This window comes from Triturus cristatus, chromosome 3_1 (assembly GCF_964204655.1).
Source record: "Triturus cristatus chromosome 3_1, aTriCri1.1, whole genome shotgun sequence".
Classification (NCBI taxonomy): Eukaryota; Metazoa; Chordata; class Amphibia; order Caudata; family Salamandridae; genus Triturus; species Triturus cristatus.
Genome location: NC_140583.1, coordinates 785,962,390 through 786,034,478, shown reverse-complemented (window position 1 = coordinate 786,034,478; position 72,089 = coordinate 785,962,390). Strand labels below are relative to the sequence as shown.

The 72,089-nt window shown below is 45.1% G+C and overlaps 1 protein-coding gene across 3 annotated transcripts; it reads left to right on the top strand.

Moving 5' to 3' along the window:
* The first annotated feature begins 24,241 nt into the window (after window positions 1-24,241).
* On the top strand, window positions 24,242-71,802 carry LOC146861033 (putative methyltransferase DDB_G0268948). Of its 3 annotated transcripts, none has more exons than XM_085645038.1 (8): window positions 24,242-24,327; window positions 45,089-45,235; window positions 52,276-52,404; window positions 57,359-57,519; window positions 57,932-58,145; window positions 67,715-67,815; window positions 68,372-68,509; window positions 70,888-71,802. In XM_085645038.1, the coding sequence occupies exons 2-8, from the start codon at window positions 45,161-45,163 to the stop codon at window positions 70,976-70,978; spliced, it is 909 nt and encodes a 302-aa protein (XP_085501164.1). In that variant the 5' UTR covers window positions 24,242-24,327; window positions 45,089-45,160; the 3' UTR covers window positions 70,979-71,802. The 3 variants fall into 3 exon arrangements, with proteins under 3 accessions (XP_085501164.1, XP_085501166.1, XP_085501165.1); XM_085645039.1 differs by lacking the exon at window positions 24,242-24,327 and adding an exon at window positions 27,391-27,411; XM_085645040.1 differs by lacking the exon at window positions 45,089-45,235 and having other exon boundaries at window positions 24,260-24,327.
* The last annotated feature ends 287 nt before the right edge of the window (window positions 71,803-72,089 follow it).

The window sequence follows — 72,089 nt, the reverse complement described above, 5'->3', positions numbered from 1 at the left end:
CTCTTTTGATGGCCTTGAATATGAACATCCCACCTTGAGGAGGGGTCCTCCACGCTTCGCACGTACCCAAGCGTTTTAGTTTGGTTTTGGGATGGTATTGCTGTTAGGGCGACAGATGCTTCTGTTCTCGAAGTATAGGGTGGGGAGGGGGCTAGGGTGGGGGGACCGTTGTCGCATGTTTGTTTTTTTGTCTTATGTTGTTCCTATGTTTCACTGCACCAGCACTTACCGGGTGTCCCATTCCACACAGGGTGGGGCAGGGGGGCTGACATCGGGAATCCCATATCGTGCACATCGGCGTACCGTCGCCTGGCCGAGCTTCCTTCTGGGGCCTCCTGCCTCTTCCGTGACAGTCTATTGGGATGGCTGACATGGCGCGACAAGGTATATCCTTATGCCTCCTGTCTTGGAATGTCAATGGTCTCCTTGACCGCCACAAGCGTACAGTGGTACTACGATATGCCCAACGCCTGGGGGTGGAGCTCCTAATGCTGCAAGAGATGCATTTACTGGGTAACCACTGCCCCTTTTTAGCACGCTATGGGTACGACAGGGTCTGGCACTTGGGCTTCGTGCGTGGCTCCCAGGGGTGGCGATCCTGGTTAGACGCTCCTTTCCCTTCGTTGTCACACGCATCATTCATGATGACCAGGGCACCTTTTTTGCCCTGTCGGGTACCCTGAACGGCATCCCCATTAATTTGGTGTCCTTGTATTCTCCCCCTTCGCGGCTGACAGTGACCCTGGCCGCCTCCGTTGAACTCTTGGCTTCTCTGTCCCTGGGTTCCACCTTCCTGGGGGGGACTTCACCGTGGTCTCTTCTCCGGCTCTGTACACAACTGGGCCCCCGTCCCACAGCAGGCGCACGCAGGCGAAACAACTAACGCAGTGGGCTGAATCCCTTGGTCTTTGCAACGCTTGGCGTACATGGCACCCACGCTCTCGGCAATTTACTCACACTTCGGCAGCGCATCACACACACACGCGCATAGACGCTGTTTACATTCTCTCGACTGACTGCCTTATGCTTAAGGACGTCACTATCCTTTCACGGGTAATATCGGACTGCTCTCCGGTGCAGCTCACTGTGGGCGCCCTCCCTGCCTCAAAGACATGGAGATTGAACATGTGGTTCCTACAGGACAAAGAATTCCGGAAAGTGGTGGGGCGGGAACTCCAACATTACTTCCAACTTAACGTAGGGTCGGTGTTGTCGCCGGGCACCTTATGGGAGGCTGGCAAAGCCACAATCCGCGGGGTCGCCAAGGGGCAACTCAAGATCCAGCGGCGCGCGCAGCTAGACCAGATCACCTCACGTGAGGCTCAGGCCTTGCTCCTTGAAAGATCCACCGTCCTGAACCCTGACGGCGCCTTACACACCTCCGCGAAGAGATTCGGCAATTGTCGATGGACGCGGCCAAACTCCTCTGGCGTTCTTCTGTTGCCAGGGTGTATGGTTGGGGAGACAAGAACGGTTCACTCCTTCACAGACTGGCCACCTACCCCAGAGCGAACCGCATCATTCCCGGGATTATAGATCAGGATGATCTGATATGTAACTCCTCGGCCACCATGACCCTGGCCTTCGCTCGGTATTATCGCCAGCTGTACACGGCCGGGACCCCCTCTTTGTCTCTTTCGGACATATTACGAGCTGGAGACAGCCAACTCCCTCGCCTGGATCCAGTTGTTTAGGATGATCTAGACCGTCCCATTACCCAGGAAGAGATTGGAGTAGCAATTGCCCTTACCTCGTCCGGCAAGACACCGGGTCCGGACGGCCTCCCCAGGAACATTATGCCCTATTCCGCAACCTGCTCACCCCTCACATCGCTCAGCTAATCAGTGAGGCAGTGGAGAAAGGGTCCTTTCCACCCGAGACTGATATTGCCACCATAGGGGTCCTCCCCAAATCCCAACCACCCTCCCCTCGGTGCGCGGACTACCGTCCCATCTCCCTTATAAATATGGAGCTAAAATTGTACGCCATGATAAAGGCTCAGCGCCTTAAACCGCTCTTGCACACGCTGGTCCACCCCGACCAATGTGGGTTCATGCCATTGCGTGGTACCCGGCACTGTTTGCGGAGGCTTCACTCAGCTCTGGCCCACCGTAGTGCGCTTACTCCCTACCTTGCGCTTCTCCTGGTAGATTTTGAGAAAAACTTTGATTCAGTTGACTGGGGGTTCTTAGACGACGTACTGTTGAAAATGGGCTTTGGGCCTCGCTTTCGTGGCTTCGTCCGTGTATTGTACGCTCATCCGAGGGCACGAGTTCTGGTGAACGGGGTCCTATCAGAACCCTTTCCGATCTGCAGGGGTACAAAGCAGGGGTGCCCCCTCTCTCCCCTGCTCTTTGCTTTGGTGATGGAGCCCCTGGTGGTCCTGATACGCTCGTGTGGACGGGTGCAGGGTTGGGAATGGCCCAATACAGACGCCGACAAAATTGCTTTATACGCGTACGATTTCCTGAACTATTTGGCGGATCCCGCAAACTCAGGCCCCCAATGCCATCGGATCCTCCGGTCCTTCGAGCAGGCCGGATAAGTCAGTCCTGATCCCCCTTCACGCATCCAGAGAATGCTTTGACTGGCAGTTCACTATACCGCTCCGTTGCCAATCATTCAAGTACCTGGGGATATGGGTGATTCTACTCCCTGAACTCTGCTGGGCTCTTAACGTCACCCCACTGGTGAAGCGGGCTTGGGAGGACCTGTCTAAGTGGCAGTCTCTGCCATTGAATCTCATGGGAAGAGTCGCCCTCTTCAAAATGATGATTCTTCCCAGATTCCTCTATATGCTTCAGAATACCCCACTCAATTTCCATAGGGCATGGGTCCTGGAGCTTGACAGCCTGGCTTGTAAATTCCTCTGGGGGAAACGCAGGTCCCGATTGGCCTTGGGCGTCTGTCGGATCCCTTCTTTTGACGGGGGCTTAGGGTTGACCCACCTATACCTCTATTATTTGGCTACGCGTTTGTTTCCCTTACACGATTGGCTTAACGGAGGGTGGTCCGACCCAGCGTATAGGCTGGAAATCAGTGAGTTGGGCCTGTCTAATATCCAGTCGTTGATGTATGGGGCTCCGGTCCCGTCCCGTATGCCAGAGGTGTTCCTGGCATGACAGGGGCGCTTTGCGTCACACCAAGTGGACCCCAGACTGACCCGGTGCACCCCCTTGTGGCATGGTACCTGGCTCAGGGAAGTCAATGGGCTGCAGGGCTTTCGGTCCTGGGACCTTATTGGCATTTCGCAACTGGGTGACGTTTGGCCGGGAGACCACATGCGTTCCTTTCGGGATCTCCAGATTCGGTATTCCCTACATCATTCACAGTTCTTTAGATATTTACAGCTACGCCATGCACTTCAAGCGCACCTTACAACCAGTACGAGACTCCCGGATCACAGCCCTCCCGAGGCACAAATCCTGCTGGGGGATTTGGGGAAGGGGGGCATTTCATGTATTTATCGGACACTCATTAACAATACCCCATCATCACTTGAGCGACTAAGGACACAATGGGAGGGATGGGTGGGCTCCTTGGAGGAGGAGCACTTATGGCCCCCAGGACAGTCACTGCCTCCGCCAGATTGCGCATGGTACAGCTCTATTTTCTACATGCGGCTTATCTGACACCGGCACGCCTGCACCGCGCGGGGCTCCAACAAACCCCGGCCTGCTCTAGGTGCGGTCATGAACCGGCCGATTTTTTTCACATGGTGTGGCAATGCTTGCGTTTGACACGATTCTGGGGAGACAGAGAGGAGGAACTCACTGAGGTATTGGGTTGGGAGATCCCGCACGACCCGAAACATGCAATCCTTGGCATCACGGATGGGCTGGATGGGTCCAGAAATGAAAAGCTATACTATACCACGGCGATGGTGGTGGCCAAGAGAGATATAGCGACTGCTCGGAAATGCGCTGACCCCCCCAACATTGGGAAATGGCGGGTGGGGGTTGACTGGTGTGCCACGCAGGAGAAGGCACTGTACGCAGCACGTGGGTGCCCCAAGAAGTTCCGTAGGGTCTGGGGAAGTGGTTGGGGGGCATGGTTTGATTTCGCTGAGGATGCTCTGTTATGTCCATTTGATTCTGTAGGTTCATGATTTTTGGGCTTTCCTGATTATTGCATATATATATTTGTCATCCTGGAATCCTGTTGCTTTGCTGGTGCTCTTTGTAAAATCAATAAAAATGTGTTTATCAACAAAATAGTTGCAAACTCAACATCGCCCTATTATCAATGCGGCCGAAGCGATAATAAAATTCGCGCTAACCGCGGTTATCGCAGAAATTTAACTCCTGTTGAAAACCTGACTTAATCATCTTTCCAATGGGAGGTGGATTGATGGGTTAAGTCTACACTTGCGTATTAGCAAGCTTTTTCATATCACTATCTTTTTTTTCGCAGGATTTCTCCCGCTATCGCAGGTTGTCACCCCTATCGCTGGATTTTACATCGCCTATTGGCGGCGTGTTGATAATACGTCACCAACAGGGCGATGTAATCCAGCGATAATAAAAACCTTGCTAAACGAGGATTGCGATAATTATCGCATTCCATTGCTAATATGCCCCATGGTATGTAGAGCCAGTGTACAGGTCTGGGTTTACCACCTATTTCTACTCCTCATTGCCAGGGGGCAGGGGTAGCCTGCTGGAGGCTTGCTTGTGTGGTTTACACTTTTGTTAGCTCTCCACCTCATAAGGCTCGATATAAATTCACCAGATCTTATGGGGCTGTTTATTGCTGGGGGTGGGTTTTCTTGGTATGCATTTAACGTCTGCAACAGGTCTAGTGGGGTAAACAGAATATCTAATACTCTGGGTATTCTAGAAAAAGCCTTAGATTCCTTTTCACAGGGTGATTATTGCCAGAGACTTCAAAGTTACTTTTAAAGCCTTCTGCCCTTAGCCTTCTAAATTAACCGTAGAAGCAGATGCAACTTAGGGTTTCCCTCAGCTTGATCTGGGCCTTGCTACAAGATGCCCTCAAATTGCTGACCAATTGATGAGTCTAACCCTTTCACTTTGCTCAGAGGGCTTGTAACCGTAGGTCCCGCTCAGTCCTTCGTGGTGCCCACACTTTTAAGCATGCATCACAGAAAGAGCTGCATCGATTACATATTCCTGTTCTTTCTGCTATGGCCATCCCTCATAGATATGATAGTCATTGAGCACCACAACAGCAACCACAATGCTCTCCATCTATCCCTAAGTGAAGATAAATCTACTGCTCATCGATGTGCTTCCACAAACTCTGAGGTTGCGCTGTCAATCTCGAATAACAAGCGGGCCCTAAAATGGGAGGCTGTTTGTAAGAACCGAAAAATGGTGGCCCAGATATATGATACAGTAGCTGATACCCTGGATGCACTAAACACCATGGGGCTGTCAACTACAGGTCATAATTTTATTGTTACACCTCATGAAAGTCTTTTTAGCTCACTGAGGGCCTTATGTAGGTAGCCTAACATTTACCACTTCATAAATACCGAATTTTACCGATTCGGTATTTATGAAGTGGTAAATGCTATGTAGGTAATCAGTCGGTAAATATTACCGAATCGGAATTGGTCGGTAATTTAGAATCGGTATTTACCGATTCGGTAATGGTAACTGGCTTCCTATTGATTCCTATGGGCCAGGAGGCCCATAGGAATCAATGGGAAGCCAGTTACCATTACCGTATCGGTAAATACCGATTAGGTAATGGGGGGAGCACAATCAAGGGTGGCAGGGTGTCACAGTGACACCCTGTTGCACCCCTGATTCCTGCATGTGTGCACATGCGGCGCACATACATGCCCTAAGGGCATGTATGTCTGCCACATTGCACACTTCACAATGCACAAAAATGCTTTTTCACAGCTAATCGTCATTTACCACCAACTTTTAGTTGGTGGTAAATAACGAATCCCCACACCCACGACACACTCCCCCTACATCTCATTTCAGGATTCGGTATTTACCCAATCGGTAAAATTACCGATTCGGTAATTTTACCGATTCGGTAAATTACCGAATCCTGAAATGTGCCCCCAACATACCAAAAGCCTAAATACCGGTCGGTAACGGTATAATTTCCGAAAATCGGCCGTTACCGACCGGTATTAGGCTTCCTACATATGGCCCTTAAAGCCTTAATTAGTAAAGACGTACACAAGACCCAAGGGTCCAAACCTGCTGTACTTTGTTCAATTCCAGTTGCAGGAACTCCAGAGGTAGCCTTATACAAAGCTTAAACACCAGAAATAGGCAAAACATTGTTAAAACAAGGAAGGAGTATAAAGAGGCACTTCATCAAGCCAAACTTGTTTGGGAACAAGAGATGTGGGAGGACTTAGTAGCAGCAGTTAGGGTAGGGGGTGTTAACGTTTTCTGGGGAATCGTAGGTCACGGCAGGCGGAATACCACGACCAGTGTTGATTATAGTTTACAGCCACAGACCTGGGTGGACCATTTCCAAAACGTTATGTAGCTAATACCAACCTGGAGAATGCTCAATTAAGGGATGTCCTATGTCTTCCCTTTGATGAAGGTCTCCTTTATCCTTCCACCTCAAAGATGTAATGGCAGCGCCTATGTTACTCCCAGCACATAAAGCACCCGGCCCGATACCCTTCCTGGGGATCTCTTTAGTTCAGAACCTTTGATCTAGGCCACATATTTCCAGCTGCTGTTTTATTCTATACTTGCAGGTGGCCGATCCCCAGCTCTTCGTTGACTGCAGAGATTGTCCCGATTCACAAAAAGGGCCCAAAGAGGACCCTTTGAACTATAGGCTCATCAGCCTTATTGACACATCGCAGAAACTATTCTGTCATCTTATACTGAATCAACTGCTTGATTGGCCAAAGGACAACTAAGTTTTTTCAGAGCTTCAGGCGGGAGTCAGTAGGGTGGGTCAAATACTCTGTTTCTCTGCCCTATATTGGAAAACAGTCTCTTTAGACAAGGGCCATCTTTTATGTGGTCTTTATTGACTTGAAGACAGCTTTTGATCTTAGTCCCAGGGCCAAGCTGTGGGAAATTCTTTAAAAGATGCATGTTCCCTGCAATTTTTTCTCTTTCCTTATCAGGTTGCATACACTCATTGCTGCCAGAGTTAGGCATGGCAATTGCAGTGAACTCACAGAACCTTTTAAGATTGAAACAGGTGTTCAGCAGAGCTATGTGCTGGTCCCGACATTGTTTACTCTTTATATTAACGATTTAGTGCACACACTTGATTTTCCTGGTAAGGATGCACCCAAACTTGGCTTCCATAAAATTGCAATGCTACTTTTTGCTGACGACACGCTTTTAAATTTCCAAACCCTAAGTAGTCTGCAGGCACTACTTGATTGCTTTTTAAACTCTTGTAGCAATTGTGGTCTTGAACTAAATGTTAGTAAAGTGAAATTAATGGCTTTTAAACCTTACATATCTGTTAGAGAAAGCATTTTGGTGCAGAGCAATGCTTTAAAAAAAGTGCAGGAGTTTGTGTATTTGGGGGGTCTGCCTGAAACACAAAATGAGCTGGTCCTCCCATATCAAGAGATGTTCACTAAAACTCCAACAAGAAGCTGGTGCCGTAACCAAACCTTGCAAACGGGCCCACGCGTACTCCCTAGAACCAGCGGTAGAGATCTATAACATCAAAGTAACAAGCATTTGCAATGCAATAGGTCTCGCATTAATAAAGTTTGAGCTATTGGCATTGCTAAATAATGCAACACCAATAGCTCTCATTTTCAGTAATGCAAGACCTAAGTATGCCACTATGGCACAAAATGCACATAAAAACAAAAGATATGTGATTACGAAGTAGGCCATAGAGACAACACATACAAAAAAATATACCATAATAGAGTGTGACGCTTACGTGCACTGCATGCACAAATGCTGTTTATCACATTAAAGCCTACACTACTGACTTTGCCAGTGCTGGGAAGAAAGCATGCACAAATGCTGTTTATCACATTAAAGCCTACACTACTGACTTTGCCAGTGCTGGGAAGAAAGTAGTAAAAAAGATTGTTTTTCTGGGTAGAATGTCTGTAGTAGGTACAGAATTTGATGTGTCAAACCGCATGCTGATTTCAAATCTAAAATAGCCCTTATGCAATAGAATCACTTCCTGGAAGGTGGAATGGTATATCAAATAGTCAACAACATGAGGTGAGAGGGCACACTCTTTAGGATGGAGCCAATACATATTTTATACAATTGACAACAATATTTGCTGCAGACAGCTGTGCAGTCAAAACAGTCCTAATAAATGTAGACATGTAGTACTACAGTTCATAGGTAAAATCACATTTTCTTACTATACAATAGCATTTTGTCTGTACCAAACCCTTACTTACTAACATAACTAAACACTTTCCTTTATTTCTGACAACTGAACAGCATGTTCAGTGTTTCCCTGTTTTCAAGAAATATGTCTTATTTTATTCCAAACTGCATCAAAATAAATATGAAATATTTTAAAAACCCATAACTAGTATCATGTCAACTATAGTCAATTGAAGCTTCCTCGGGTTCCTGTGAAATTTACAATATAATTTGCCCTCCGCCATGTGGTTTATTTTATCAGCAGAACCTTCTTTTCATCACATAATGGTACCATAAGGCAGTTACAATTATGTATCCTCCATTCATCTAATGGCTTCCATGTGATTTTAAATTAGTGTGACGCCTGCAGCTAGTACAGGCTTATAATCTAAGAATGAGGGGGAGCGGGTGGATAGGGAGGGGGTATATCCTCATTCCTAGGGAGAGCCAAATAACACGTACGTGTTAATCAGAATGTGTGGTATGGGTCATAGGTGTGTTGGCGCTTCAAAGAAAATCCACATTCATTTGCTAATATTCACTAATATGACGGTGCTGTAAGGTGTAGAGAAACCACCAGCTCTACAAAAAAGAGCAAGAGCTCAACATGAAAGTTTGTCAAATCCCCAGCACACGTAATTATTACAATTTCAAACGTTTCATTCGTGTAGGTCAAGATAGTACATGAATAAGTCATATACGAAGTCTCTCTTCTTCGTTCTTTATTTCAAATGGAACATCAAGGTCACAGCCAACACGTGTTTCGTCGTGTCGGGAAAGTAATCCCACGACTTCCTCAAGGCTGTGCAAATAAAACAATAATGAATACCAAATGGCATCATGAGCTTCCAAGAAATGAGGGGTCATTCAACAGTGTAATAAACTCGTTATAATCCGATACGAGAAGGATTTGTGAAATTAAGGTCATATAAGGTGTACATTTACAGATTATTTCACAGATGTGAAGAATAAAAGAGTTGAAACGTGGTGGCACAGTATACAATAAGACATGACTATGAACCCAATGTAATTCGAATATAAAGAAATACAAGTTTCAGGTATTGCAGATAGTGGTTTTAACATTGTGTACAGACGTTAAAATTAAGATCAACAAATTCTGAATACCTAGTAAGAATGAGGACCAAAAGGGATGGAGAGAGAAGAAAATGGACGTGAGAAAACACACGTGACCTGTTTTTGCCTGGTAAGACACTATGTTGCAGTGTTTAGCGACGCTATAGTGACAAAGTGAGTGAAAAGCCGCATGCCAACCAGTGTGGATCTACTCAGAACGGGGCCAATGGCCAAACATATTTACCTATTTTCTGTCCAAATAAGTTTCTATAATACGAAAACAAAACAGTATCGGGACAGATTATGTTAGTGCCCTGTCCAACATGGTGCTATTTATTAGCTTTCTATATATAAGCACAAACCAGACCTACTTATTATGTGGTTAAAATTCCAGACCACATGGGGGTCAAATTCAGGATGGGGATACTCAAATTTCACGTTCTCGTAATCAACGTGGCGTGCGTGTGGCACCGGTCTGTAAATAATAAAATACGCTGAATAAGTGTCGTAAAGAGGACGGCATCAACGAACTGTCAAGTCACAATCTAATTTCTCATATTTGTGCCAGCTAAGTATAATGGAGCTGAATCCCAAATCTATCGTTACACCTCATAGTTGATAAGTGTTGTAAACAATTCGGTACCAGCGGGCTACCAAGTCGTAACTTAATTACTTCTACTTATACATACTGAGTATCACGGAGCTAAGTCCCAAATTTACCGTTATACCTCTACATCATGGCTATAGTCAAAAGCTGCCTGTCTCTCTATCAAAATGGTCGCTAACCATAATTTACTCCAACAATGTTATCTCTTACCTCACTCTTCAGTCCGTATCCCGTTTACTTTATCCTCCCATCCAAACGATGTGGTAACGCCGAGTACAGCTGCCCGTTATCCAAATATCTCTCTAGTGCGGTGAGTGTTTGAAACGAATATACTTCCGGGTGGCGTGCAAAGTCTCACGTCATAGAGATAGAAATAGAAGCAAGACTACCAAAATTCGTGTAATGTTGGTAATGTAATCCGTGACAATCTAAAGCGGAGATTTTTAATCACTATTCCAGTAAAATCGTCAAACTAAGACATCTTGTGTTGTAGAAATTCTTGATATGTTTGAACTGTGTGCGCAACCTGGAATAAATGTGCCATATATAAATTACGATTCAATGCACCCAATGAGCCGTCACCCATTTTTTCAATGGTGCAAACAATACCCACTCGGTTTATAACGATGTGATACTTCAAAAAGGGCCCAAAACTGACGTGCATTTCACGTGTGCGTGTCACGAGATTACCAGTCCGTGTGTGGGAAGGGCAGCAAGCTTAATGCCCTTTACGTTTATAATATGTCGAACTGGATTATATAAAGTAAATCTGAGAGTAAGACGACAGCACTCGGTAACCACCTTATTCTTGTGCTGCTATACTCCAATTCGTGTACCATCAGTGTGTCCTCCAATCTCTCCATCTATCGTGGTCTTACATAGTTAACATCCTGATTTTCCAACTGTACAAATAGGTTACAGTTCCAAAAGGCTATACATACCTAAGGACAAAGACATCATATAACAAAACATACTTAACCTATATGAATCATTCACTGTACTTAACCAGATTCATGGTCATTCTGTCCATTAATATACATAGTGATTAGCGTTCCCATTTGGTCATTGTAACTTGCACATTTATCTATATTTGAGACACACGGAAATGAATAAACATGAGTAGACATGCATTCTATCTGCCTAGAAAGTAATGTAGCTCATGATCGATATTTAAGCCACATTCCGTGCTCCTCAATTTCAAAATCCACAAAGCTTCCTTGCGTCTTAGTGTCAGTTCTCGGTTCCCACCCCTTGGGTGTCTGGGTGTATGGTCAATACCATAAAATTCAAAACTCTTATTAGCTGTCTGTTCCGAGCAGATAGATATATGTGCTGCTATAGGGTATCTCATATCCCCATTTTTAACTGCTCTTATATGTTCCCCAATTCTATTTCGCAAGGGTCTGATAGTACTGCCAATGTATCTCTTCCTACATTTACATTCTATGGCATAAATCACAAATTTTGTCAGACACGTGATATTACTTCTGATTTTGTATGTTTTCCCACATGGACCATGAAATTCAGTGATCATAGAATGCGCCCATTTACATGCCATACATTGTCCGCAACCAGAGAAACCAATAGAATATTGGGACAACCAGTTGTCTACATAGTTTGGTGTTGGGTAGCTGGGGCTCAGAATGTTCCTAAGTGTAAAGCCTCGTCTGTAGGTAATATCTGGTTTATCTGTGATCACTTCATTAAGGGATTTGTCTGCCTTCAATAGGTGCCAGTGTTTATTGAGGCTTCTTTTGAGAATCCCCGACCAATCATTGAAACTGGTGACCAATCGTATCTTATTGTCGTCTTTTTTGACCATTGTACGTTCTTTCAAGGTATCTGATCTCGTGACTGCTTCAATTCTTTTCTCCGCCCTCCTTAGGGTCTCATGGTTGTAGCCTCTATTTTTGAATCTAGTTATGGTGCTCTTTTTGTGTGTTTCAAAGTCAGTATCTATGCTGCAATTACGTCTCACCCTCACCAATTCACCATACGGGATAGATCGAATTTGGTGTAGTGGGTGTGAACTGGATGCGTGTAGTATAGAGTTACACGCTGTTTGTTTCCTGAAAAGTCTACTTTGTAGACATTTATCTTTTACGTAAAATTCCACGTCCAGAAATGAGATCTTGTCTCTACTTTGTTCCGTGGTAAAGTGAATATTATATTCATTTGAATTAAGATGTCCGATAAAGTCAGTGAGTTTGGTCTGGGTTCCTGTCCATATCATAAAACAATCGTCTATGTATCTCCCCCAGTATAATATTGAATCATTCCATTGTGTACCTGATGGGCCCCAGATCCTCGTCGCCTCGAACCATCCCATGAAGAGATTGGCGTACGAGGGAGAGAATCTGGAACCCATTGCCACACCCTGTTTCTGTCTGTACCATTTATCTTGGAATAGAAATACATTGTTGTCCAATAGTATTGACACCATCTCCATTAACATTTCGGTGTGTTCCCAAGCATTTGCCGATCTGTTATTTAACATTCTTCTGATGGCCATCATCCCTCCCTCTCTCTTGATGCTGGTATATAAAGCCGAGACATCAAGGGTCACCATAATCATACCCTCTTCCCAGTTGAAATCAGTTAAAGTACTGAGGATATGTATAGTGTCTCTGATGTATGATGGGAGGTTGACTACCATAGGTTTAAGGAATGTGTCCACGTACTCTGATATTCTCTCAGTGGGACCCCCAATGCCCGATATAATGGGTCTTCCTGGGGGAAATGGTGCTGTCTTGTGAATCTTAGGTAGTGTATATAAGCAAGGGAATCTCGGCCTATCTACCTTTAAATAGGTCAATTCATTCTCATCAATTAGGCCTTGTCCATGCCAGCGTTTTAAATGTGTGTTAATGTGGTCCGTAAGGGCCCAAATCGGGTTGGTATGTAGGGGCTCATAGCATTCTGAGTTCGCAAGTTGTGAGTAGATTTCGTTGTTATAATCTATACTTCGCATGATTACCATGTTACCACCGTTATTATTACTCAGCTCTTTAAGAGCAGCTCGTTCATTAGTAGATAAATTGTCTGTTTTAAAGTTAGGATACTTGAGCTATGGATGGATACCCACAAGTAAGAGCCGTTTCAACTGTGGGAAAAATCAATCATATAGTGCGACTGGTTCCAATGCAGTGAGCTCACACACCTAAGGATTGAAACGTATTTATGGTGTTTGTACGTTTGTCTCTGGAATAGCAGCATAGAACTATAAGTCCCAGAAAGCAGAACAACAATGGTTAAAAAAGCAAGGAATAAAAATGATGTGTGATCCAGGTGCAAAAAGGCCAATTAGAGTTAAAGCCGTGTTGACCCGCATAAGCACGCGCAACCCACGGGCCTACTTAGAGCGTTACGTCCCTGCGCTCACCTCGAGCATTTGAGAACGGTTTACAAAGCGTGATTGTTTTTGTTGTGTTCTTTAGCAATGAATGTGGTGGGCTTTGGTGACCAGGAGCTCCGGGAAGCCTCCTGCACGTGGGCCGGGGCGCACTGAGTCTCTAGTGCTTCACAGTCCAGGAGGGGGCGCCAGAGGGAAGCAATGGGAGTCTCACGCGGTGCCCCCGACAGGGTGAAAGGCAGCGGTGATGATTTGTGCGAGGGCATCAAAGGGCAGCGGGCTGTGGGTGGAGGCGGGGAGGGCTCCGACCCGGAGCACTGCACAACCCGGGGAGGGGCCTGAATGGAGAGTGCGCTCACCGGTTGACAGCGCGTGTTTCGCTCCAGACACTCAACCCTGCGCGGCTGCTGCGCTCTCGCCATTATCAGCCTCCTCTAATTAAGAAACACTCGCGTTACCGTGGCCCATGCCGCTGTGGCCCCCTTCTTCTCTTCCTCGATGTAGAAGTGAGCGGTATAGTAGTTGTGGGGGCAGAGCCAAGGGGGCCAGGAGGAAGAGGCGGGGATACAGCCGGAGGCGAGTTAGTTAGAGCAGGGACGGGGACCGAGCAAGGAGTCAGAGAATAAAGCTCGTAACAAAAGTACATATAGTGTCTGTGGTCATTGGTAAGGACACTACAACTGGCGACGAGGATGGGATTCTGCAGCCCACCACCCATCGAACCTCAGGAAGAGCGTCCCGTCCCCTGTAGCGTGAAGAAAGAAAACGGCGTCTGAAGCAGAACGCCGGTTCGCGCCAAATTCTGATTCACCCCTGATGCGTGCGAGTTAGCACGCGAGTGAAGAGGAGAAATCGGGAGCCCACCCCGAGCTTGCTTGCTGCTCCGGTGATCGGGAGGTGTTTGAGGCACTGTTGAAGCCTCGTGGAAGGGATTGGAATTAAGAGCGCTGTTGCGCGCCAAGAACAAAAAGAAAAGCTCACCCCCGATGCGTGAGGAACGGCACGCGCACAAAGAAAAAGTCGGGAGCCTACCACGAGCCTACCTGGCTGGGTGAAGTGTCCGACAACTGTGTGAGACACTGCTGATGTCCTGGCACCTGTGGAAGTGGCTGCGGGTGAGTGCCAAATGAAGCTTGGTGAGCCTGAAGAAAGACTGCAGCCAAAATCTCAGGGGTGTGAGAGTTTCTGTTTGGCGGCCATCTTGGAGTCAGGCGTCCTTGAAAGACACCCCTATGAAGTTCATGGGCGGCCATTTTGAACTCAGGCAAAGCCAAACAAACAAGCATTGACTGAGGAAAAGGCCTGAACAAGTTAACAAGCACAAGCTAATGCAAAGGGGAAATAACAAATAAGCCCGAGACAAAGCAAACGGGAAGCAACAAACAAGCACGTGCATAGACAAGAGAGAAACGAAAGCGTACTGTCAAGATGTCGAACCACAACTCTCCACAAAGAAATGAAGTCAAACCACTCCTGACGGGGGTGTCACACCTGCGTCCCCCGGAAACCCTTACGCTGATGACTGGAGGGAGCATGGGTCCCCGATGGCAGGAATGGCTCGAGGACTTTGAAGATTATATAAAGGGATCAAAAGTGACAGAGGATGAAGACAAAGTGATTGCACTGAGAAATCTCGTGGGTAAAGAAATTAGCAAGTTAATCAAAGAACTGCCGACGGCAGATACAGGAACCTATGATAAGGTGCGAGACACTCTGAATAAAAAGTTCCTACCTAAGAGAAATGTGGATTACGAGAGATATGCTTTTCATCAAGCCCGTCAAGGGAAGGAAGAAGTGATGAGCACATTCATAACGAGACTACGTCGACTGTCCAGGTACTGCGAATTTGACGCGTTCTCAACAGATGATGCCATCAGATCACAAATAATCGATGGCTGTCAATCCGAGACGCTTAGGAGAAGACTATTAAGAAAGAGTCATAATCTGGAGGAGATTGAGGAAATGACTGGAGTTTACGATCAAGCAGAGGAACACGCCAAGAGCATGGAGACCGGGCGCACTGATAGAAGGGAGCAGGTATGCCGAGTGCAGGCCAGTCGTAGTCGCTGGCACTCGAAAGAGCGACAACACAGATCGCGACCGTCCTCTCGCCAGCGATACTCTGAGCGTAGAAGTCATGAGTCAGGCTGGAGAGACAAGAAACAAAACAGCTCGAGGAAATTTTATCGGTGCAGGCACGACTTCCCACACAGGGATGCCTGTCCAGCCATGGGCCAGCAATGTAGGAAATGTGGACGGATGAATCATTTTGAAGCAATGTGTGGAGACTATCGCAGGGAAAGAAGGAGTGAAAGGACAAGGCCTACTCGCTCTGACACCAGACGACACCATGCAAAAGCCGTACAAGATCGACCGGAGTCGTCCTCTGGCTCTTCGCATTCCAGCAGAGAATCAAAGAGATCCCAATGGTCGAGGAGGTCGTTGTCCAGGGATTCCCGATCAGGGTCACGGGAATCGGAATACACTATTGAATATGAAAGTATGGTCGGGGATCCTGACCAGCTCAAGAAATACCCGAGACTAAATATAAGTGTAGGGAATCACGCCACGAAATTTGTTCTGGACAGTGGAGCGTCACTGAACTATATCCCCGTGACGGAATACAAGAAAATGAAGCCACCGCCGCCTTTGCGTCCAGCATACGTCAAGGTATTTACCTGGATGTCGAAGAAGCCTCTTCCCTGTCTGGGAAAATTCCCAACAACACTCAGGCACCAGACCACGTCTGTGCCGGCATTCATAGATGTAATTGATGTCCCGGAGGCTGATTGTCTTCTCAGCTTACCCACTGCAGAGCGCCTTCGTCTAGTTGAGATTCTGTATAGGGTTAGTGATGACCCGGACATTTTACACAAATTCCCCAAGCTATTCACCGGGCTGGGAAAGATGAACAGATGTCAAATTCGACTTCACATTAATGAACAGATAAGACCGGTAGCACAACATCCCAGGCGAGTGCCGGTCCACCTTCAGCAAGCAGTGGAGGATGAACTTCAGGAATTATTAGCAACTGACATCATTGAACGGACCGACGGTCCCACACCATGAGTATCGCCGGTAGTTATCGTGCCGAAGAAAGGCCCTCCAGGGAAGGTGCGCCTATGTGTTGACATGCGGCTTCCTAACACTGCCATCGAAAAGGGAACGTCACCCCGGGCCCCATCTGAGTGACATGATCTCTGCATTAAATGGTGTCAGGGTATTTTCGAAACTCGACTTGAATAAGGGATACCATCAGCTGGAGTTGCATGAAAAGTCGAGATACATAACAACATTTGCAACTCACTTGGGGCTGTTCCGATACAAACGGTTAAGTTTTGGTATTTCCTCAGCTGCGGAGATCTTTCAAGAGGCTATCCGTCAGACTATACACCATATACCCAACACGTTGAACTACAGCGATGATATTCTCGTGTATGGGTCAAATGTTCAGGAACATGATAAAGATCGGGTATGTCATGCTCTCTTGGAAGCTAATCTAACCCGAAACAAGGACAAGTGTGAATTTCATCAAACCACTCTCAAATTCTTTGGACATGTGTTCTCTGGAGCTGGGATGAAGCCTGACCCTGAAAAAGTGATGGCGCTCAATGACACCAAGAGTCCCCAGAATGTCAGTGACATTCGATCGTTTCTGGGCATGGCCAGTTACTGTGCCAGACATATAAAGGACTATGACACAATTAGTCATCCCCTCCGAACGCTTACGAAGCAAGGACAGCCTTTTGTCTGGACTCCTCAGTGTGAGACATCAAACGTGCAGTTGAGTCTGCCGACAACTTCGCTTATTTCAGTCCTAAGAGAAAGACGGAGATACCCGTGGATGCTAGCCCTGTGGGCCTGGGTGCAATTCTGGATCAGTATGACAATGACATCGATCAACGGCACATTGTGGCCTACGCCAGTCGCAGTTTGTCGGACACGGAGAAGGCGTATTCTCAACCAGAGAAGGAAAGTCTGGCAGTTGTATGGGCCTGCGAACATTTCCATGTCTTTATCTATGGCAAACATTTTACCATGGTGACTGATCATCAGGCGCTTGTCACCATCTTTGGAAACCCCAGGTCAAAGATGCCCCCTCGGATTGAGCGGTGGGGTTTGCGTCTACAGGAATATACCTACACAATACTGCACAAGCCGGGAAAGTCAGCAAATCCGGCTGACTACATGTCACGACACCCTCTATCATCACCGGCATCACGACCATCGATGGCCGAGGAATACATCCACTTTGTGGTGGGCCAAGCTCGGCCGCCCGCAGTTCCTCTGGAAGCCATTCAAGAAGCCACTGCGCAAGACGTCGTCCTGCAGAAAGTATTACGCCGACTGCAGACTAATCGATGGAGACATGACAGTGAAGAAGAAGGGAATGATCCCACAATTCGACAAGAAATGCAAGCATTCCGACATGTGAGTGATGAACTCTCTGCCACCTCGGAAGGTCTGTTGCTGAGAGACCAACGGATCGTCATTCCGACACAATTGCGCCAGGGCATCATCAATCTCGCCCATGAAGGTCACCGGGGAGTGGTCGCGACAAAAAGAGCTCTCCGGGAGCGGGTGTGGTTTCCGCTTTTGGATCAAATGGTGGAACTCACCCTCAATGACTGTCCCCAGTGTCAACTTGTCAGTTAAGGAGCTCCCCCAGCTCCTCTGCAAATGACAAAACTGCCCAGTGGAGTGTGGCAAGAACTTGCCATGGACTTTTATGGACCTCTTCAGTCGGGAAAAAATGTCCTGGCAATAATGGATGAATATTCAAGATTTCCACTCGCCCAGTTCGTATCATCCACCAGTGCATCAAGCACCATTGCGGTGTTAGACGAAGTGTTTGCGGCATGGGGTATTCCCAAAGAACTCAAGACGGATAATGGCCCTCCTTTTAATGGACACGAATTTAGTGAATTCGCAAAGCATTTGAATTTCAGGCACCGTAAAGTCACGCCCTTGTGGCCGCAGGCCAACGGGACTATTGAAAGGTTCATGGCCACTCTCAAAAAGACCTTTCAACAGGCTACCGTTGAGAAAAGGGATCTTCAAGTGGCTCTCAACGAAGTTCTAAGGGCTTACAGAACAACACCGCATGCCACCACAGGAAAGTGCCCTGCCACACTAATGCTTGGGCGACCAATCAGAACTCGGATACCTACCTGGGAAGGTGCGCTGAGAGCGGTCTCACCTGCCCGGGTTCATCAGGAGGTAACAACAGCTGACCGAATTGGAAAAGACAAAATGAAGTCATATGCGGACGCCAGATGGAGAGCAAAATCACCATCCATACATGAAGGGGACTGTGTCATAGTTAAACAGGAGCAGCAAAGGAAAACGGACTGCAGTTCAGAGCTGAGCCCTTAACGATTACCCAGCAAAAGGGTACCATGATGACCGCAGAGTCTGACAACAGGAGAATCACCAGGAATGTACCACATTTTCAAAAATGCACCCCAGGCATGAGAGAGTCGCTCCAGAAGATGATGGGACGACCAGAGAGTGAGGAGAGAGAACGGCCTGAACCGGCAGTCGCGGTTCAGCAACATGATACTCACGTAGAGCCTGAGTCCGAATCAGGAAGCGTACTTCTCCGACCTCGACGAGACATTCGACGGCCAAAACGACTAATTGAAGAACTATGAACAAGTCAGTTATTTTGTTTTGTTAACAAAGGGGGAGATGTAGAAGTGAGAGGTATAGTAGTTGTGGGGGCGGAGCCAAGGGGGCCAGGAGGAAGAGGCGGGGATACAGCCGGAGGCGAGTTAGTTAGAGCAGGGACGGGGACCGAGCAAGGAGTCAGAGAATAAAGCTCGTAACAAAAGTACAAATAGTGTCTGTGGTCATTGGTAAGGACACTACACTCCCCACCCAGGCCCCGGCTTCCCCTCGCTGGGCTTCAGCCCCATTCTTCTGCTAGAAATCAGAGACAGCACACACAATGGAGCTGGCTCCTGTCCAGGCGCTATGGGAAAGGCATCAAATCATAGCAAAAGGGCTGACGGGGCTCTACCTGGCTGGGGGTCCTGTCCTAACGGAGAAAAACAAACCAATAGGTCTGCGAAGAAACAGTGTGCTGTTCACTAGAGTTACAGAGTACTGAAGACAGCTAGCTAGTAAGGGCCACCTAGAAAACCCTCTCTCGAACAATGTACAGGTACATACGTGCACAAAGCCAACATAAATCAGCCCATTCTACGTCACTGTTGTACTCACCACACTACCAGACGATAATCCGTCCTCTACACATTCTATCACTGCCAACCCCATGCCTTCCCACACACACACTGGCACACCCACTATTCATATATATTTTTGCCCACCCGTGTTCCACTCATACCGCCTACGCACACAACAGCTGTAACTGGAACCCACACCCAAATGCAGAGAACTCAACTTATAACTGATAAAAAAACACTTGTTCGCCTTTCACCACCAGACACAGGCCCCTTTTCAGTTAGCCAGATTGTGTATTCAGAGACAAACATCTAAACACATGGGAGAGGGGTGGACTTGTGGTTAATTAGCCAAATATTGCTGATTACCTCCCCCCAACGCCCCATTTACAGCATATTATGATGCTGTTCAAATCACGTTCTATCCTCGCACAAGTGTAAAGCGGAAGCGCTTGGAAAGCGCAACACACAGGTAGTAGCAGTAGCCATATAAAAACTAGTTTCCACATTGAAGAAATGACTGGAACCATGCCGCTTTCAAAAAATAACATATAGAAGGGCTGGTGCATGCTCATGCCCAGCCTGCTGCCATCTGTCTCAGTGAGGTAGGAAGGTGAGCGCTTTCCCGACATGGCACGACACTCCTGAGCCACGCTCCGGCATCCGCAGCCCTGCATGTCGTGTCACCCCAGAAAAGAGCGGAGGGAGAAGTACTGGGGCCGCAGCGGAGACTACTGACCCCCATGAGGCTTCCCTGTTGCCATAAGCCTGACCTCCGCAAAAAACACTGGTGCATAGCAGCACACAGATGGAATATGAATTGAGATGCTAACCAGTCCCTCTATGCAATGTAACACCACCAAGGACGTTGCCTCATCTCCAGTCAGGACGATAGAAAAACATGCAGTAGAGGCATGAGCTGTAAATAATGGGTGTCACTATTACACAAAGGTATGCGACTTATTGTGACGGCACCGGGGCAGAAACGTGAATTAGACTTGCAGGGATTCAAATTGGTGGTCTCCGAAGCACAGCAGAGGTCAGCGGCGAGCATTAACTCACCTGGCCATTTTGTCGGTAGTCCGCTCTGTATCGATCAATGCGCAGGAATGTAGACAAGAAGTCAGTTTTAAATTAGCGCGCGAAATCGGGTTTATTAATTTTAAAAAAGTGCCTTCATGCCCTGCCCCTTGTTGCTGAGCTCCGGGGTTCATGACAGATAATTATGTTTATTGTTATCAAAAATACAGCGCTCCACCTTTATCTCCATAGACAAACGCTGAGCATGACATTTTTGCAGCCTCAAATAACCCTGACCTCCGCAAAAAACACTCGTGCAGAGCAGCACACAGATGGAATATGAATCGAGATGCTAAGCAGTCCCTCTGTGCAATGTAACACCACCAAGGATGTTGCCTCATCTCCATTCACCAAAGGACGATAGAAAAACATGCAGCAGAGGCATCAGAAGGAAAATGAACAAGCGGCAGTGAAAGCGATCGCTATTGTAAAAAAAAAAAAAAAACATGCCCGCGAGTGGTGCGCGCGCGCGCGCCACAGCAAAACATGTGTTTTCAATTATCGTGCCCGTGTCTGGGCACGATAATTGAAACCACATGGCCTTTGGTGCGCGTAATAGACACCAATAGGCCATGGGCGGAGCAATGTGCCCGCCTTTGGCCTATTGCGTGCCGTCTTTGTGAAAAACACGCACGCAAAGGCCAATTGCGGAAGCCAAAAGGAAAAGCACACGCACAAGCGTGTGCGATTCCAGGCTCCGTTTTGAAACCCCAAACAAAAGGGCTCTCGCTGCGCGAGCCCTAAAAAGCACAGCCATGCATGGTGTAGAACTTTGGGGACACGTAAGAAAAAAAAGTTTGTGAGGAGCCTTCTCAACCTTCCTCAGAACACTCCTCACCTCCCCCAACTGCTAGATCTTGGGATTGTTCCTATAAATCAACTTATTATGTATCGCCCTATCTTGTACTGGCATAGACTGTGGTCCATAGATGAACTAGAATCCTACAGAATTGTGATTAGGGCTCTTCCTAAATCTCAAGGTTGTGAGAGGATTGCTAGGTTTGCTTATATAAAAACCACATTGTACAAGATAGACTTGCTTTTGCTCTGGGAAACCCCTGCAACGGCAAAACAAGGCTCTCGTTCCCTGGTCAAAGAACGACTGAAAGAGTGTTTATGGTTGAGGGTTCTGAAAGGTGTCAAAGTGGGTCTCAGTGATTATTTTTTAGACATCAAGCTATCCCCCCCCAGGTTCCATTCCTCTGCAACTCTGCTTAAAATGAAGGTACTGAATCTTGCCGTTAACCAGCTTCCCTATAAACTGGGGCATGCAATATTGGAGCTCTAATGTGTGTCCTGCATGCAAGGCAGTGGAAGAAACTCTGCATCACTTTGCCTTTTTCTGCCCAGCCTACGTTAGACCACGAAAACAATGGCTGAGAATACTATGTATCCTTTGGGGCTTTCATCACTATGCTCACGCACAATGCACTTTACGATTGGACACGAGAGAGGTAATTACTGTTGTGGTGAAAAAATATTCCGACGCTGCATGGATCACCCGCATGCACAATGTCAAGTCCTGAAGCAATGATGCCTAATAGTGAACCTTCCTACACTATTTAGATTATAGATGCTGCTCATTCTCCCTTGAAATCTCCCCTCTTTATTTTTCTTTTCATTTCCTTCCTTCTTTTTCCTACTCTTATTGTAGGATGAGGTTTTATGAGATTGGCGTTTTATGAAATGTTGAACATATTTATGTCTATTTATTTATTTTTATCCGGTTACTTGTACTGTGTTTTATGGATCCTTGCATCTTAAATTAACATTTTGTATGACACGATACATTGACGGCTGTACCACCAACATTGGCACTGCTGCATGTATTTTTAAAAGACGTACACGGAAAAATATCTGCATTAATGAATAACAATGCACCACAATTTATCTCTCGCTTTTGGCAGGCATAATTACTTATTTTTTCCTCCTGCATTTAGATGGGTAGAAAAAGAACAAATAAGATGCGTAAAACATTTTTGTCATGTTTCCTCCTAGGGCTCTCCTCCCACCACTGGTGGATGCTGGTAGTGTGGGCTAAAACACTCCATGGGAAAAAAGGACACTTAAGGTTGCACACCTGGAGGTAGTCCTATGGAGTTACCTGTATGGGTGTGGGGCATAGAGTGCAGTGAATGGTTAAATCTACTTCTTGTTAGAACTAATCAAAGTATCTTATTCATGTCCCTAAGTGTTATAGGTTAAGGAGAAGGGAAGACAATTCGTCCCAAAGGTTGGAAAAAGGTCAAAATGTATGCTAACAAAAAACGAAATAAATGAAAATAAAAAGAGAAAACATATAAAACCAGAAGTGATGACACTGGCAAGCATCCACTGGTATCCAGGACAGGAATTCAAGAGAGAAAACACAAACATAATCATGAAAAAAGATGTATTTGTTGTCATTGTATGATGCCTAACATTGAGAAATGTTAAAATGGTGACTCAATCTATACTGGGCTCACGTTTTCGTGGAACCACTCTTTCGAAGTGGCAAAATGTGATCACAGCAAAGAACCATGACAAGTGGGAGCCTGACTCAGGCGCTTGTCCACAGACGATGGGTTATGTGCCTCAACTCATAACCTTCAAATCAGGGCATGGACACAGCTATAGCCAAAGGTAATGAGACACATTAAAATAAACCTCATAAAGACACTCATAGTAACACCATCAAGGCAAGCAGACCTGCAAAAGAAAATGTTTCACTATTAAACAGATTCTGCATTATCTAACCTTTTGTCTAGGAGAAAAGAGAAAAAAAAGTAGCAGGAAAAATTCCATTGCTACCAGATGGCATGTAAATATAAGCCCCTCTCTAGACTTTAAGAGGATGAAAGCCGAGTCACATGCAAAAGAAAATATGGCAGCTACATTCCTTTTAGTAGGACATTCAGCGGTGAGCAAATAACTTATATCAGGTTAGTGTGGGTCCTGTCACCTAGGCTGTGAGATGATATCATGAAACACTGGGGTGATACGAGATTCCAGCTAGAATTGGGCTGAGCTACTGGTTAACTTCTGCTCTAGTGGGGTCTGTCTGTCAGCTTTTGCTTTTACTTGGGCCCGCGTGCTGGACCCTAAATACATCCTCCTGCTAACCTACAGAGTGTCAGCTTGGGGTCTTACCACCAACTAAAGACACAACAGTTAGTGTTGAAGATGAAAAAGCTTCTGACTAACCCTGCCTGGAGTGCTTTAATTGCATGAAAACCAGTCCATGCATATGTTGAAATCATGTTAGTATTTTTCTTGGATTAGTTTAGTAATAGACATGTGTCACTGCTGCTTCTGGGCACCATTAATCACCTGTCAGGAAATAAATGATTGAAAGTGCATTTATCTGCTACACACTGAAAGCTGCAACATCCCTTTTCCACTATTGTTATTACGTAATTTATAGGTATTGGTATAAACAAAGAAATACATATTGGGGAAACGTTAAGTGACAGTACAGAGAATAACCAACGATGATGATGAAGAGATCATGTCACAATGTTCACCAAAAGCGAGAGCAATGTGAGTTATTTCCCATCAGGCAGTGCCTTTAACGTTGAGGAATAGAGGACAAGAGGGCCTGCCCCGGACTCTGCACCAATCACAACGCTGCCATTGTTGTGATTGGCTACAGGGGGGGGGGGGGGAGTGAGCATGTCTGTTACTGCGCAGGACTAGAGGTGGCGTGGGACCGGCAGCGCGGGCCGTCAGGTAAGTTTTCTTTTTTTTTTTTAAACTACCCCCCCCCCCCCCCCCCCCGCCACCGTCACCGTGCCCCTCGCTCGATAACCCCCACGCAACCCTCCCCCTCAGTGGCCGGCTCATCAGCCCAAACCTGCTGCATGTTCCCTTAAAGCAAACAGAGCGTGCTCTTCAGAGCGTCACCTCGGTCAGCTATCTCCCGCGCCCTTGCCAAGATGCAGCCAAGGCTTGTTTAGGCTATGCATTAAAGCGCGCCCCTTCGTGTCACGAAGCTCTGTCCTGCTTCCTGCTCCCCAGCACGGGGACCTGCTGCGCTAAGACGGATAGCTCCTTTTACTAAAAAAATAATAATATGAAAGTGTATAAGTCCATGGGGGAGCTTCGCATGCGCCCAAGAGCAACCGCGAGTCTGCCGATATCGGCAGGAAAAATCGGAGCTCGGTGGCGGTGATATTACAAGATTTATGGCACAAAAAACAACAGATTTGGGGTTTCATTTTTAAAGAAATTATTTTTTAAACACAGGACTGTGCTCTCATCAACATGTATATTGATGCTGTCAGACTTGGCAATAAACCTGAGTGAAATTTTTGTTACACTGGTGTTAGTTATCTTCGGCCCAGTCAGTGCCCCATCCTCCACGTAAGACCCCCATCCTTTGGAAGTGTGAGGTGAGCGTTTCTATTTCCTGCCTGTGGCTGAAGAGTAGGTGTGAATGGGCGATTTCCCAGTTCTGCATGACAAGGCGGCTGGAACTTGACTCTCTTTAGTCAGCCCGATATCACCTCTTGGCTACCCTAGAAACAGAGAGTCTTAGCTTAATGGGGGTGGGGAGAGACTCTCTATGCTGATGTGTGACCTCTTACTTGCAGAGGCCGTTTTGTTTTGTTGTGTTTTCAGTTACTCAAAACACTCGAGTAAACTTGCCAGCAAGAAATGCTATTGCAGGAAAAATAATAATTTTCAAACTGGAGGTCAATAGCTTCCTTCAAGAGAAGGAAAAGATATAGGGCCTCATGTAGGTAGCCAAATACCGGTCGGTAACGGCCGATTTTCGGTAATTATACCGTTACCGACCGGTATTTTGGCCATTGGTATGTAGGGGGACATATTTTGCTTTCGGAATTTACCGAATCGGTAAAATTACCGATTCGGTAATAATACCGAATCGGTAATGTTACCGAATCGGTAACTTTTCCGAATCGGTAATTTTACCGATTCGGTAAATTCCGAAAGCAAAATCGAGATGTAGGGGGAGTGTGTGTGTGTGTTTATGAGTCGGTATTTACCACCAACTTATAGTTGGTGGTAAATAATGAATGTATGTGTAAATGCATTTTCACGCGCGTAGCAGTGTGCAATGTGGCATACATACATGCCCTTAGGGCATGTATGTGTGCCACATGTGCACACATGGCCGAATCAGGGGTGCAACAGGGTGTCAATGTGACACCCTGCCACCCTTGCCTGTGTTCCCCCCATTACCGAATCGGTATTTACCGATTCGGTAATGAGGCATACCTTCCCATCAATGGGAAGGTATGCCTCATTACCGAATCGGTAAATACCGATTCGGTAATTACCGACTAGTAACGAATCGGTAAAAATTACCGACTCATTACCTACATACGAGTTACCACTTCTTAAATACCGAGTCGGTACGGCTCGGTATTTAAGAAGTGGTAACTGGTACGCTACCTACATGAGGCCCATAGTCAGGTGTCCAATAACAGGATTACAGGCGCACCTTTATAAATGCCATGTGAGGACTATTTTGTAATTTATGAAGAAACACTGTGTGCGCTTGCTCAAATTAGCCTGAGTTTTCCACGTGTGACTGAAGCCCTGTGATATTTGAAGCTTTTCATTGTTTATCTGGAATACACAGTAACTGAATTGAAAATGTTAAATGTTTACATCTCTTGATGAATGGCACAGTAATCTGAATTGGATAAATGTATGTAAGTGGGCTTCAAGAAGGGCGGTCATTCAAATACATAAAACATGGTTTATTTAGCCCACCATATGAGTTATTTGCAAAAACTATAAATCCACAAAATGTTTTATGCAAATAGGATATTTCACTGACTTTTGCCCCTAGAAACTTAGGAGCTTATTTAAGGATTGCCCTCACCGATCTTTGTCTCACACCTCTGTCCTTACTTTGCCTCATGTATTCTAACCCACGCTCTCTACATCTTGATGTCCCACTCCTAGCTTACCTCTGTCTCACATCTCTACAGCAACCCTCACCTCTCACAGGTACACTTCTATGTACCTGACCCCTCTGTTATTCACTATCATGACCTCACAGTGTCACTATTCTCTTTGCACCTCAGCGCACTGTTCCCATCTCACTGCCTCACCTCTCTCTCACCCTCATCTTTTCCTTTAACTCTCCTCTTTTCCTTTAACTCTCCTCTTTTCATCTCACTTTACCTCACCTCTCGCCACCCTTCATCCCCCACACTTTCACTCACCACCTCCATCTCATTTCTCTCTCTTCCTCACTTCACTTACTCTCATCTTTGTACCCCACTCCACTCACAAGCTAACCTCTCAATTTGCCTAACATTTATTCACGGCCTCACCTCTCCACCTCCCTTCTTTTCCCTTGTGGGTTCCTCCTAAGTTGCCTCTCTACCTTCCTCCTCTGTTGCTACCTCTTTCTCTACAGCAACCCTTTATTCAGTCTGTCATTCTCTTTTCACTCCACTTTCTCGGAGGGGAGGGGGGGGGGGAACCATCCAGATTCCCCCGTAGGCTGTTCGGCGCACGCTACACTTGTGTGCCATAGTGCAATATGACAATTTTACGCCTCACCACTTTCAAATGTCACCAGCCGTCACTGCAAGAGGCCATACTCGGCTGTTGTGGATTGTATTTATATATTTATTTGCCATGTATTTGTTTGTTTTCCCTAGAGCGGGCCTGCTTGGAAGAATACGCAAATGAGCTCTACATGCAAGCTAAGATGCACAAATATTTAATATTCTACCAGTCTTTTAATTTTCAAATTCACCATTAGTCCATGAGCATGTCTGGGAAGCTGCAACAGTCGCAGTGTGCCAGGACTACTCCTGAAATTCTATTGTGAGTTCCAATTGCGACTATGCCAAAGCAGTCTTGCATGAGTAAATGTAACACTATACTTTCTTTTAGTGCCCCACTGGCAAAAGATATTCTGATAGCCAACCTCTTCCTGAAGACCCACTCCCCAAAAATCTGGTGATGCGGCCTCTCAATTCCAATCCTGGTAATAAGCGATTTACTCCTGCTGTTGAAAGAAGTAAATACCTGATCATTTTCTGGTTAGAACGGACTGGGGGGGAAAAGTTGGAAATGGGTGTATACAAACTTAACAGGGCATTCACTCACTAGAACTCTGTTTTCTTAACCCAGGGGAACGATTGACTGACTCCAAAATGTGTCTGTGAGTAAATCTATTTACAAGTGTAAATTCACCTTTTTGAATACTAGATATGGATTCATGTTTGTTAATCAAACCAATTGTGCATCTAAATTGAGTTTAAGTATGCAAATAGTTTTGTGAAATGGGCCCATCGTGTTTGTTTCACTAGCACTAATCAGAATTAGCTGCAATTCTTGCTGTGCTATTTTCAGTCCCAGATCAAAATTAGAACACTGCCCAGGAAGCTGGGAATCAAGCCACCACACCAGAGGCACTGTAAATAAAGATTATTCAAAACTCGCCAGACTCATGAACATATGAACCTATACAACTCGCTCGTTATTGCTATATTGCTTGTACTGACTGCAATCAGGTATCTGGCCAGGACTAGCATAGACCCTAGCTTCCTGTAATGGCGCTCTGGTCAGTAAATCTTGTCACGCTGACTGGAAGTTTCCATCCCATCTGTATACTCCAGTTGCAGTCAGCCTTAGTTTGTTCCAGCAGTTCAGTTCTGTGGCCGCTTCTAGACAGCTCTGTTCTTTGTTATTTCCATGCAGACTGGTCCAGCCATGGTCTTTGTCACAAATATGATCAGGAATACACGGGGACTAGTGAGTCTCCTCTCAGAAGCAACCCAAAAATGAGAGAGCACATGGCAAGTTGGCCACACTTAGCCTAGTCACAACCAAACGAAAACATGGCAACTACATTCCTTTCAGTAGGACATTCAGCAGTGAGCAAACAACTTAATAATACATTAGGTGAGTGTGGTATCCTGTCACCTAAGAAGTCAGATGATGTCATGAAACACTGAGGTGACAGAGATTCCAGTTAGCATTCGGCTGAGCTATTGATCAACCTCTGCTCCTGGTGGGTCTATCTTCCAGCTGCTGCTTTCACTTGTACGTGCCTGCTCGATGCTGAATACATCCTACTGCTTACACTAACAGCAGAAACACTGGGGTGATAGAGATTCCAGTTAGAATTGGACTGAGCTACTGGCTAACTTCTTCTCTTGTAGGATCTGTCTGTCAGCTTCTGCTTTCACTCGCACATGCCTGCTAAAAGCTAAATAAATCCTCCCGCTAACCTACAGAGTATCAGCTTCGGTTCTTGCTACCAACTCGAACTCATCAAAAAAAAAAAAAAACTCTTTATTTCAACAGGTTTGTCATAAAAAGCATTTACAGCATAAAATACAAGTTAACAATAAAAGATGTTTCCCTCAAACAGGAACATTCATTTTAAGAGTTATCAATTCATCAGAAATACAGCTTAAAAATCAAATCATAGTATTAAAACATTGGAAAACAGTGAATATGCATGATAAAAACATTAAATTAGGTTGGGGACCACGACTCAGAGGGAAGCAGCCAGTAGGTCATACAAAGGTTATTAACATTTTTAACAGACAACAGCTGATTTAAATCAAAACATATAGATTAAAACACCAGCAAAGATAGGAGATGTAGACATTTCAGATAGATGGGCGACACCAAGGCTCGGCGTAAGCAAAAGCATATTGAGAGCGACCAATGCGGAACACAAAGCAAAGCCCTCATATGTGGAATTTCAACATATCCAGTGACTATGGAGAAGGCACATCATATCATTAGTACAGTAGTAGCCAGCGAGAAGTAAATATTGTGCAAATCGCAATGTTTATAACAGACCAATGCTCAGAAAGGACAATCTTCTGACAACCCAGTCAAACCAAAGTGGTGCCGATGTTGATGGCATTTGACTTTACATACTTAATTGCTCTCATTAGCAACAGATTTTGATCTTATGCACCACATCCACCTTAGAAATTTAGCTATGGGGATTGTATAGCAGGTTGAGGGGTTCGTCATCAAAATTCTCAAGGCAACGCTACTTGTTGGAACCCAAATTCTTGCTAATCTGCACTAGCCAGACCTTACAGTAAGCTGCATAAGCAGGACAGACTAACAAAATATGTAGGTACGTTTCTGCATGCTCAATGCATAGGGGGCACTTATTATCTCACAATGGTGACCATTTTGCTGTAAAGTATTTAGGGGCAGGGTACCTACTCAAAATTGAAAGTAGAGTTTATGATCAAGGGGTTTAGTTATAATGTCCCAAAAGAGTTAGAAACGAGGACAGGGTTTTGTTGAAATGAAACTCCCAGTCAGTCGTTCTGATAATGTTTTGCCCCACCCTTTCCCAATATCTTTCCTTTATAGCTTCTTTGGATAGAGACTGCGTCTTAGATGGTTTATCCCACAGGTTTGACAAGTCCATAGCCGTCAGTGCCCCTTTAATTTCTCTGAGCCAGATTATTTTGTGGAAACGGTCTGCCTCGATAACATCCCTAAGACCATTTGCATAAGTGATCAGTTTAGGGGTGCTCCATATTCTGCGCCTGTATAATATGGGAAGAAGCCTAGCTAAGTCAACCAGCGAGTTCCTTCCTAGGTCACTGAGCAGTGGGAGGGTAAGGGTGCTTTTGTGGAGACTAGTGAGTGTTCGTAAGAACATGTTTTCGGCAGATGCTAGCTCAATCAGATTCTCGATCCCCCAAAGCTCTGACCTGTACAGGACTGAGCTCAACACCTTTGCATTGTAAATCTGTAATGCAGGACTTACCTTTTTTGTCAAAGACGTTCTGAATTCTTTGCTGAGGGCTCCTGCAAATTGTCAGTGTTTTAGTGCTATTGTTTCACTGTGGGGTCTCCATTCCATCTTTTTCTCCAGAGTTATGCCTAAATAAGTAAAGGCATCCACTTGCTCTAGAGGCACACCCTCCATGATTATTTTGCCCCTAAAAGATCGATGCTTGTTAAAAATGATAAGTTTGGTTTTGCTGCTAACCTCTGAGCTTGTAAAAGTCTTCAAATGTTGTCAGCACGCGCTGTAACCCACTAGGTGTTTTTTAAATGATTAGCGTGTTGTCGGCAAACATTAGGATAGGAACCTTGGGGCTTGCTAGGGTTGGGGCATCAGTGGGTATAAGAGATAAAAATTTAGCAATCGCATTGATAAAAAGGGAGAACAGCGTTGGGGCCAGAACGCACCCATGGCGTGCTCCCTTTTCAAACGGAAATGGGTCTGTGATGTTCCCTTGCGTGCCAAAGCGTATATGAGCAAAATTATCCTCATGGAGGCAAGCTAAGAGGGTTAACAGATCCATCGGCATGCCTAAGTTACGGAACACCACCTAGAGCTTGTTGCGGGACACTCAATAAAAAAACGTTTTTAAGTCGCCAAAAGCAGCATCGATGGATGCGATAGCACTCACATTTTACCACCAAGACTTAGTTGAGAATTTGGTGGCATTTAATCTACGTACCCACCATTTAGCAAAATCGAATATCCGCATAAAGCATAAGCTCCCTGAGATAACCCCATTGATTAAAGCTTTTCCCCCCTTACCTTCTGCTACTAGGTCATCGCCGCTCAGGGAAATAGATTGACAGCTACACTCACCCCCTTGCATAATAAATCAGGCCCCAGTAATGGCACAGATGGATAGTCCCACCACTCATTCAGCATGCGCAACTTTCAGCCCAGAGGTAACACACGTTATCACAAGGAGGAGTCCGATGAGACTCGTATCAGGGAACTCAGACTCTGGGGTTGGTATTGCCTCAGCAGCACACACCGCATCACATCCCTAATGCCTTGGAATATCGCATGGCTTAGGTCCAAGACTGTCTCCGCTAACTGGAACGCCTTTATAGAACAATATAGCTGCCTATTCCAGGAAACATGGTCAGCAGTCTCAGTTTTCTGTCCAGGATATTTAAACTTCCACGCTCCGGCAATCCATGGTAGTACGGGTTGTCCATCAGGGGGCGCTAACCATCTGGATCAGCCAGGGTATTGGCCTCAAGATCCAGAACCTCCCGGCAGGTAGACCAGATATTATTGCCATTCGACAGTTGAAAGTCTCCAAGGTAATATTGACATCTACAATATATGCGTAAGAGGAGTTAGAGGTGGGAGGAAATCAGATATCATCGCGGCCGTAGATATTCTTTTGGATAAACGAGCAGGTGAATCCTCATTTATATCAGCTGGAGGCTTTAATGTAACCTTTGAGCCATTGAACTGCGAGAACAGCGACCTGGCAGCTGAGGAAGACGCCGCTTGGGACATACCTAATTTAAAGTTATCCCCAATAAAAAGGTGGACAGAAGCAAGGATACAATTGAAAGCATTCTGCCTTGAAAGAGATTTTAGGGCGGCCAATGGCAGAACTATCTCCGACAGAAAAGGGGTCAGCACGTTTAATAATGGCCACCATTCTAGACAAATTGATTATCTTCTTGTTGAACTAAAGTTATGGCATGCCCTTATGGACATGGCTGTTACAGAGCGATTGGAGAGGGACCATAACCCACTTTGCTCAACCTTCTGCCTTTTGCAATCCGATGAATCAATACACTCCTCTCATTTAACAATTACCAGATACCTACTGTTCAGTAATGATATGAGGAGGCTTAAATGGTCTAAAATAATTGAAAATCCCGATACACTGTCCTCTGTCAGTAAGGACGGGGAAGACGCAGTAGGTGAGATGGTGGCCCTCCACACTAGCACTCAATCAGTTGGCTCAATAACCACTATTTATAGATCCTTGTTTGATAAAATGTGGTCCCACTTTCAGAGACCCCATAGTGGCAGAGGCTCTCATGCTAAACTCCAACAAAACTGGCATAACAATGAATGTAAGTTAGCTCATAAATTTCTAGGGGAAGCCATTAGATCAAAAATTTGAATACGATAATGAATGCCAGGAAGGCATATATAATAGTGCAGAACAAGGCAAAAAAAAAGAGTGGGACGAAGGTAGGTGGCAGGAACTGAAATCAGCATGTTTAAGGAGCAATCTGCAACACTTCTGGTCTCTTGTAAAATGGGGAAGTGGTGCACACCCCCCCCCTCCCCCAGAAAACCATGTTGCTCCAGAATCTTACATAAAACACTTTGCCCTTCAGTATAGCAACAATGTTGAGGAGGAAAGCAAGCCCTTAGTATTGGCCCCTTGCTATCCATTGGGCCTGTTTTTCAAGTCAGCAGACGTTCAGGCCGCCCTTAATGCAATTACGGGGGGAGAGCCCCGGGCATTGATAGCATTCCCGCTGATGTCTTTCTACATGATAAGGAGAAGTGGGGCAGGTACATAATGCTATTAGCAAATGCCATCTCTCTGGGTGCCCCCATCCCATACTCGTGGAGGGGGGCAGAGATTATACCAGTCTATAAGAAGGGTGACCGATCTCTGCCCGGGAATTATAGGCCCATCAACCTCATTGATTCAATTCAAAAGGTGGTAGCACGTCTTGTCCTAGGAAAGGTGCAAGAATGGATAGAAGATAATGATATTTTAACTCCTCACCGGGCCGGATTTTGTGAGCACATAAGCACAATAGATCAAGTATTTAGATTTATCCTAACATATTGGTGAACAGTGGTGCTTGGCGAAGGTAGCATGTATGCTCAATGCTGCATACATCCTACTGCTTACACTAACAGCAGAAACACTGGGGTGATAGAGATTCCAGGTAGCATTGGGCTGAGCTACTGACTAACGTCTGCTCTAGTAGGGTCTGTCTGTCAGCTTCTGCTTTTACTTGCACCTGCCAGCTAAAAGCTAAATAAATCCTCCTGCTAACATGCAATATACCAATCCCCATATTTTATTTGTTGAACACTTATGGTAATCACAGAAATCTACTACACATTTTTTTGGATTATTTACTGTACGAATACATGTCCATTTTCATTAACAGTCCAAATAGACATATGCCAGAATGCCATGATAGAAGCCACTTGTGAAGCCCATCTTCTTCCTGATCTGCTGATAAACTATTGGGTAATTCAATGGTAGCAGCAATGTATGTGACTGCAGCAGGCACTCATGGATGTGGTAAGTGAACCAGCGAGCATCTTGATTAGTGCTGGAGTCCTGGGCGAATATCTTTCCAGTGCAATCACAGATAAACTCCACATTTTGGTCAAGACCTGTGCAGAGATTCTCTTAGAGAAGTTTCCTATTCCATATTTGCTTCTGTCAATGGGTTAGAAGCAGACATTTGTGAATAAACGATTTGAAGGGCATGTTTGTGGAAAGAGTTGAATATTAGACAGATGTCCTTTCTCCGATGTTCCGGAAACATTTAAAAGTTGAGTAACACAGTAACCCAGAAGCTGCTTCCGCACAACCATTTATTATCGCTCTAAATAAATCATGTAGTCAAGAGGCGACGCCCGCATTGGCAGCAATCTCAAGAACGTGCATCACCTAATCCTCCACTTATGTGTGTTCTACAATTCATTTTTTTTTGGTGCAATCGTGTAAGGGAACAAGGTAGGTCTCAAATGCATCTGAGGCAATAGCATCATATTAAGAAGAAGGTGTGTGGCAATTCTGCATCTTCAGTAAAAAGAAAACGAAATGAGTTAATTGTTCATGTTTGTCTTCTTTAGAGTTACTGTGGGATGTAGGATCTTTAGGTATACTTAATATTAAAGAGTGTTGGATCACAGGTTATGTTTATACTGTGGAGCAAGATAATCTGTATACTTGTGGACTGCCACACACATATGACGGGCCCACCAGGAGATGTAGCCATGAGAGTAGCAGGATGCAGCTTAGGCAAAGAGCTGACAATGCTGAAACAGCAGTGAAGTGACCAGTGTGTCCAAATTCCCAATGGCGACCTTGTATGGATCAAAAATGGCTCCAGCTTCCTGCAGCTATATGAGCCTTCCCGCATCACACTGCCAGCAGGCAGATAACCACGTTGTGTAGTCTGTATTGAAGAATTGAAGATGCTGCAGTCTGGATTGACTGATCTAGAGTAGCACAGATGGAAATGATGAGTGACACCATGGCAGTTGTTTGGGAGAGGGGCAGGATGTCAGTTGGTAATGATTTTAAGATTAGGTGTCCCACTCTCAAAATAGTAGCAGCCACTTAGGGACCTAGTGTGAAGAAATGCACAATATGAATTGACTGAGGAGGGGTGTTTTTCAGATGAACCTCAATACTGGAGAAAAAAGGAAAGAAAGATCATGATCTCAGCACACCTTTAACAGAGAGAATTAAGATTAACTCTAATTTTAGTCCTTGGTCTATAATTCTACCCTCAAATTAAGTTGAGTTCTGCTTCCTGGGACACTTGAAGGCTTGGTAGATGATGTCCGGGCCAAAAAAGCATCTAAAAAAACTGGAAGTTTCAGATTTCCCCTCACTTAAGAGAAAGCAACTGAGAGGAAACTTGGATGCGCTTGCCTAAGAGTGAACAGGGCCAAGGTTGCTGTCTGTTTGGGCTGATTCAGTCCAGGAAGGTCCTAAGATCAATATCCTCATCCTTTGAATAAAACTATTAGCACCATTTGCTGCACATATATTGCATCAATCAACAACCCCATCTTCACACCCAGACCATATAAAAATAAACACACTTCTGCACACATAACACCAATACCCTAATCTATATACCATTCATCAACAATTGCATATTACATATTGTAAAAGCACTGCAACTCTTGCTCATAATTCACAATCCATAGTCATTGATGCTCTAGACATACACAGTTCAAGCTATATACAGTTTTCATCATCAAGGCATGGTTCACTTTTACCTCCAACATACCCTTAACTTCCTGGAGGCTATGGCATCCAACATTTAGCCGAGAAACACAAAAAAACGATGTATCACTTTTAAACCCTCCTCCACCTTTACATCCCGATGGACACTGTCCAAAATTAACTCAATCTATCCTACTCATTTAAACCTCCTCAAATGTCAACACATTCCTTGACTCTTAAAAAGAATGTAGAACCAGCTTAATGCTCCACTGAAAAAGTGGTGAGCCAAATTGAAAGCCTCAACACATTTCATCTTCTCCTATGTAGATCCCCAATCACATTGGATAACATTGCAATGGTTTATGGACCCATAACTGTCGCTGGAAATCAAACAAAATATCATTCAAGGACTGAGGAGAATGGGATTGATAAATCCAACAATATGCTATTGTTAAATTTATCCTAAAGTATTCAGAAAATAAGTTATAATACTGTAAGCCAAAATGTAGCCTTCCTGCCCTCTTCCATGACTGGTGAGAGTTAACAGGATTAGCCAAAATGCTTTGGAGAAGTGATAAGTGGCTCAACCAGGGAGAGGCTATCTGGTAGAGAGAGCTCTGCTACGCAGGAAATGCAAGAGCAGGGGGAGAGGTTATAAAGCATGAAGTTTCAAAGGTGGATAGAACAGGCAGGAATTAACAGGCCCATCTACCCACCAGCCCCTCTGACCCAGCCAGATGACAGGCTTAAGGCAGGAATTTGCAGCTGGTCGGGGGAGGAGAGCTATGAAAATGAGCCATACTAGAGGTTGGTTTAACTAGTTCTTGCTGTTCTGTTGAGATTTCAGCTATACAGAATTGTGGCGGAATAGTGCTTTATTGGGGGAAGAGTATGCCACATTTTGAAGGAAATGGTCATGCCCTGGGGTGTTGCCCTGCATCTCATTGGAGAGGAGTGCTCTCCTGCTTGACACCAGAGAACACTGAAGAAACATGGGAGAGGAGCAGGCCCACTGTCCAGCAAGAAGAAACAGAGACCACCTCATCCAACTCAAAGGGCTATGTTCTGCATGCAGATCCATCATCACCACAGCTAAATCTGCTTTCTAGTTTCTACAAGATGTATCAATAAAATGATAAATAGATGCAAAGCACTCATTAAGGTGGTCAAGCTCACCAGGCTTCATTCCTTTTATCAGTCACAACCGTGTCATTAATCCATTCTTTGATTGGGTCTTAAATGTTAGTGAACATCATTGGCTTTTACCATTATTTTCTTATGTGCATAAGGAGACTCAGTTCCTGTTCCCATAGAAAGTGTTTGCCCTACACGCTGAATAAAATATGAATGCTGTTACATACTAAGAATACTCCAATTCACAAAGAGGCTGCTGTGAAAAGCACACATTTGCTTCTGTGGGATATCTCCAATGCTTCAAATTTCTGACTGTCTGAACTATCAACAAAGTCCTAAAATCTACAATAGAGCAACATTTCCAGGAACATTCAAAAGTGTAAGCATTTCTGCATGTAGAATTGTATATTTAACCTGGTGCAGAATTCTCATGCAGAAATGTTACTCAAATGTGGGGTAGATTAGGTCGCTTAACTTCATTTGTTTCTTCATGAGGAACATATTTTTCCATTGTAAAAGAACCTCTTCCTTTGTCCCAGTCGAACACCATTTCACCCATCCTCCATATGCACCCAGTAACGTTCTCCCTTGCCTTTTAGAGTAGTACATTTATTTGAACTGAAGTTAAAAACTACTAGAAAACATCTGCTGATGACCAAATTCAACTTCTCCAGATGGACACAACAGGAACATTTACAATACTCTACCTGCAACTGCATACACAAATTCTACCCAACTTATGGAATATCTGTTGTCATAAATGTAATTTTCACATGGAAAATTCAGCCACATTGATCAAATTTGGGAGTTTTCATGCCCAAAGCAAAACCTGTGCGTGTCCAAGTTGAGTTCAGATGAAAATCTGGTTGTAATTGCGTATCCATCAAGGTTAAAGAGACCCAGTCATTCTCTCTACACAAGCTGTCTAATGCTCTCTAGATTGTTTTTCAGGAGAAATGCCTGGGTGGTGTAGTAACAGTAGGCACGAGAGTGGAAGTAAACTAATTTGCTACCACACCTCGCTGTATATCGTTTTTTTCCTAGAAAAGTAGCTTAATTGCACCAAAAGACGGTGGAGTGACTCTAAACAAGAAGGGAACGGAGGATCATTAGATTTCAACTTCCTGCATTTTATTCTTTGAAGAGATAAGGAGGTTCTTTGTGACTTTAGGAGACACACTTTAATAACATCAAAAACACAAATTTTCCACTTTTGGTCTCAATGACTCAAGGTTTACCCACTATCAATAATAATAATAAAACAAAAAGAAATAAACACTTATTTGCATAGTGTTTTCATCACAGTTGTGCTGTTTCACAATGTTAGAATGAGCAGGCTTTATCATTACTCACTGTTGGAGGGAGGACCACCGGGGCGTCGGGGGGACTACTCCGGGGCACATTCCTACCGCAAAGTTATAGCCGAGCGCCGCTGAGAAGCCCCCTAGGGGAGGTCCTTCTCCTATGATCGTACAAGGCCCAGTAACACCACCACACAGGACCCCGTATTAGTTGCTTATCTTGGTTCTTTATCAATAGTAGCACATTCAATATTTGCAGTGGGATCGAGTGATCCAGTAAGAGTCTCAATGTCCTTGGAGGGATAGGGTAGCGGGACAGTCTTAGTACCAGCCAGGTACGGGAAGGCTCTGCGCCAGACCTTGAGTGCTGGTCTCAGAGCGGCTCGGACGTGGAGAGCCGCAACGGCGTCAGCAGGGCTCGGGTGGTAGTTCCGCTTGGGTCGAGCCGCGACACAGTCAGCAGGGCTCCGGTGGTAGGTCCGCTTCGGTCGAGCCGCGACGAGGTCAGCTGGGCTCTGATGGTACGTTTCAACAAGGTCGGGCCGCGACAGCGTCAGCAGGGCCCCAAAGGTTCGTGAAGGTCTTTAAGCACGGTGGAGCCGCGACGTCATCAGCAGGGCTCAGAGTGTAGTTTCAGGAAGAGTCTTTCTCCGTAGGGTCAGCCGCGATCCGATCAGCAGGGCTCTTGACTCCGGGATACAACTGTTGTCTTGTTGCCGGGTCGCCCCAGATATAGGTCTGGAGCCCTTTGATGTCCGGACCATTGCGCCCAGGAGGGCGGAGAGGCCGGGTAGGGCGCGGCCAGACGCACAGCAGGAAAGGCGCCAGGCCCCAGAGAGCTGTGGGGAGATCGCACCTAGGTGTGGAAGGACGGTTGGGGGTCCCATCGATACTGCCCTTCGCCGGGAGTGGGAAGGGCTTACGTGGTATCCCCCGGGCCAGGGGTTGGCGCCTCGATGTCGGGCCTCGCTGGGACCGAGGCCGGGTGGAGCGGGGTCACGTAGGTGGTTACGTAGAGTCACGTACAATCCAAAATGGGGGAGCCCCGAGGTGCATGGGACCTCGTGCGGCTTAGCGAGGGGGAACAGGACCACGCCACGAGGCCGGCTCCAACACTCACATATATTGCGCTCAATCTATCAACCTCAACTCATCAAATGGCGAGTCATTCTAACTGAGATTCGAGCATGTAGGTCTGACAAATCTTGGCTAAATGTGCCAAACAGGGCTCTCATTGGTCATAGGGTAATCTGGATATTAAAACGTGTTGTTTTTCTTAAAGATAAGCTTCATCTTAGCTTGTTCGAGGAAGACAAGATCCCCCTTGACTTGGAAAAAGTGAATAGAAGAGAAGACTATAGTGTAGGGTGCAGCATCCGTGTACACTGCTGAAAATCAAATACCACCCCTTATCACTTGCTCCCGACAGGTTGGAAAGGACATGAACACTTTCAAAAGTCATGGACTCTGAGGTGGAAGGCAGAGCAAGAAGGACTGGTGATGTAAACTCTGAGCTTTATACTATAATCCATAACACAATTAAAATATCCCATTACCACCTGCTCCCCCTCCCAATTCAGCATTTCCATGTTCAGCAGATCAATAACCGTAGGATCATCAATATTAGGTCCATGCAATGAGCAAAACACATATTTCTTTCCCCTTATTTCCAACTGTGCAATTGCCCCTCTACCCCTCTGATCAGCCAGTGTCTTATTTATCATACATGAAAAACGTTTGTGCTTTAGTATTGCTACCCCCCTCGTTGAAGTACCTTGTGACGTACACACTACAGTTTCATAACCCAAGTGTTTAAGAAAACTCCGATCCTTAAATGAAAGATGCGTCTCTGTTAACAAAACTATCTGGGGATTATACATTTTTAGCTCTTCACAGACAAAGCCGCTTAATTCTACTATTAAGACCTGCGACTTTCCAAGCAAGACACTTAAACCAATCCATTACAAAAAGTATTCTCTTCTGCCTTATTACTACCAAGCCCTATATAATCCTTATACCTGTACTTATTCCCTTTTCATTATCTCTATTTACAAGCTTGCTTCTTAATTTCCTATATGCCCTCATCTTGCCCCTCCAGAGTCCACCCCCCCCCCCCGCCCTTCGCCCTTAGCGACCCCACCCCCTCCCCGTATCATGAAGAAGGAATCATCCCCTTTTCTGAGCTGCTGCTGATTTGGCAGCTTCTTGGAAACAGTGCTCCCACAGTGACTCCCGAGCCGAGCCTACACCCATTACTCAAAAGCCATTTATAGGTTACTAATTACAAGAAACCAAAGAAGCAAAGAGAAAAGGAAGTGAAGATAAAAAAAAAAGGTGGTCTCCCCCTTCCCCCTTCTTCAACCAAAGAACAAAGACCTCAAGCTTTATCCGACATCCCTGTTTGCCAATAGCTTCTTCTTTTGCTTTCTGTTCGGTTGAGAACAAATACAGTTGCCCCCCACAAGACTTTCAGGCTAGCTGGAGCAGGAAGTTAAAAAAAATCAAAAATGACTTTGGATAACGAGACCCCTGCTTATGCTGTACAAGTGGAAGTCTATGAGCCCTTTGCAGCTGACAGTCCAAGTCCCAATCCCCCAAATCCGGGAAAGCCTTCTGTAATAGCTGGACTATAAATAATCTGGGATCCGACCCCTCGTTCCCCTCTGGAACTCCGAACAGCCTAAGGGTATGCCGCTGCTGGCGATTCTCCAGGTCCTCTATCTTATAATAATGCTCCTGTGCTTCTAATCTCTGATCCTTTAAAGCCTGGAGAATCAAGGAAAGTGACGGCTCAATGTGATCCTGAGCCTTCCCCGTTTGATGTTTCTCCGAACCCGGCTGCAGCGCTTGAGAAGAACCAGATATCAATGGTAGACCAGTAGAGTACAGGGTGGGTGATTGGCCAGAGGATGTCACTAGGCCTCGGCAGTAAATTCCGCCCTGCTTGCGGAATTTGAGGAATTTTGGCACAAACGCGGAGAACTCAGAATTGCTGAAAATTCCGCGATCCGCGGCGTAGCGTAGTGTAATTTCTTCCTTATTTGCGCTTTAAAAATGTGTTTGCTCGCACGGGAGCGACTTACCAGGATCCCTGCGTTTGCCGACGAGTTTTCCTATCTGTTGGTAGCTGGGCGCGTGATCCCGTGAGAGTGTACGATCGCGAACACGTAATTCAGATGTGCCATCAGACATCCGCGTTCACGAACACGAAACACGCATCGCGAGCGGGCGGGACAAGTGAAATAAGATGGCCGCGCCAATTGGGAACCGCATGGGCAAGATCGCAAGATATTTCCCCCCGAGCACCCAAACAGCATCCCCGAACAGGAAAAACGCATCGTGAACAGGCAGAACAAGCAATTCTGCATGCTCGCGGAATTCTGCGTAGCTCGCGGGGATCTTTTACCTTTTAGCGGAACTTTGCGTAACGTGACTATACAAATTCTGCCCACCCCTAGATGTCACAGGTACTAACTCAGAGTTGCCTGCCCCTATTTCTGCCGCCTCCATGTTAGCAGCGCCGTCATCTGTTGGGCTAGTACCTGAGAGCCGAGATATTACTGTCTTAACCTCACCCTTCGCTTGAACCCAGCGACGCAGGGGACTATCAGCTGAAGCATCTTTAACCCGTGGTGGAGCAGTATGTTGCTGGTGGCCCAACCCATTATGAGTTTTCTTCCCACCTTTCATTATTGTGGACTTTGCATTTTTCATTTTGGCAGACACATTGGGTGCAGGAGAAACCCTCGTTTCTAGAGATTTACCAGAAACCTGTTGGAAATCCTGTAGTTCAAGTATAGTTCCCCCATCTCGCGGCTCGCTATCTCCAGTCAATATCCGAGGTGTAGATTGCAAATTGTTATCCATATCAGAATTCAATCTGGGAAGAGTTGAAGCTGGGATTATAGCAGAAGTTGAGACAAAAAAACAACCAGTACCCCCCTTTGATTCTGCTCCAGACCTAGCAAGTCACCGGATACTGAGCTTTCTCTACCATACATACTGGATGCACTTCCAGGTTCATTAGATTCAGTTTGTACCATGTTAATTACCCCGCCTTCGATAGGGTTACTCGCCGTCAGAGGCCCCGTTAACTCTGATGTTAATATATGCACTTCTGTTGACTCAACTAAATGCATTACAGCATTTTCAGTCCCCTCGAACTGATCAGCGATAGTCTTTTGCGTGAGTGTAAGAGTGTTTAAACTACCAGAAGCATTCTCAGAGTTATTTTGTTGCACTGGGATCACCTCCAGAATAATATCTGCTATTTTGTTGCCAGTGATTTGTTCGGAGGCAGCACCTGCAGTGAGCAGCTCTGCTGCCTTCCCTGACTGTAAGAGACGTAACAGCGGCTTACTGACTTTCGATAAAGTCTTAGTGTAATCCCCTTGCTGAGTCACCAGTTCCTCTTCAGGCTTGTCAGCAAGTACATCGCCTGTTATTCCTGTTGAGTTCGCCGGCAGCCGACCTGCCTGTGTGCCTCTTTAGTGGAGCCATGTTTTTGCCAGAAACCAAATCTGAAGCAGTAAGTAATCCAAAGGCCAGTCTCCGCCAATGGATTGCCGAGGACCGCCCGACCACCAAGCGAGCAATGCGAGAGACGTGCACCAGCCGCCCAATGCCACCCAGCACTGATGCCTGCATTCACCTCGGTAAATCTCTCTCCCGTCGTATATAATGTCTCGAAGTCTCTTTGTCAGTCTCTTTGTCTTTCCTCGGTTACATCACTTTATCTTGCCTTATCTCGATTCATATGCAATGCCAAGTGTGGGTGCTCGGGAGCCTCTCCGTGTGCCTGCTCTCCCAAGCGGCGTCAATCCGCCATCTTGCTCCTTCCCTCGCGCTATACAAAACTTTCTAATAAATAAATAAAGGCAAATTATTACGTGTCGCATTACACTACATAATTTATCTTTAATTGCTGCATAGTTTATTCTGTCCTGCCACATAATTTGGTCCTTCCCCGTTGCATGATTACAGCAAGTAATAGTACTCTACAATTGGTTAATCAAAATACTCTCTTTGAGCATTTGACTTTCCATGGACTTGTCAACTGCATTTGACAGCGTCAACAGAACTAAACTCTGGTTGATGTTGCAGGGAGGACCTGGCTTGGCAGTTCCGTCTGGACTGTTCCCATGGGGAGCAGGGTCAAGACTGATTTACATAATGGCTGGGTCCAAACTGGGGTGGCATGGTGAGCAAAAAACAATGGATTTAAGTCAGATTTGTGGCTGGGGGTGGATGTTCAGCATTCAGTCCATCATTTTATTTTGTTGATACACTGGTGGCAATTGACAGTGCCCACCATGTATACTACTCATAAACCAGGGACTGTCCCAGGAAACAAAGAAAGAAGGCCTCACAGTGGCCAAGGGCATGGGTGTCCTGGAAAACCACTTCAGTGTGACGGTTTAACCTACTGAATGTCTATCCAATCCTTTGCTTTGATGCAGCACTCTCTACCACCTCCAATCTAGAAGTCAAAAATCCACTTTAATAGTTCCATGTCCTCATTATATCACATTATCCTTAAGTACACTCAATGTATTGAAAATGGCTGCTAACATGTTAAAGTGTCAAATCCAACTTGAAATTTGGATGCCACCTACATGGCATCTTCTTATATGCTGAAATTCCTTCACGAATGAGCTATAACACTTCCCTGCAGTGGATCTCTCTGCATCCTCTACTAGTGATCAGACATAACTGGCATCTGAGATTTTGAAACTCACTTTACTACATTATTGTTTTCACTATACAAGTTTGTATGAGTTTATGGGTGTTCATATAGTGAGAAAGTATCTATACAGCAACCGAGCACCGTACAATAGAAGGAGAGGTCGGGTAAGACTGGCTATCAATTCTTCCCGTGATGGGCACACAGTGGATCTACTTATGGATGAGGCGTCTGTGAATAGGAGAGTCTTCACCCTCTTCCAGAAGTGGAGGGAAGCTGTATGCCGGGTCTATGCTGTGATGAAACTCCAGAGTCCTGGTGTACAGCATGGGGAGCTGCCTTCTGGTCATTGCTTTCTTTGCTTCAAGCCTGGCAATGTCCAACCTTGTTGTGTGTCCTTCACCATCAGAGATCTATCTGCCAGATGCATGGCGTTTGGATGTGCAGCAGTTCTTGGAGGTGTTCATGTTTGCAGGGGGATCCAGTGCAGTTTTTGGAGTATGCAGGAGTCTAGCTTGGTCGGTAAAATTGGGGGTATAAGCTTCGGATTTTCCAACAATCAGGCTGGCATATAAATGTTTAAATACATAATATGACAATCAATGCATATGAGAGGTATACAAGGGGCAGTGGAAAGGTAGAGGAATGCGAATTGGTAGGAGTACTAAGGGAGAAAACACACAATTTGTTTGTTAATTAACCAATATTTTTGAAGACTTTCAAAACAGTGAGCAAGAGATTGTGTGTGCGATTTATCTGTGTGTATGTAAACGTTCTGAAATCCGACCGAGAGCTCACAATACCTGACTGAACGCACCTGTACCCAACTATTTATCAGAGAAAACATTTATGGGGGGAGGGGTCTAACACCCCAAATACTCCCAGAGACGTAGCTTCAGGGGGTATGTGGTAATCCAGTTATACTTTCTCAGTCTCTTGGTAGCCGTGCTGCTGCGTGGCAGGCACTCCTCAGCGGTGTGATGAAAAACTGATTTGAAAAGAGCTGCTACTATAAACAACCGGGGCAAACCCATACTGTATTCAATACCTTTTGTCACTCAGGAATAGTATCTCACCCCCAGGCTGCCATGACCGCCAGTAACTAACAGGAGATTCTCTAGAGCTCTGTAACTGCTTCTAATGTCTGTAGTATGTTTCTAACGCACTAAGCTCCCAAAGAGCTGAAATAGGATGCAATAATGAAGTTGTATCTTCTCCTAGAACAAGCCTAATCACAGAGTATTAGGACCAGGACTGATTGTTTCCCCTAACATCATTAAAATGCACATTAACTTTTATGATATCATTAACTTATTGTCATGAAATAAAATGATCTTCTGCACTGATGACTTTCGCTTCTTTTGCACTCTTGTCAGCTCAGTAAATTTGCAATAACTATATTGAATATATAGGAAAAGTGTCTTTAAAAAGACATAGAATGCCTTAGTACAAATCTATGCAGAGGATGTCAGCGGAAGTAAATACAAGAAAAATGTGAGCTGTCTTTTCTTGTCAGGATCCCTGATAGCGAGTTGGGAAAGCCCCAGTTTGAGGGCTTGTTTTCCTGGCTGGGTGCCTGATGCTGATCTTGCCAGAGCCACTGGGCCCACACCCAAGCAACCCCACTCATTATGTAACCCGCCCTACCTTCCCTTACCCATATATACCTACAGGAACTGCAGGATAACACAGTGTCACCTTCTAGTGCCTGGCAGACACCACTCGAAGCACTATCTCTCCTCAGAATGCAGAATTTGGGCGCTGAGATCCGAGCACACCCAGATCGCTTCTTCCCACAACCTGAAAGCTATGTTCCAAAGGTAAGCTGTGCTTCGCATGCTGAAAGAACTAATAAAGTAATACTAATAATTTTTATCACACACAGAGCAAAACTATTGCTGTGTCATAGCTCCTTGTGTTGTGCAGCACACAACCACAAATTATCCTCTCCCACAGCAGGTGCTTCAACGGTAGATAATATTGTCATTCATTGCAATGCTATCCATTTTTTGAGCTTGGAAGGATGAAAGTCTGTTATATTATGTCATATATTTTCATCAATAGTTTGCAGATATATTAGATTGCCCTGTGCAAACACAGAAAAAATGTAAGTGCAAAGAATATCTACTGACTAATAGATAAACAACCATGGATCATATCATGATGCTGTTCAGCCTGGAGTGCTGCTCCACCTGCGGGTCTGTGGTTGTTTCTTTCTATAAATGCTTCTGTTTACACAGCATTCTATGTTAATACCGACTGATAAACATTTTAGTTCCAGAATATCATGTCAAAGACATCAAGGGCAAATATATAAAGGTGGTGAGTTTATATAGGTAAGAATATATTTACTTTACCGAGCTCCACTTTTATGTATCTTGACGATATATATATATTTTTTTTTCAAAGAAGATGTAGAGTTAAGAATAGTATGTCTATACTCACTATATATTCTCTCACCTTCTCGATATTTTTGTCCTTCATACTTTTAACATAATATTTTGGTAAAACAATGGTTTTGCTGAGGAACGTTCGACATAAAGCTGTCTACACAGAAAATGTTAACTAGGAAAGTCTCCGAGTTAATGCCTGAGTTGGAAAGAGCTCAGTTCGGAAACGTGCAGAGGCAATTACTGCTCCCTGTCTCTGAGCTGTGCTATCTGCAGCCCATGGGCTAACTCGGGGGCTTGTTAGATTCATGTATGAATGGGTGACAGGGCAATGGCGAGGAAGCAAACGCACAGGCCACATCTGCACTAAACTGCATCTTGACAGGGCCTAACGCTTTTTTATCTTTTTCTAAAGGGTGACAAGTTGGATTCAAGCAGAAAGTCATTCTTCCGCAACTTAAGTAATTTCCACAACTTAAAGTAATAACAAGAAAACTTTGTAACTACAAACCTCCCCATCTGACATCTTACCACCCAATGCAGGCGGTGAGGGCGTAGCACCTGCTGTGCTGAAAAGAGCTCCTATTTCTCACCACAAAAGAGGGGCTGGTACCATGGATGTCCGGGGTCTTACACGTGACTCTAGGAGTCTCCCTTCCGTGAGATGCTTAGTGTGGTTGGCTGCAAAAGTGTGATGTGATCTAAATTAGCAACACTGAGATGCACTCGAGTTTTGAATGGTCTAATTCTTATCCTGAAGTAATTTTGTGAACCCAACATGAAGAGTTTCTGATAAGTTTGACTGACTTTTACAGTGGCCCATATAAGGCCTGTTGGGGTGAGACAAGTCATTGTCTGGAAGAGCATGTTGAGGTGGAAATAGGAGTTTAATGCGTTAAGTGAAAACTCTCTTTCTATTCAATGTTTTTCACTGCTTCCTCGGCTAAGGGTTGGTGCCAAGATCAGTGGGGTAGAACCTATTACCCCAAAGACCTTCACTCTATTCCAAGCCCATCATCTGCATTTTGTCAGTGCACAATTTTAGGAGTTTGCAACCCATACTGGAATCATGCAGAAATCTGTGACTTGTAGATTGCAAACAAATAACTTAAGCTTATACCCAGCCAGTAGGGCTATCTCACCATAACATTTTAATGTAATTCAAACATCAAGAGATGCTTATTTGAGTACAATAGGACTCAGTCGGCAACCGGCAGGCCCCAGGTGACATGGGTGGTATTTATTTCAGGAGATTTCTGTAAAATGGCAAAGAACAGAGGAGTCAGCTGCATGAGAGTGGCAAACACCGATGGGCTATGTTCCTAGTAAAAAGCTGGTCACAAGCTGCAATCGTGACTACAAAAAGGTGTTTAATTAAAATTGGCTGGCAAAAGTCATAGGTTGGCATCAGTCCATCCCATTACCTCTTTAATGAATTTCTGTCACTGCCTCGATAATGAAATGAAATTAGATTTATAAAAGCGCGAACTATGCCCAAGGCCGTCAAGGCGCTTGATACAAACCATCAGAGGACAAGAGAGAAGGAGCAAGCTCATACTGAAGAATTGACAAAGAGCCAGGTCTTCAAGGCCCTACCGAACAAAAGTCGTGAAGGCTCTCCAGAGATGTTCAAAGGCAGAGAGTTCCACACTCTGGGCGCCAAGGAGGAGAAAGCTCTACCTCCCCATTTGGCCCTCCTAAACCTGGGCACAACAAGAAGATTCTTGTCTGCAGACCGAAGAGACCTAGAAGGGGCATAATGACAGACCGTCGACTTCATACCCTCAGGACCGGCATCATAAAAGGCTCCATGGGTCAAACAAAGGATCTTAAAAATAATCCTATCGTTCAGTGGGAGCCAGTGCAGAGATTTAATTGAGGCTGCGGCTGAATGAGATCTAGAAAGATTCAAGACAAATCTAGCCGCGGCATTCGGCACCATCTGCAACCGGAGGATGAGGCCCTTATTAATGTCCAAATAAAGGGCATTACAATAGTCCAGTCTCGAGGTTACCAAAGCCACTACCGCCTGTTTGCGTGAGTCAAGAGAGAGGTAATGAGAGATCTTTCTAAGGATCCTGATAATACCAAAGCAGGTGGAGACCGTCCTAGTTACCTGCAGCTTCAGGGAGAGCATATTACCCATGATCACCCCAAGGTTTTTCCCATGGGAGACTGGACAGGGACAGGCTCCCAAAAAGGTCGGCCACCAATCAGTGGACCAAATTCCCTGATCCTTGCCAAAGATCAAGACCTTGGTCTTCTCCCCATTCAACTTCAGAAAGTTTTCCACCATCCAAAGGGAAACTGCTTCTATGCAACTCCTGAAATTTAGGGCTGAGTCTTTCAGGGTATGAGTTATCGATACCATTATTTGGGTGTCATCCGCGTAGGACAATACCTCTAGCCCAAAGGATCTAACCACCTCTGCAAGAGGGGCCACATAGATATTAAAAAGTGTAGGGCTTAGGGACAAGCCCTGGGGGACACTGCACTGCAGGACCTTAGGGGCAGAGAAATATTGGCCTAATTTCACCCTCTGTTCACGTTCCCCCAAAAAGGAGGCAAGGAGGCTCAGCGCTGTGCCCCCGACACCCATCTCTCAAAGGCGGGTTACCAGCCTATGAGGAGATAGGGTGTCGAAGGCTGCAGTAAGATCCAGAAGCACCAGAGCGTAGTACGGCCAGCATCGACCTGCGTCCGAATGTTATTAAAGACTACCGTCAGAGCTGTCTCCGTGCTATGTTGTCTCCTAAAGCCATGTTGAGAACCATCAAGCAAATGATGATCCCTTAGATATGTGCTGAGGTGAAAGTTTAGATGGGCCTCCAGGATCTTAGCAGGAACGGGAAGCAGAGAAATCGGCCGGATGACCGAATCATCAAATGGTTTTCTTGATACTGCTCTGACCGATCCTTTTCTGTTGGCTCTCAATCCCTCATTCCCCACCTACACCGGAAATGTTTGTGCACTGATTCCCATAGATTATTCCTCATTCAATGGCTTTTTCTGAGCATTCTATGGCTTTTTCCGAGCACTCATTCCACAAGGTTTTTACTCCGCGACATCAAAATGATTTAGCGGGCTCTGGGAAACAAATATTTTGAGCATTCCCCTACCTGGTGCAACTTTGAATTTAGTACCCATTTTGCTAAAATTCAAACCAGATGATGCCAAATAATATGGAATTATATTTAAAACTTTTTTTTTTAAACGGAGCACACAAACAGCGGAAAGTTGAAACTGCCTTGATTCTGCATGACAAAAAGTAGTAAAAGAAAGCTTAAACGAGCATTGATAAAGCCATTTCTATTTGTACTCTGGTCTCCAGTTTTTACTGTGCAATAATAACATTTTAGGCAGAAAATGTCAGTGTTTCTTTAGCCTGGTAGGCTAACTTTCTGGATGTTTAGTGGACTAATACTCAAATAAATCCTATGCAAATATTGCTTACAATTATAGCTTAATTTTCGGCTAATTGTAATGTGGAAGACATCCGCCTTCACTACTGATGTCCTTAATGCAGCAAAGCAAATCAAAGTACTGCTGTGAAGATTTTCACCATTCCATCGAATGAAATTCAATATTCTCCCCTTATTTTTCATCCCCTATCTTGTCCCTCTTCTCCTTTCTAGATGTGTGCCCTTCCTTGTCTGTCATGTACCTCCAACTCGTCTTAATCATAAAAATGGGAGGGCACGAGAGACAGGAAAATAACAGAGGAGTAAAGAGAACAATTTAGCAAAAGAGGCGAAGTCGAGAGAAAGGAGGTAGAATTAGAGATGCGGTTGAAAGATAGATGTGTAGGGATATTTATAGAAAAGGAAAAGGGGGAGGGGAAATCTAGAGAAAAGATGCAGGCAGAGATGGAGAAGTAAAGAGACAGGTAAAGTTCACAGTTTGTAGAGAGTGCTAGAGTTAAGGAGGAGGACATGAAGAAAAAGGGAGTGGAGTGGGTACCTCAATGGGTGAGGAACAGAGTGAGTTAGGTATAAAATGAAATGAATTAAAGACTGTTAAATAAAGAGAGAGGTAGAGTAGACCGGTAGAGTCAAGGGTGTGAGGAAGAGGTAACAAGAGAGGTTGAGGTAGAAGAGGTGAGAACAAGTATTTTTAGACATAAAATACAGAAATAGTTTTTATTCAGTTGCCACAAACTGCCTGGGAGTGTAAGTGTTAAGCTTGGCAGGCCTAGAAAGCACACTAAGGTTCTATTAAGCATGCCTGCATACCAAATTAAAATATAATGCGTGTTTTTATTCATTATTACAATGGGGCTTTTGATTATCCCAAATACTTTACAAGAGTCACCTTGGAAAATGGGTTTCTGGCCAATTGCCAACTTCTCCAATGCCTTACGCTTGTGGAAAAAAAGCTGTTCATGGAACTCATGAGGTGTGGATTCCCAGTATCCCCCTAATTCTGAGTAAGCCGAAAACTCATGTTGGGGAATTATATTGAACTTATAATAGAGGCCAGAATATATTTCAATAGCACGTCTAGACACACAGCTAGGAGAGATGCTTATTTACACATGGGGTCAAGATGTGCTCCTTCCTGTGTGTCTTATTCTAATAAAATAACACATGCCCTCAGGGTCTTTGGGTGATAGGTCTGAAAATTAAGGAAGGGCAGATCTGTTTGCACTGATGAGAGCAAGATCTAAATAGGAAGCACACACGTGATACCTCTCTTTCATTAGTGGTATTTGTACAGTCTAGATGTACCCCTAAAAGGTGTGCAGGCGGTTTCCCCTTGTATGGGGTTTCACGAGCCAGGCTATTACCCATTGCAGAGGGCCTATCTGCAGGAAGCTTACATCTTGGTCACACAGTGTCGGCTTCTTGGAATTCCAGCTTGGTCACGGCGGTGTTCCACTCTCAACTTGATGTGGTGAGCTTCTCTGCTAGGCACTCCGGCTATTTGATCTAGAAAGCCTTGAAGTTGATGTAGAGAACCTTCTATTGGGTGCAACTTGAGAGATGTAGGCAATGAAAATCATGGACAGTTGGGGTTGTGCAATCATGCTATCCGAAGGTGAAGATGTGGCCTAGTGGTTGGAGCTGCTGCCTTTGCATCTACGTTCGAATCTCATTCTTGGAACTTGAGTAAACATTGTGTGATTTTGTGCAAATCACTTAATCATCCTGTGCCTAAAAATGCTGATTATAAATGTGTCAAACTGATATAATTGTATAATTACCACATGATCTTGACTAATAGATACTGTCTGTACCACAACATCAGCTGAGCAGCCGCATATGATACTCATGTTCTCTGGTGGTCAGCTGCAGAGTGAGCAGGACAATGCTACCCCCTCAAATGAAACACACTGTTTTACCCAAACATCTTTCGCATGGAAAACGACATTTTAATTACTAACACAGTTAATATAGTTGAATAATTACAGAGTTAATATAGACACAGCTGCACAGTAAGATGCATAGCCAACACATTGTTGCATCAACAGCATAGTTACATTCTGCCCAGAGACACATTTAGTGTAGTCACATCATATGATTACACAGAGCAGTTATCAGATTATGTGTTTAGTATAACTATTCAGTGAGTATGGTTACAAAGTGTGATTAGTTACATAGTTGGACAGACACTACAATATAATTGTTACTATTGTTGCACAGTGAAGTTAACCAGTTATTATAAATACAGAATATAGGTAAAAAGGGGACATAATAGGTGTATTTACCCAACACAGGTTCATAGTTACAGAGTCACCTCATTTGCATGGTAAGTCTAGTTATATGGATAGTAACAGGGGCATAGCTACAGCAGTGCAGCAGGCGCAGGGGTGCCGGGGCACAGGCATGCGAGGGGATTCTTAGGCCTCAATAATGGCTCTGTTTTTTAGATACTTCCAGTAGAGAGATCCATTTTCCACTGGGTGTACTTCATATACTACAATAACCAAAAGAAGACACAAAACCAAGTCTACCAAATTCAACTGTTTCCCCATCTTTGGAATTTTGACAAGAACGAGTAGGAACCGAGGGGGGGGAGTATATAAATGTACACTCTACAGTTCTTGTTCCAAAAAGGCAGATAAATACAATAATTATTGACCAAATAGCCCGATAATAAGAATTTTGCATCACTGAGCAGTGATAGTTCTAATATAAAAGCAGGGATCAATTTCAAGCCTGTGCGAGAACTCATGCATCCTGCCTGAGGTTGGAGAAACCATCTTGGGCGGGGGCCTCTTCCACAGAGCAGTGGTCTGTGTAGTTTAAACTGCTACCATAACCATGGATAAATCTCAGGTTCTAGTGTGATTATGTTTTTGCTGCATCCCGTACAATACAGGAACCAATGGGATGAAATACTCCTTTGTCGAGAACAATATTTGTAAATTTGTTGAAAAATGTGTTGCAAAAATGGAGAAAATAAATGAAGTATTTGTTTGAACTGGTAAAGCAGAAAAACACAAAGACTATTTATTTTAATCTTTCCAGGAGCGGGCAATCTCCAACCCAAGCATCCACTCCCACAAGAGTGAAGAACATGCACAACTCTACCGCAAGTACAGATTCGCCTCCTCGCCGGAGATCCCTGAAATGGTCTACAATTACCTCAAGGAAAAGGTGAGCTAAGGACGAGTTTGAAAAGGCATATGGGGAAAATCAAGAGGGCACTGAGCCAAAATAGACAGAGGAAAATCTTCACATTTCCCTGTAGAGCAGAACAATGCAATTTCGTTTTTCAACCATTAAAATGATTGGAGGGCAGCGCTGGACTCCCAAACTGCAAACCATAGCACCTACCTTCCAAAAAAGACTCTACAGGTTCTACAGCTGTATAATGTAACAAAAAGTGGAAGTTTCCAAACTCATCCAATGAGCCCTCTCGGTGCCTCTGCTACACAGAGGTTTGCAATACATGTGTTGGGCCCCTGCGGGGCTCCAGACAGTCAAAATTGCACAGGTCATTGACTTATGAGCTGCAACACATTACCAAAGCTTGAATGTACTTGTAGCAAAGGGAGCTAGGATAAGAGAGAAGTGAGTGTTAGTAGATGACTCCTTGTCACCAAGGACGCAATGCTTCAGTTCTAGGTTTTCATTTAACAGCAAAATGGATTCTGATAGGTGTAGTCTTGGTTGATTGCAATGGAAGTAACACCCGTTTATGCCTGCTTTGCGCACCCCAGGGCACTTTGGTATTACAGAAGGGGAAGCAGATGGTTGTGCAGCCCCTTCTGTAATACCGATCTTCAGAGGGCATTCCCTCATTTGCACGGGGGCATGCCCCATGTAAATGAGGTAATCCCTTTCCCTCTGCGCCCGCTCCATATTACAGACGTGGGTGCAGAGGCAAAGAAGGTCTCAGGAGGTGCACTGACCTTGCGCCAAATACAAGGATGCGCGCACTCAGTACGCCCCCTGAGATCAGTCCTCTGGAGGTGTGAAAGGGGGTCAAATGAACCCCCCACCATCTCCTTGCAGGCGGTGCAGTCACTGAGTGCACCCGCCTGCAAGGGGATCTCTAATCCCCTTTCAAAGTGCAGGTGAGTTACCACCTGCACTGTGAAAACACGAAGCGGCTTCAAAGCAGCTGCTCCGTTTTTCACAGGAATGCGCTGTCCCCAGGGTAGAGCAAGTTCCTGGCTGGCCTGAGGGCAGTGCATTCATCATAATACAGTGCATTTTCTTTTATTGCGCTGGGAGCACCTTTTAAATGGTGTGCTCAGGGCAATGAAAGAAAATTCGCTGCATTTATAATGTCGCCCCAGATGTTTTCTCCCTTGTAGAAAAAGTGTTACTTTGCATGAATAGGGAATTGACCCCCGGGCAATCCCACTCCAGGGCTGTGCATACCTTTTATAAAATATTATTTTTCTACCTGTTAGTTGAGAGTAGTTCAATTAAGTTGGCTATTGGTGCCAGTGACTCGCCAACAGCAGTATGTGAGAGAGATCATAACTATTGAGAATGTGTGCAATTCACTGTATAAAAGGCCATTAAATACAGAATGTTCTGCCTCTGCTGATCTTTTTCTCATACACATTGCACAACTCAAGCAAAGGTGCGTATTGTTTGAAGTTACCTAACAGTATGCCTAAATTCATTTAGAGTTTCCTGATTGCTCCAAGCCATTGGGTCAAAACTTTTACAGACTTATCCATCATGTACTGAATCACTACATTACTGATTTGACAAAGCCATTGTCCCCGAAATGTGTTGCCCCTGTTTGCCTTAATAAATGTAACTCATGATGAAACCCCATTGAAGTGCCGAATGTATAATTACATTGTATTATTTACAAAATATTAAAATAATTTAAATATATTAATGAAATCCCTATTATCCATAAATATTAATTTTCAACAATAATTTAAAAATGTACTTGCCCTCACTAACATTTTTATTTAATATTTAGTAAACTTGGTTAAAAGTTATCTATTTAATTTAAAAAAGTTTACTTTATTTATTTATTTATTTATTTATTTTACAGTTTTATATAGCGCGAACCAGACCCGTGAGGGTATCAGAGCGCTTTACAGGATTGAGGGGGGAGTAAGATGTAGGGACGGGAGGGATCACACTGGGAGAGAAAGGGATACAGGGGGAGATTCAATTTCAAGTTCAAGCTACCTGTGGGAGAAAAATTAAAGTATGCAGAGTAACAATACAAAACAAAGTTTCCAATCCACGAGGTGCATCCTAGCTGCAGTTCACGCTACAAATGGGATAAAAAGTTTGAGCGGGCAGTTATAGGGCACACGCGGCAAGTCTGAAAGTAAGGGGTTCACTAGATGAGGTATTTTCCCATTAAGAAAGTTTTGGTCTCCCTCTTAAAGTGTGCCATGGACGGGAGTCTTCTAACGGCGGGTGGGATAGAGTTCCAGATTCTTGGAGCGGCTCCAGAGAAGGCTCGGTTGTAGGTTTTTTTCTTCCGGAATTTTGCTGGCTGCAACAGCAGGTTTTTGGCAGATCGGGAATTTCTGGCTTGTCCGGATATCACGAGTTTATGTGCAAGAAATGTCGGTGAGTTCGCGTATAGAGCTTTGTGAGTTATGCAGGCCAGTTTAAATTGTATTCTGGCCTCCAGGGGCAGCCAGTTCAGAGCCTTGAGGTGGGGAGAGATGTGGTCAAATTTTTTTGAGCCCGTTATGAGTCTGGCAGCGGAGTTGAGGCAGGCTTTCAGTGGGGCCAGAGAGTTCTTGGGTAGCCCTGCGAGAGTGGAGCATCCATATTCAAGCCTGGAGATGACAAGGGCCTGGGTAACCATTTTAAGGTCGGACCTCTCGAGGAAGGGTTTTAGGTTTCTTAGGTAGCTCAGGTGGAATCTAGCCGTTTTGGCCATCGCGTTTATATGGCTGTGCATATTCAAGCTGCCGTCAAGGGTTATTCCCAGGGATTTTGCAGAGTCAACAATGGTAGGCGGGCAGTTTAGTGCCGTGATTGTCTTGATCCATTCCTGGATGTCTGGGTTAGGTTTGGGTGGGGAGATCAGAAGGAATTCGGTTTTGTTGGTGTTGAGTTTAAGTTGGTTGGCAGTGAGCCAATGAACTGTTAGCTCCAGTGCCATGTTTAGGGAGAGAATGTCCTGGGGGGAAGAGATTTTAATGTAGACCTGTGTATCGTCGGCGTACATAAGGTATGAGATGTTGGCGGCACGCAGAACCTCGGTGAGAGCTTCGAGATAAAGGTTGAAGAGGGTAGGGGATAGGGTTGATCCTTGGGGGACTCCCACGGAAACTGGAGATGGGGCGGATAGATCGCCATTGATAAGGGCTCTTTGTGATCGGTTTTGGAGGAAGGATCTAAACCATTCAAGGACGGTGCCCTCCAGCCCCATCCTGGATTTGAGGCGTTCAAGGAGAATTTCGTGGTTCACCGTATCAAAGGCGGAAGAGAGGTCTAGAAGGATTAGGAGACAGGTTTTGCCTAGATCTAGGGCTTGGAGAGCGTCATCAACAATGTGGAGGAGGGTGGTTTCTGTGCTGTGTCCCGGTCTGAAGCCTGATTGAAAGTCATCGAGCAGGTGAAAGTTGTTGATGTGATGGCTTAGCTGCTGTTGCACACATTTTTCCAGAACTTTGGCAAGGAGTGGGATGTTGGAAATGGGTCTATAGTTCTCAGCGGAGGCAGGGTCCAGCGTAGGTTTTTTTAGGATGGGGACAACTTGACCCGCCTTGAGCGAGTCAGGAATTGAGCCCTGTAGGAGGGAGGCGTTGATTATTGAGGTCCAGGAAGGGATGATGGCCTTCGAGGCGGCAGCTAGGCAGTTAGAGGGGAGAGGATCGTTAAAATGATTGTTCGGTTTAAGGGAGGCAAGAATTTTAGCGACAGATTGAACGTCATATAGATTAAAATTGGACCAGTGTGCTAGGTTTTTGGGTGAGGTTTGGGTGGACAACATAGAAGAAGAAGGTGGAGCTGGATGATTTTGATTTTGGTGGAGGGTTGCAGATTTAAGCTCATTTCTTAGGGCCGAGATTTTTTCACAGAAGAAGGAAGAGAATTCCTCACTTGATATTAAGGGTTTCGGTATTTCTTTGGCAGTTTTCACTAGTTTGTTGGATTGGTGTTTGACCAGGTTGAACAGCTTGCGGGGCCTATTTTTCGCATTTTCCAGTTCAGTTCTGAAGAATTCTTTTTTTGTGTTGAGTATTTTCTTGTTGTAGGCATTTCTGGCCTGGCGAAGGAGATTTAGATGTGCCGCAGATGGGTATTTTTTCCAGATTCATTCAGACTGTCGCAGGGATCTCCTCTCCTTGTTGAGGGATCCACTGACACAAATCATTTTTAAACTTTATAAGTTTAATTTAATCATTTCAAAATTAGGTTTACTATTACATTTAAAAAAATATATAATAATTATATATTTTTTAAATAATGATCTAAATAATTTTTTTTACATTTGTTTATATGGGATGTTATTTTAATTTCTTGCCTCCATTGATTTCTATGGGAGTGTTGTTGCAGTACCAGTGATTGACCATAAGTGGTTCTTGACTTATTTCGAGGCAGGGCATTAGTAACTGTAGTAACACTACGTTGTTTATAAAACAATCACATTTCTCGGGTGCAGGGTTATTTTCTAGTAAGCTTATTTTTGAGAACTGCAATTATATTACTCTTTTGTGAATGTGGGTTCAGCATTAGCATGTCGAAATCACCTCCTTAAACTTCCCTAACCCCAAACTCCTCCTTAAACTTCCCTAACCCCTTCCATTTAGTAATACTTCTTCCACATTTTCGCACCCTTACCACTAGTGTCCCCTAACTTTTCTTTCCAATCCACATACCTATGCGTAAGAGAGCTCAAGTAGTGTGGTGGAAATCTCCACCCAGAATAGAGAGCACAGGCGGAAGCTCAGGTCTCATGCCGTAGGGTTGTGATTTGAATTTTGAGAGCACATGAGTAGTACTACTGTAGCACTACTTGACAAACTACAAAATATAGTTTGTGAGCGTGCCCTATGTTATGTAGTATTTTGTGTGTGCATAACCATCACAGTAGCTAATGAAGGTTAAAGGGCAAGCACAGGGAAAAGAAACTTAATGGAGTGTTCTTTTCTTTCATACACAGAGACAGCCCCCCTTTGCTCTCGTAGCTGATGTTGGCTGTGGATCAGGACAGAGCACAAGAGGCCTGGCACCATACTTTCAGAAAGTGGTTGGAGTTGATGTAAGCAAAGCTCAAATCTCAGAAGCAAAACAAAACACCCTTGACTCCAACATTTCTTATAGGTAAGTCCAGTCTTATGATGGAATCCTCAAAGCGCTATAAATGAGACAGTAAGGGGCTTATTTAGAGTTGTGTGGATGCAGACCGTCACCCAAGAAGCTGCAGATCTCCTGTCTTTTATTATGTTACAAGTGCATTGTTGTCCATGGCATTCTAAGTACCACAGACAGGACATATGCCACTTTTTGGAGGATACCCTGCACTGCAAAACACTAAATAAAACCTCAAGTTCTCTCACCGTACTACATTTACAATTTATATGAACAGATTAAGACTAGGAAGTTCTAACTCTCCATCCCTGGAGATCATCCAAAGTGCGAATCCAAGAAATCTTTTTGTCCTGTTACATTATAAATAATGATTGGTTGAAATGTTTTTGTGTTCACATTCAGAAATTCTCACCTCTTCTTACAGCATCTCCACAGCAGACCAGCTGCCGTTTGAAGATGGGTCTGTGGATCTGGTCACCTCCACTACAGCAGTCCACTGGTTCAACTTCGAGAGGTTTATGAAGGAGGCAGATCGTGTACTCAAACCCAATGGCTGCCTAGCTCTGCACACCCTGTCGGGGTACATTCCGCTGTACTATGAGGACCGATCAGAGCGTATATCTGCCATCTTCAAGGAGGTGAGGACTGGAACAAAACTAATTCTGGCTCTATAGTTCACAAACATGTTGGGCAGGGTCTGAGGTGAAAGATTCTGAGCAACTATTTCCATCTTATAATAATTCAGAACAAGTTATCTTAACCATGTCACACCCTTAAGTGAACAACAATAAATTAAGGCTTTGTTATTGGGTAGAAATGCTAATCTGGAGGACCCTCTTCTCAACCTGAGGAATGGACAACTGTTCACCCTAGAAGGCACAAAAACAACTGCAATTTCCCTTGGCATATCCATCTATACACATAGTACACTACAAAGGTCTCTGACAGGCTTGAACATATTATATTTTGAATTCTCATATATATGAACTATTACTGCATAATATATTGACTCATCCAAGCCTCACTACTCAAATCAAAATAAACTTTATTCAGATTTATTTTTTAAATCCATAAAAGTACATGGATGAAAAAACTTTTTTTTCTTAAAAAAACTTTAAAAATAGATTTGTACATTGCATCTCAAAGTTTTTAGTATTAAGACAATAGTTAAAAACCATATCCATAAAGATCAAGTAATATTAAAAGTGTACAGTCCTCAGCATCCGCTTCCTAATTTTTTAATACATTCTTCATCATAAACCAAATTTTCCAAGAAAGCAAAAGTTTTCCTTCTTTAACTGCCTGCAAGAAATAACCTGCAACTGTTCGGCAGACAAGGAGTAGTTTCTTTTCTGTAACTCCAGTTCTGTAGTAGGGGTATCTCTGTTATAGTCATAATCTAGTGAATAGTCCCGCCCATGTGCGCGGACCCCGGAGCAATAAAAAATAATCTCTAAAAGGTGACAAATCATGCAGACCTGCATACACCTTTAAGAGAGAATTTAATTTAAAGACAGATAATGCAGCCTATACCCACAGGCTACACTGTCCAGTACTTCAACTAGAATTCCACCAAAATCCACAAACAGCACTGCCTGTCCAGTTTTTCTCCCCATAGGAAAAAACCCTGCCTCTACCAGCAAAAGCCACTGGAATGATAGAGAGGAAGGAGTGGACAGACAAGCCCCATAGGCTGCCATTATGTGGCTTGGAACAGGATACTGTGCCTTTAAGAAAACTTTCCAGTTTTCCAGAACTTTCCCCAGCATCCCAGAATGCCCAGCAGGTCCCATTTACTTTCAGTTCTTTTTGAAGGCGTAGCACGCCAGACCTGTAGCATTCTCCATATGAATAAGTATCTCTCCACCGGGGAGGAGGGCGGGCGCTTATGACTATAACAGAGATACCCCTACTACAGAACTGGAGTTACAGAAAAGAAACTACTCCTTCTGTAGTAGGGGATCTCTGTGTATAGTCATAATCTAGTGAATAGAATGGCAAGCCCATCCCCACACAACAAAAGCGGTGGAGAACACATAAGACACAACCACTACTGTGCGAACAAATTTCGCAGCGAAGCCTGCCCAACCTGAGCATCTGCCCTGGCATCCGAGTCCAGACAGTAATGCGCAGCAAAGGTATGGACCGACTTCCAAGTGGCCGCCTTACAGATTTCCGCAATCGGAACATTACGCAGCAAAGCCGTCGTGGCAGCTTTGCCCCTGGTGGAATGAGCCTTAGGTTTACCCCCTAAGGTCTTATTAGCCTTTTGATAACACAACTGTATGCAGGACACAATCCACCGAGAGATGGACTGCTTAGAGGTCGCAAGACCAGTCCTGACTGAGCCATAATTAACAAACAATTGGTCAGACCTACGAATATCCTTGGTCTTATCCAGATAAAATTTCAACACCCTTCGGACATCCAGGGAATGGAGAGCCCTTTCCGCTGGTGAAGAGGGATTCTGAAAGAACGTAGGTAAAGTTATGGTCTGATTGACATGAAAGTCAGAGATAACCTTAGGAAGGAACTTAGGGTGAGTACGCATCACAACCTTAGCAGCATGAAACACAGTATAAGGTTCTTGACAACATAATGCCTGAAGTTCACTCACCCTGCGGGCCGATGTAATGGCCACTAGGAACGCCGCCTTCCAGGATAGGTGCTGCAATGAAGCCTTGTGAATAGGTTCAAAAGGCTCTCTCATCAGTCTGGACAGCACCACATTCAAGTCCCAAGAAGGCGAGGGAAGTCTGACAGGAGGGAACACCTTCTTCAAGCCTTCCAAAAAATCCTTGACCACAGGAATCTGAAAGAAGGACGTCTGTGAAGGGCACTTCCTGTAAGCAGTCAAAGCAGCCAGATGAACCTTAATGGAATGGAAATTAAGGCCAGACTGCGCCAGATGCAAAAGGTATGGAAGGATGACATCTTCCTTACATGTTGTCGGATCAAAGTTCTTTGGACTTACACCAGATACAGAACCTCTTCCACTTGTAAGCATAGGATGTCCTAGTGGAAGGTCGCTTAGACTCCTTCAGAATGTCCATACAATCGTCTGGTAGATTCAGATGACCGTATTGCACTATTTCAGGAGCCATGCCGCCAAACTCAAAGACGAGAGGTTGGGGTGCACCATCCGCCCCCCGAACTTCGTGAGAAGGTCCGGCCTGCACGGCAACCGCATGTGAGGAAGGAGAGACCGGTGAAGAAGGTCCGTGAACCACCACTGCCTGGGCCACTCCGGGGCGATCAGGATCATCCGCGCCCTGGACTGGGACAGCTTGATGAGCACCGCCGGAATCAGGGGAATGGGTGGAAAAGCGTACAGAAAGCTGTTCGACCAATCGATCCATAGCGCATTCCCCAGCGTCCCCCGCTGGTAGTACCTGGATGCGAAGTCTCGGCATTTGCTGTTTTCGGCGGTGGCGAACAGATCTACGTCTGGAGTCCCCCACCTTGCGAAGACTTCTCCTAGTACTTCGTCGTTTATGACCCATTCGTGGTTTTCCTGAATCAGCCTGCTCAAGGCGTCTGCCTGAGCATTCTGCACCCCTGGCAGATGTGTGGCCGTGATCGTCAATCCTCGGGCCAGCAGCCAGCGCCAGATCGCCTGCGCCTCCTGCGACAGAGTGCGCGATCTCGACCCCCCCTGCTTGTTGAGGTAATACATCGTGGTTGTATTGTCCGTCTGTATCAGCAGCGAGTTGGTCTGGAAGGACGGAAGGAAAGCCTTCAGTGCCAGGAAGACAGCTCTGAGTTCCAGGAAATTGATGTGGTACGTCGATTCCAAAGGAGACCACTTCCCCTGAATCTGCAGGTCCCCGGAATGCGCACCCCAGCCCTGGAGAGAAGCATCCGTCACCACATTCGTCGTGGGAATGTCCTTGTGGAAGGGAACCCCCTTGAGGAGGTTTTCCGCCGAACACCACCACTTCAGAGACTGACGAGCATGTAGAGACAGTCTGATCTTGTCGTCCCAAGAGCCTGTCTTCTGATCCCACTGATCCTCCAAGCACTCCTGCAGTGGTCGCATCTGTAGACGTGCGTGCGGAGTGAGGAAGATACAGGAGGCCATCGATCCCAGCAGAGACGACACCTTCCTCACAGTCGTCGATGGAGCAGTCCTGAGGTCCTGAGCCTTCCGAAGGAGTGATAACCGTCTCTCCTCCGAAGGAGACACGCTTGCTGACCGCGTATCTATGGAGGCCCCCAGGTACTGTATGCACTGTACCGGAGATGGGACCGATTTGGACATGTTGACGTGTAACCCCAGCTTGTTCAAGAGCTCGCACGTCCAACGGAAGTGTTCTTGCGCTTCCTCGAAGGATGACGCCTTGATCAGCCAATCGTCCAGATACGGGTAGACAAACACCTTGTTCCTCCGCAGGTGTGCCGCCACCACCGCCATGCACTTCGAAAAAGTCCTGGGAGCAGACTTTAGCCCGAATGGCAGTACTGTGTATTGATAGTGATTGGCGCCGACTTGGAATCGCAGGAACTTCCTGTGCTTCTGTGCTATGGGCACATGGAAGTACGCATCCTGTAGATCTATGGCACAGAGCCAGTCCCCCCGTTGCAGCTGAGGGTAAATCTGGTGCAACGATAGCATGCGAAACTTTTCTCTGCGAATCCACTTGTTTGCTTGTCGCAAATCCAGAATGGGCCTGAACTCGTTCTTGTCCTTCTTGCGAACGAGGAAGAACCGAGAGTACAGACCTCTTCCCCTTTGAGACAAAGGTACTTCTTCTACCGCCTTTTTTCTCAACAAGATGTCTGCCTCCGCCTGGAGCTCCCTCAGCTGGAAGCGAGAGCTGACCGGCGGAATCGCTGGAGGCGGGCTGATGAACCGAAGACTGTATCCATTGCAAACAATATTCAGCACCCACTTGTCCTGAGTAATTTTTCTCCACTCTGCCGGAAAAAATCGAATGCTTCCCCCCACTGGAGTGGGTAACGGTTGAGGGGGAAGTAACAGCTCAGGGCCGAGACCCGGCCGGGCCCTTGTTTGTGGTAGTAGCCTGCTGGCCACCTCTGCCCCTCTGGCGCTTCTGGAAGGGCTTGCGGAACTGCTGCTGTTGTGGCTGCTGCTGTCCCGAGCCCTGCCCACGCCCTCGGCCCGACGACCCGAACCTCCTCTGGAACGGTCGTTTCTTTTTCTCGGCCTTCTCCAACCCGACGGCCGTCAGGGTTTCCGCTTCAGCCTTCATGCGGGCCATTTCATCATCCGCATGCTTCCCGAACAGGGTCTCCCCCGAGAAGGGCAAGTTGGCCACTCTCTGCTGCGCCTCCGGCTTAAGGGACGTCAGGCGCAACCAGGAATGCCGCCGCTGGTGGACGCCATGACAGTAGGCGTGGGCGGCCAATAGCGATATATCCGCTGCTGCGCTGATCGTTTGGTTAGAAACCAGCATGCCTTCGCGCACCGTCTCCAAGAAGTCCTCCTTCTTGTCTCGTGGCAGGAGGTCCGCATATTGCTGCAGGGAGTCCCACAGGGCCCAGTCGTAACGGCCCAACAACGCCCCTGCACTCGCCGCCTTCATCGTGGTGGCAGCGGTACCACACACCTTCCTGCCCGCAGAGTCCAGCCAGCGGCTTTCCTTGTCCGGTGGCACCGTGGAGGCCGGGGCGGTCGCATGTTGTTTTCTCGCCGCCGTCACGATAACCGAATCCGGTTTCGGGTCCCCTCTCAAGAATGACGGATCCGACTCCGGGGCCCTATATTTCTTCATGAGCCTGGACGGCGCGGCCTTCGCTGTTGCGGGAGTGAGGAACAGTTCCAAAGCTGGTTCCACCAGTCCAGGCACGAGAGGCAGGAGGGGGCGAGACAAGTGTCGTTTATGAAGTGTCTCAAATATCACGGACGTCGTGGGTGTTGGAACCGTCACCGTGATATTCAGCTTCGCAGCCCCTCGTAACAGCACCTCCTGGAACGAGACCAAGTCGTCCACCGGCGACACCCTAGTCCCCGGTGAGTCCGACAGCGTCGGGGAAAGGTCCCTGTCCGAGGAGCGCGACCTGGACCTATACCTTCTGCGGCGTCGTCTGGAGTCTGACGAGGATCGCCCTCGGCTCCGCGATCGTCGCCTCCTGTGAGAGCGGGAGCGCGACCTCTTCGGCTTAGGCCTGTCCGCCGGTCTCGCTGGTCCAGGCGACCGTGGTCATCGTGGCTTCGGGGTCCCTTGCGGCGGAGTCGGGTACCGTGGAAGGGAAACCGACCTCGGGGGGACCGGCGGCGGCACCGCAGGAGTGCTTGGCAGCAACAGAGGCTGGGGTGGCGGAGACAGAGTCCGCGGCCGCGGAGGAGGCGGTGGCGGAAGTGGAGACGGTGGTGGAGGAGGTGGCGGTGGTGGTGGTGGTGGTGGCGGTGGAGGAGGCGGTGGCAGAGGTGGGAGAGGAGGAGGAGGCGACGGAGACCTCCGAGGCGGGGTATACACCACTGAGTACACCGATCCCGGCGACTCCCTCTTCCTCGACGTCGACGTGTGCCTCGACGTCGACCTGCGCCTCGACGGCGATCTTCTCGGCGTCGATCTCCTCCTCGGCGTCGACTTATGTCTCGACGGCGACCTTCGCCTCGACGGCGACCTTCGCCTCGACGGCGACCGTCGCCTCGACGGCGACCTTCGCCTCGACGGCGATCTTCGCCTCGACGGCGATCTTCGCCTCGACGGCGATCTCCGCTTTCTCGACGGCGATCTCCTTCTCTTCATCGACGGCGAGTTGCGATCCCTCGACGCCGAACGCCGACGCCGGGTCTTCTCTCGACGTCGACCGCTGGACGCAGTCGAAGACGGCGTCGTCGCCGACGACGCCGATGTAGTCGACGGCGGCCTATGCAGGTCCCTCGACGCCGATCGTCGACGCCGTTTCTCCCCAGAGCCCTGGGGAGACGGCGAACAGACGGTGGTCATCCTCCTCGACGTCGCCGTCGACGCCCTCGACGTCGACGGGGAGCGGGAGCGTTTACTGGTCTTCCTGCCCCTGGGGAGCCCCCCAGAGGCCTCAGCATGGGCCAAATCAGCCCCTCCAGCCCCACCTGGTGCCTTCAGTCTTCGCTCCTCCAGAGCTTGAAGCCTGCTCTTCATCCTGTCCCTCAGGGTTCTTGCTGAAAACGAGTGGCAGATGGTACAGCTCTCAGGCACGTGGGACTGGGGAAGGCAAGCTATGCACACCTCGTGTGGGTCAGTTTTAGCCTTCTTTCGACCACATTCCGGGCACTTGTCGAACAAGCCAGGCATGTTGACAGTACCAGCTATTAAACACAAGAAAAAGTGACAAAAATTGCCAAAATCTCAATGAAAAACCTTGAAAAAGGTAGAGCTCAATGCTCCAGGGTCCTGCTAGCAGGAGCCGGAAAAAAGAACTGAAAGTAAATGGGACCTGCTGGGCATTCTGGGATGCTGGGGAAAGTTCTGGAAAACTGGAAAGTTTTCTTAAAGGCACAGTATCCTGTTCCAAGCCACATAATGGCAGCCTATGGGGCTTGTCTGTCCACTCCTTCCTCTCTATCATTCCAGTGGCTTTTGCTGGTAGAGGCAGGGTTTTTTCCTATGGGGAGAAAAACTGGACAGGCAGTGCTGTTTGTGGATTTTGGTGGAATTCTAGTTGAAGTACTGGACAGTGTAGCCTGTGGGTATAGGCTGCATTATCTGTCTTTAAATTAAATTCTCTCTTAAAGGTGTATGCAGGTCTGCATGATTTGTCACCTTTTAGAGATTATTTTTTATTGCTCCGGGGTCCGCGCACATGGGCGGGACTATTCACTAGATTATGACTATACACAGAGATCCCCTACTACAGAACTTCATTTTCAAGTCTACATATAAAGTTCATTGCATCCTTATAGAAAATACATTTCTCTATTAAAAAGAGGGGTCATAAAAATATCCATCTGATATCATCATAAACCCTCCAAAAGAGCATAAAATGGACTGTAGACTGTGTTGCTGTCCCATCACATGGGCACCCAGGGATATTTTTCTTTCATATTTCATCTTTTGGAAATGCCACTAGTTGGTGTAGGGTACCCATACGCAATGTAGTCAGATTGCGTTTTTTCTGTACTTTTGTTTCCTTTATTGGGTAAACCTGGTTGGATTGGTCCGGTCATATATCTCAACACACTCGTTTTTTTACCTTCCCCGCTTTCTCTGGCATAACCTTATGTCTCTAAAAATAACATTTTCAATTCCTTCTTTCCATACCGTAATATGCTAACAGGGTTCTTAGCTAATAAGTTTTCATCAACGCCTCTGAGTAAGTTGCCTTTGTATGCTAACCAGGGAATTTTATCAGAATACTTAAGGGCTAAACAGTCCTCAATAATGTCCCTGGTGAACTTTGTTCCCTTCTCACTCCACTTGTTATACCAGGAGATTACTGCCCTAATATGTATTATGTCTACAAGGGAGGTTACATTAGTTTCTTTGTGTGTATTGTAAACGGACATGGATCTAGGGACTGCTATCAGTCTGCAAAGAAATGAGTTTTCACAAGCTTGTAATGAAAAGACATTTGCCTTGCCACACACTGTTGCCCCATACGATACAGCTGAGATATACGTACTATTGTACAGTTTTAGCATATCGCGTATGGGTTTATTTCATATGTTCCTAGAAAATCTGAATATAGCCTCCACTGATCTAATAAACTTAAGTTTTGCCAATTCAATATGGAGGCCCCAATTGCCATTAAAAGAAATAGGTACACCCAAATATGTAAATCTTTGTACTTCAACCAACTTAAAGTCCCTTCCAAAATTATTCTTTTTCTTGGCTTTCCCCCGCCCACAGACCATCACAAATGTTTTAGTCGGGTTTAGTTTTTAATCCCTCTGCTCCATGCATGCAACAAAAGCATCGATTAGCTGTTCCAGACCGTTTGCAGTTCTAGATATTAATACTGCATCATCCACATACACAAGCAGACTGGTTGGGCGGGAACAAATTATTGGGACATCAGCGTTCACCTGTTGTAATATTTTGTCTATCCTATTAATATACAATGAAAAAAGAAAGGGCACAAGGACACAGTCTTGCCTGATGCCCCTAGAAACCTCAAAACTTGAGGTTCACTCTCCTTCAATCCAATATCTTAGTTGTGCAGTCAGAGATGAATACAATTGCGACAAATGAGATACTATATCAGCAGGGGCAACCATTTCAATCAAAGTTCTCCATAGTTTAGTATTATTGACACAGTGGAAGGCACAACTTAACTCTACGAAGCAGAGATGGTTGTGTTCCCTCTTGGCTAGTGTATATTTACCAATAAGAAGGTTTAGGTTAATACACTGTTCCACCACCCCTGTATCCCTCCTAAATCCATATTGGGAGCCTGTTAAACATTATTCACTGCCCATGTCTCCAGCCTGTCTAATACAATTCTCCCTATTATCTTAATGGACGAGTCAAGGACCCTACTCAAATACAACTACACACCAACAAACTCACCTGTCTAATGAAAATCCTATCACCTTGTGCAAATGACACTCAGAAGGTAAATGATAAAAGGGTACAATGAAAGGGTAATAGCAAATGATGATATAGCATAACATCATGTCCCTCATGCTGACAGTACTCAAGATATATGAGGTCCTACTATAATGCAGACCTGAAAATTAAGTTACAATTTTTTAAACTATTTTCCATGTGAATCTGCTTTGGAAGGAAGGAAGTCTCAGTCCAGTTTGCTTGGATTAGAACTTATAAATATCTGTTCCTACAAATGAATCTAGCTGCTAGACTAAACCAGGCACTACAACAGATCACATAATGTAGTACTCATGTACTCTATCATGACCCAAATTACTACCCAAGCTTCAGATGGATAGCTCATAGATAATCCTGCTTTTTACAGTTAAACTCTTTTCTATGTCAGAAAAGGAATTATTGTTACCCACCAAAATATTCATCCACTCCAAAATGCATGTCAATTGAAACTTCAAATTGGACCACCGTGTCAATGTCAGGTGACCGGCTTTACAAAACTGTTTAAGAGGCTTACACCTGTCCTGGTACCTTTATTTTTATTTATGGAATGTAGTTTCAAATGTAAATGTATTAAATGCATGCTATCTGCTCCCACAGGATGTGCACTGAACTGTCGTATAACAGTAAATGTGACAACATGTAGAGACATGTAGACTTAGAAGTCAAGAGTATGCTGCAGCACACTGACTGCCTTTCTTTTTTCTCTACAGGCCATGGAGTTCCTCTTTAAGTATGCCCATGAATGCTTTATCCATATCCAAAACAAATATCAGCAGATATTTGAAGCCGTACCATATACAGACAAGAAGAGGTTAAAGAATTTACGTTGTTTGTCCATGTATGTGTGTCTGAGTGTTCCTAGGTCTGTGCACGTCTGTTTATGTGTTTCTGCAGGGGCACCCACTGTCCTTTCCAGTCCACTCTAGGCAAAGCTGCGTGTGAGCATGCATGTCTCAAATTCTCAGAACAGTAACATCCACAAAATAGCTGAACAGTGTAAAAACATAGCTCTATGAGCTATCTTTGAATGGCGCTCAAATATAGGTACTATCTTTGATAGTATGGAGGCCAGTTTAAAATGGTACTCAATCACAGCAGTCATTTTATAACTCGTCACCTGTCCTGTTTGTTTTAACTAGAACCCCTTTGTTTAAATCACATAATACATGAATGTATATTATTTCAATTGCTTAATCATATAATATGCAAAAAGCATTTAAAATAATATGCATTGTCTTTTCCAAACCCTGCTTTATATTACTGAAATGTTGTGCATCCCCTTTCTCTCCAGTGTCCCACCAAAGGATTGTTGTTACACTGCTTTCGTTGACTCAACCAATAACCTTAAATAACTTACTTTCTTGCAGAGTTGATGATATTTCTGAGACATTTCCTATGACAGTGACAGAATTGATGGGTTTCCTTGAGTCTCTCTACATGTACCAGACTTACAAGGCTCTTGACCCGGAGGGAGCAAAAGACTTTTTGTCCAAAACACAAAAAAAGTAAGAAATTGAGTATTCACAAATGGTGTTTTTGTCACAGAGTAACAGTAATTCAACAATCTTAAAATAACAATAATGAAGTAGATTAACTTTGATTGCACCATATTATTTTGTACCCAAATAAATCAGAACTTATCCCTTAAAAGTTTTAAGGAATAGAAAAAAAGCTGCTTTTGGTGCCACTTAGCTTTCAGCAACAAAGGTTTTCTGTTTTTGTTTGTAGTCAAGTTTCTGGTGGATACATGGCTTTTAATATATGAATTAAATGGTGGCGTAGTTAGCCTAGTAAAGGCAAACTATAAATTCAATTGCCTATAAGTCTTTTGAGGCTAGCTAAAAAAGCGATATTTTGAAACACTCCACATTTCAAAAAAGTAAGAATCTAGATTTCAGCTCTACTGTCTGCAGTGCTTAATTTGTAAAAACCTACATGCTGTGGCCCTTGCCAGGAGTTCACTGCAGCTTGTACCACCCATTGCCCCAGTCAATACTGCCAGTGACAATTCAGACTATTCCAGTACCTCAAAGCTATAAGGATTGCTTTGGTGGCATGTATTAGTCATTTTTTTAAGCATATGGTATTAATAAACAGCTATTGTTTTGCTCATCTTTAAATTAGATATACAGCACCGCCATGTGGCAGACTGTCATTAGTGCTGGTGTTGACAATTTAGTGCAGGACTAAGCACCGAAAACCACCAGCTCAATTTAAGCACTGACTGTATGACACCTTCCTTAAATATGGCATTACTACAAAAATCCCCTACAAGGTTGAATAGAAAACTATACTTTGTTAACTCAAAATAAAAGACCATATTGCATATATGTAGTTGCTAATTAGTAATGGGGCTTTCTTTAATTGTACCTTTCATACTGCATTGAAATTATGGTTTCTTTTGATGGCAGTATACGAACCTGCCAAATAAAAGGATGAAAAATAAGTTTACAAATATACATAAAAGGGACGTATACTGGCTGCTGTTTTTTAGCAGTGACTTCAAGTTGAACAATCCGGCAGGATACAGCCACGTATCACTACGTTTGTAAAACTCTCAATTATTTTGTCTCTTCAATATTATCATTAGGGCTTCCTGTTCTTCGGATTTATTTTTTTTAACTTCTCCACCTATATTTATCCAAATGTATTTTTTGCTAATTTTACCTGCTTTTATTCATATTTATTTTGTGTTTTTGAAAATATTAAGCTGCTTCTGATATATTTCTATTTTTTTTAAACTGATGAGGGCCCAGTAGCACTTCAACCCTTGAAGCGTATTAGTGCTAAAAGAAGACATATAGGATGCATCACTCTTAGAAAAACATTTACATAGCAGTATAAATGCTTGCACATCTGAGACAGTTAAAAACTGCATTAGAAAACCTAGTATACTCCCCTCTCAGTCTGCAGAGTCCTTGGCCTAAAAATCATGACTGTCCTACTTAGACTATAGGCTATAATACACTTATTATGTCCATTACATTTCTGACAGAGTATCCCATCCGCCAAACTCTACATAAGACCCTTTTTTTACCACATTTAACAAATACAAAGAGCGGGTGTGTTTTCAGTCTTTCTTTAGCTGTAAAAATGGGAAAATGGGAGACTTGATTATGATTAGGGCTCCCGGTTTTATGGTATTTATTTTTTTGTCATTTCCGTCTGTATTTATCCATATTTATTTTTTGCTAATTTTACATGTATTTATCCATATTTATTTTTTGTTTTGTAAAAAATTAAGCTGAAATGGGAATATTTCTGCATTTATTTAACCAGTTGATGTGCACTCGTGCCTGAACGCCTCACGGGTTTCAATGATATATACACACTCAGTTGGTAAAATATGCACTTGTAAGAAAGTATGTACATTTTAATATCAAGTTTGTGCAAATCTGCTGTTTAAAACTCTTTACTAAAATCCATATATATCAATCAATATCTGTCAATCTACACAGCTATTGGCCTGGCAGTCATGATAGACAGCATTTAGAACCACTCAAAAACAACCAAATTTCCGTTTTTATCCACATTTAAAAATAAATACAGAAAGGAAAAAAAATAGTTTTCTGTCTGTATTTATCTGTAAAAATCAGTAAAAACGGGAAACAGGGAGCTTTAATTATGATGTATGTACATTTCTCCTACTACTCAATGCCAGAGTTCTCCATAGCTTCTCAGTCTAGGTATGATCGACTTGTCAGAGCAGGGTCCACTGTTCTGTTATGAGTTTTCTTAAGAAGAACTCTCAGTGCAGGGTCCCTTATTCTGTTTGAATTTTACCTCCAGAAGAGCTTTGTCTGTCTGATCTGATGCCCAATCTCAATGCCATTGACCCAAAAAAACCTTCTTGATGCCCAATTGTGTCCTTTTCTCCTCACAGGATTCTGGAGACCTTGGGCGTCACCTCCATGGACACGAAGGTGGACTTTGTTGCCGAGTACTACTGTGTGCTGGCCCGAAAACCTGCATGAGCACCAGCATCACCTTCCTTACCTGGACTGTGATAACCCATCACTTCTCTGTAACCCGGAAGTGGATCCTCTCTGGGCCCCCACTAGGGCCTGGATAAGCTGCTGCTCTCTAGACGCCTGTAAATAAAAGAGTTAACAGGACAGAATTTATTTTTGTTTTTTAGAGGCCTAAAACAAGTTGCGATGTTGCAGAGTCCATAATTCTGTTCGCTCTTGTTTAGGTTGGTAGCCCATGAACACTTATCTTTTGAGGATGTCAAATACAGCTACCAGCTCTGCAACATAAACTTTTTCTTTTCCCTTAAAATATACCTGTACATAAATCATTTAGGCCCCGAGTCAAGATAAACCATGATCCATAGAAGGCATGTACATACAGCCCTCAGTGTCACGTAGAGATAAAGCTAAATAAAAGTGGGTATGTGCCAGCCTCTTGCCATCTTATGATTCAATGGGCTGCAGTGATGGAGAAAAACTGGGCTGGAAGTTGGCATTCTGTGGTTCAAATCCCGCATCCTCATAGCACAACACTGTCCTTGTGTAAGTTGCTTTAGCTGTCTGTGCCCTAGATAAACAAACGGTAATCAGTGAGTGATTACTAGCCAGCAGGCTGACATGGACGCTATTCACATTTCTAGCACCTTCTCCCATTCATTTCTTGTAACACCTCCAGCACCATGACTCTCAAAAAAGCAACTAAAAAGTTCAATTTTATAGCTCCTTCCACTTTTAATCCCTCTTGTGGCTCGGATTCTTGTTTTTTTTAAAAAATGTCTTATATTTTTGTACAGTTGTGTATTTAATAAAATACTTGTAGACTTGTATGTGTGATAAAGACTCCTGCATGTTCTTTCTGTTCCTTTGGCTGCAAAATGAACCAAGAGCCCTCTAAGCAGGGGCGTAGGTGTCAATAGTGCAGCAGATGCGATGGCACTAGGGCCTAGGTGTGTGAGGGGAGCTTCTGACTCCCTATTATTACTCTATTTTGCTACTGACGTGTTCCTGGGGAAAGGCATTTCTCTGGTAGCGGTTCTTTACCTGGCTGTGGGGTAAATGGTGAATTTTCTCTGCTATTCACTTGGCCAGTGACTAAATAGTAGAAATTATTTCC

Coding starts and splice junctions, on each gene's coding strand:
- LOC146861033 (XM_085645038.1), top strand. CDS start 45,161: ATGCAGAATTTGGGCGCTGAGATCCGAGCACACCCAGATCGCTTCTTC. Junction 52,405..57,358: donor ACAATTACCTCAAGGAAAAG/GTGAGCTAAGGA, acceptor TTTCATACACAG/AGACAGCCCCCCTTTGCTCT. Junction 67,816..68,371: donor CCATATACAGACAAGAAGAG/GTTAAAGAATTT, acceptor ACTTTCTTGCAG/AGTTGATGATATTTCTGAGA.